At 33.8% G+C, this 72,089-nt stretch overlaps 1 protein-coding gene across 1 annotated transcript; it reads right to left on the bottom strand.

Annotated features, from left to right (window-relative positions):
• Window positions 1–24,008: 24,008 nt before the first annotated feature.
• Window positions 24,009–26,677, bottom strand: LOC138348923 (probable carboxylesterase 12). The gene is made up of 5 exons (XM_069298524.1): window positions 26,454–26,677; window positions 26,356–26,366; window positions 26,253–26,255; window positions 24,307–24,459; window positions 24,009–24,196 (listed from the first exon to the last, which is right to left on the bottom strand). The coding sequence occupies exons 1-5, from the start codon at window positions 26,675–26,677 to the stop codon at window positions 24,009–24,011; spliced, it is 579 nt and encodes a 192-aa protein (XP_069154625.1).
• Between the last annotated feature and the right edge of the window lie 45,412 nt (window positions 26,678–72,089).

Below are 72,089 nucleotides of genomic sequence, written 5' to 3'. Positions count from 1 at the left end.
GCTATTATTGTATGAAAACTCCGCTAAGGGTAGGAAGCTATTCCAATGGCCACCAAACTCTATCACACATGCACGAAGCATATCCTCCAACACTTGAATCGTCCTTTCAGACTGACCATCGGTCTGAGGGTGGAACGCAGTACTAAGGTCCAACCTAGTACCCAATTCCGCATGCAATGTTTTCCAAAACTTAGAAGTAAACTGCGTACCTCTATCTGATATGATGGATAGTGGAACCCCATGCAATCGAACGATTTCTGAGATATAGATCTTGGCTAACTTCTCTGCATTGTAAGTCACCTTTACCGGAATGAAATGAGCAGATTTAGTTAACCTATCAACAATCACCCAAATGGAGTCATACTTACCCATTGTCCTTGGAAGACCAACCACAAAGTCCATTGCAATTCTTTCCCACTTCCATTCCGGAATGGGCATTCTCTGAAGTGTTCCTCCGGGCCTTTGGTGTTCGTACTTTACTTGTTGACAGTTTGGACACTTGGCAATAAAGTCAACAATATCACGCTTCATTCTCCTCCACCAAAAGTGTTGTCTTAGGTCACGATACATCTTGGTTGCACCCGGATGTATAGAATACCTTGAACTATGAGCCTCTGTCAGAATAGTGTTGATCGAATCATCGATGCGGGGTACACATACCCTTCCCTTGATTCTCAAAACACCTTCCTCATCGATTTGTGCTTCCTTAGCCTCCCCTCACAATACTTTATCTCGGATTCGCCTTAGTTTCTCATCATCAAACTGTTTTCCCTTAATTTTGTCAAGTAAAGAAGATCTTGACTCCACACTAGCCAACAATCCTCCCTTCTCATTTACTTCTAATCTCATCAAGTCATTAGCTAGAGTCTGAACCTCTCTAGCCAATGGGCGTCTAGAAGCTTGCAAGTGAGCTAGACTTCCCATGCTTCCCACCTTTCTACTTAAAGCATCCGCTACAACATTCGCCTTCCCCGGATGATACAAAATAGTGATGTCGTAGTCCTTCAGTAGTTCCATCCATCTCCTCTGTCTCAAGTTCAAATCCTTCTGAGTAAAGACATACTGAAGGCTACGATGATCCGTATAGACCTCACACTTAACCCCATATAAATAGTGTCTCCATTGTTTTAATGCAAACACTACCGCAGCCAATTCCAAATCATGAGTTGGATAATTACGTTCATGCACCTTTAATTTCCTTGAAGCATAAGCAATCACACTCTTCTCTTGCATTAGTACTGCACCCAAACCAGAATAGGATGCATCACAATAAACGATGAAGTTCTTACCCTCTACTGGCAAGGTAAGGATAGGTGCGGTAGTCAACAAAGTCTTGAGCTTCTGAAAGCTTTCCTCACATTCGTCCGACCATACAAATGGAACATTCTGCTTAGTCAAGTTCGTCAATTGGGAAGCAATAGAAGAGAATCCCTTGACAAATCGACGGTAGTAGCTAGCTAACCCAACAAAGCTCCTTATTTCTGACACATTAGTAGGTCTTACCCAATTCTTCACTGTCTCAATCTTAGAAGGATCCACCATCACTCCATCCTTAGAAACCACGTGCCCCAAGAAGGACACTGCATCTAGCCAAAACTCACACTTAGAGAACTTGGCATAAAGCTTTTTCTCCCTCAACATTTCCAATACCATTCTTAAATGCTCTTCATGTTCCTTCTTGCTCTTTGAGTATACCAATATATCATCAATAAATACGATCACGAAGAGGTCCAAATATGGCTTAAAAATCCCGTTCATCAAGCTCATGAACGCAGCAGGGGCATTCGTAAGACCAAAGGACATCACTACAAATTCGTAATGCCCATACCTCATTCGAAAAGCAGTCTTTGGCACATCCGTTGCCCATATTTTCAATTGATGATAACCGGATCTCAAGTCAATCTTAGAGAAGACACAAGCACCTTGTAACTGATCGAACAAGTCATCAATGCGGGGAAGAGGATACTTGTTCTTTATGGTTACCTTGTTTAGTTGTCTGTAGTCTATACACATTCGAAAACTCCCATCCTTCTTCTTTACAAACAAAACCGGAGCACCCCAAGGGGATGCACTTGTTCTAATGAAGCCTTTGTTCAATAACTCTTGAAGTTGTGCCTTTAACTCTCTTAACTCTGCGGGAGCCATTCTATAAGGGGGTATAGAAATGGGGCGAGTACCGGGTTCAAGATCAATACAGAAGTCAATATCCCTATCCGGTGGCATACCAGGAAGATCTGCAGGGAACACATCCAGAAACTCACGAACCACTGAAACCGACTCAATCGAAGGTACTTGGGTAGTGTCATCCTTGAGATGTGCCAAGAAAGCTAAACACCCTTTACTAATCATTTTCTTAGCATGAAGAAAAGAGACGATGCGGACCGGATTGGAAGTGTAGTCACCCTCCCACACTAACGGGTCTGTCCCAGGCTTGGCTAACGTCACCGTTTTAGCATTACAATCCAAGATTGCAAATTGCGGAGAAAGCCAAGTCATACCCAGAATCACATCAAAATCATCCATTTCTAAGATAACCAAATCTACATAAAGTTGCTCCCCACAAAGTTTACCAAACAAGACCTATATACCTTTTCAACTACCACAGACTCACCCACCGGAGTAGAGACACGAATAGGTATATCAAGTAATTCACAATGTAAATTTAGACCATTAGCAAATGAGGAAGATACATAAGAAAACGTGGATCCAGGATCAAACAATATAGAAGCCATGCAATCACAAACCAGAAGATTACCTGTGATGACAGCATCAGATGCCTCCGCTTCAGACCGCCCAGGGAAAGCGTAACAATGGGCCCTATCGTTCGTCTGTCTGTTGCCCCTACCATGTTGTGATGTAGTGGCTCCAGGTTGCCCATCACCTCGGCCGTTCTGGTGACCACCATTACCTCGACCACCACGTCCTCCAGAATAACGGCCTCTGCCATGACCACCTCTACCTCTAACATTTGGAGGTCTGTAACTCTGTTTTGGACAATATCTCTTAATATGTCCAATCTCCCCACATCCATAGCACTCTCTGGGTTCATGCATAGGTCTCTCAGAGAAGTGTTGACCGGTCGGAGGTGGACCCCCAACTACAGTCTGTAGTGAAGACTGAATTGGTCGGACTGAGTAACTTCCCGAACCCTGTCCTCTAGTGTAAGTACCGTTAAACTCACCTCCCTTTCGAAACCTTTTTGATGTCGATGTCGTAGTGAAGTCATCTGGCTTCACTCCTTCCACTTCTATCACAAAGTCTACCACCTCTTGGAAGGATTTTGCCGTTGCCGCTATCTGTAAGGCCGAAATCCGCAATTCTGACCTCAACCCCTTCACAAACCGGCGAATTCGCTCTTGGGGACTGAAACATAATTGGGTGGAATATCTGGATAGTGCGCAAAACCTAGCCTCGTAAGCATTTACCGACATCCTACCTTGCTCTAGGCTCAAGAACTCATCCCTTTTCCTATCCCTCAAAGTTCGGGGGATATACTTCTCCATAAACAAGCTAGAGAATGAGGCCCAAGTCATAGGTGGTGCCTCTGTTGGTTGACACTCAATATGTGACCGCCACCACAATTTGGTGTTCCCTTGAAACTGATAACTCACGAACTCAACACCAAACCGTTCTACTATACCCATCTTGTGTAGTAGCTCATGACAGTCAACCAGAAAATCATAAGCATCCTCCGATTCAGCACCCTTGAAGACCGGAGGTTTCAATTTCAAGAACTTACTGAAAAGTTCATGCTGATCATTTGTCATTATAGGCCCAGTAGTCAGACGTGGAAATGTGCCTATGTCCAATGAGGCATCCATACGAGGAGCCCTAGTGGCTGCATGTTGTACTTCTGAAACCGGAGGTGTTGGCGCAGAAAACGCTGGAGGTGCCAGACCTTGATCAGACAACCCACTGAGATAGGCGAGAACCTGATTGATCATCTCTGGGGTAGGTTGGGGTGGCATTTCCTCATTTTGCACTTGTTCAGTTTCCCCATCCTCCCCTTCTCTTATTACCTCCTCAGTCGGTGGAGGAGTCACTGCCCTAGTATCAGATGGGCTAGGTGCTCGTCCTCTCCCCCTAGAGGACGTCCTCCCACGACCTCTACCACAGCCCCTTGCCGCTGTTCTTCCTCGAGCCACAGCCCCAGTGGCTGGCTCAGTTGTTTCTTGCCTGGCCGGTGTTGGTGTTGGCGTAGTCGTTGCTCTAGTTCTAACCATCTGCGAAAGAGAGTGGAGATGGTCAGATACCAATTCGTATCGCCTAGATACCAATTGGACTCAAGTAGTAGCACGAAAGAAAGAATGAAAGAGTGAAATTTTCCTAAAGTCTTATAGCCTCTCAAGGAAAAGTAAAGGCGTCCCCCTACCGTTCCTTAAGACTCTACTAGACCTGTTCTTGTGTGATGAGACCAACGAACCTAATGCTCTGATACCAAGTTTTGTCACGACCCAAATCCGGGCCGCGACTGGCACCCACACTTACCCTCCTATGTGAGAGTACCAACCAATCTAAACCTTAACATTTCAATGCAATAACAACAGAAAATAATGCGGAAGATGAAAACTCATTAATAAAAACCAATTTAATAACTATCAATATTCAACATCTATTATTCCCAAAACCTAGAAGTCATCATCACAAGAACATCTACTTTAAACTACTAATTCTAAGAGTTTTCTAAAAGCTAAAAATACATAAGAAGCTAGTCCATGCCGGAGGTTCAAGGCATCAAGACATGAAGGAGAAGATCCAGACCAAGCTAGAAGCGTTAGCTCACCCTGAAGATCCGGTGTGACGAAGACTGGCTTGAGTTACTGTTGAGTCGAAGATGACGACACGTTTGCTGCACTCCACAAATAACAAGAAGAAAAACATAAAAGTAGGGGTCAGTACAAAACACGGGTACTGAGTAGATATCATCGGCCAACTCAAAATAGAAAATAGTATGTACTAGGCAATATCATAAAATCAACTAATATCCTTAGCATGCAGCATTTATAGTTACCATAACCCTTGGTTACAACGCCAAGCACATCAATGAAGACTCACACCTCCTCATCATACTCATTTGGGAATTTAGTTCATTAGATTGGATATATTATCATATTTCAAGATTCATTATCTTTATTCCTCTCGTGTCGGTACGTGACACTCCGCTCCTCAATATACTATCCTGGTGTCGGAACGTGACACTCCGATCCTCATTCTATCCTGGTACCGGAACGTGGCACCCGATCCATATTCTATCCTGGTGTCAGAATGTGACACCTGATCCTCATATACTATCCTGGTACTGGAACGTGGCACCCGATCCATATTCTATCCTGGTGTCGGAACGTGACACCCGATCCTCATATACTATCCTGGTACCAAAACGTGGCACCCGATCCATATACTATCCTGGTGTCGAAACTTGACACTCCGATCCTCATCTACTATCCTGGTACCGGAACGTGGCACCCGATCCATATTCTATCCTGGTGTCGGAATGTGACACCCAATCCCCTAATCTCACCACTTTCGTTCATCAAGCCTTCTTTTATACCAAGGCATCATCATTAACAAAGTAGATTAAGGTTTCTTTTCAAGATTTTGGATTCAATAGCTTTATCATGCTTATTTATTCACAATTACATAATCACATCATTCATGCAAGCATACAATTAAGCATATAGAAGGTTTACAATACTACTAACACATATCATTCGCTATTAAGAGTTTACTACGAATAGCATGAAATAACCATAACCTACCTCCACCGAAGACTAGTGATCAAGCAAGCAAATTCCCAAAGCTTTGTTCTTCTTCTCTCCCTGTTCGTTCGTTTTCTCCCTCTCTTGTGCTTTCAAATTTTCTTATTCAAACCCTCTTTCTTTTACCCTAATTAGCATATAATTAAGAATAAAAGGTGGCAATAATAACCCACTAATTAACTTAAGGTTACCTCTTTTAACCCCCAAGAAATTTAGTTATTAATATAAACCCACGAAATATATAATTATAGCAGGAATAGTCCAAAACACCCCTTTAAAACTTAACCAGAAATCCGACTCCAACTGGGATTACGCAAGCTGTGACGGGCCGTCGCGCCTGTGACGGTCCGTCCTGCAGGTCGTCGCAAGGGTCAGAGACTCAATTTCCACTGAATAATTTGTGACGGTCCGTCACGCCTGTGACGGTCCATCCTGCCATTCCGTTACGAAGTTCAGAGAGTCGATTTTCAGTACCCAATTTCAGATTTTCTAAGTGTTTTGAAACGAGACACCCTCGAAGGTCCGTCGTGCCCATGACGTTCCGTCGTGGGTTCCGTCGTCTCAGCCTGTTTTTCCAGAAATAAAATCTGCTGCTCAAAACGACTAAACAGGTCGTTACAAGTTCTCTCTCTTTCACGCTTCTTAACACTCTCTCTCACGTTCTCCAACTTTCCCACGTTGTTTTGCCAAATATCAATAGTTCTTCACGCTTGAAGAACTCACTTGAAATTTTAAGAAAAAAAAAACAGAGAAACCAAAAACATTAAGGCGAAGATAAGTTGTTCGTTGAGTGGTATGGACATTGAGGTAACTTGGATTGATTTTGGAGAGAGTTTTGGGTAGCGAATTCTTCGTTTGAACATCAATAAAGGTATGAGTTTCTCACATGGAATTCTTTCTCCAAGAGTATTTTCTTTCGAACGTTTCTTAAACTCTTAAAACTAATGTTGTTCCCCTTCGTATGTCCTTGTCCTTTGCTCCCTAACGAATTTGTAGGATAGGTATGTTGTGCTGCTAGATTTTTACATGAATGATGTGCTTAAATTAAATATGAATGTGTTTATGCGCGGAAAATCACGATAATGATCATCAAATATGACCAGAAAAGTTAATGTATGGGTGTGTATAGGGCAGTGTTTTAGGCACCGTTTTGCGGTGTTTAAGTTTTGTATTTATCATGTATTTTATGTGTGTAATGAGTGTACAATGTGATGTTCATTAAGATAAAGTATAGTGAATTGAATGAACCATGAAATCTCTCTAAGAACTAATGTGAAATTTGATGAAAAAGTGCAGAAAAAGATCATGGAATAAATTTCCACAACTTAGAAATAGGCTTTAAAAGAATCTGGAAATTTTAGAACGTCAAAAAAATAAAATAAAAAAGTTTTGAGGCCTGCAGGGATCGAACCCAGGACCTCCCTGCAGCATGCCTTAATAAAAAAAAATGGGGCTGGCGGGGATCGAACCCCCGCCCCTGTCTTGCGCAGAAAAAAAAAAGAAAAAAAGAAATGTGGCTGGAGGGGTTCGAAACGATTAGAATTCTAATTAAAATAGAAAATTTATTATGTCATGAAAATGTTGAAATTTAATTTAGAGTTCTAAAGTTATGAATATTAGAAAAAAATCAATGAAAAATATAAATGATATCTAAGTGATCCAAGATTTGGGTTCCCGTACCCAAACCTCCGTATTGATACATAAGGCATACGTGAGTAAAATATTCAAGAATAATGTCATCTACTTTGATAAAAAATCTAGATCTTGGTATATATACAAGATACATAAGTCTTGTAATGCATAATCTTAGGAAAGTAAGAATCACTTAACGAACTATGAATGAAGCCCCATGGCTTGTTTGTATAGACACATAAGTTTAACATACTTTCAAAAATAAATGAACCTAAGATATACGTAATGAAATGAAGAAATGAACTTTCTCATAATAAGAGGTGAGTAAATATGAAAAATGAAAGTGCTAATAATGAAGAATGTGGTGACAATCATGATGTGAGGCTAATGTATATGATGAGAGCAATCTCAAATTAGCCTAAGTAAATGTTACCAATACGTACTTACCAATGAGAGTGTAAGATAATGAACACACCAGTCTCTATGAACACTCTAATGAAAAGATTGAGTTTAAAACACTTAATACTAATGATGACATGAGAAATCATCTATTGAGCTATGATGTCCTCATACTAGAAGCCAACTTCCATGATGTATGAGTTGAATGTAATGGAACTTTATACCGAGCACCGATAGACTAGCTATGATCGGTGCCTTCTTTCGGGAAGGGCGGAGGTTCACGTATCTCTCATGGGATGATACTGTCCGGCTTGCCGGGTATGGGTCTCCATACATCTCCTAATCTTTGAACCTATATTGCCACTATAGGGATCTGGCGAGGTTAAATTCCCATATACGCTAGCATGTTATTGAATCGCTTTGGCCGGTGATTTCACCTCTTTTCGGTGTGGGGGAGACACTGGATTTCATGATGCTCACATGATCTATGTTGGTTAAAGTTAAAGTTCCCAATGAATGAATGAGGCCATCCTCAAATGAATCATATAAAGAAATGAATGATATCGAAGGTGTTAGGATAGGATAATCAAGAGGTGAGCTAGATTCAGGTAATGACATTAGGTTATTCCTGATCATTGCACCGCAAACCCGATGAAAGTCTTAAAGTACATCCTAGGTAGAGCTGGTGTTCGCACTGGCCTATGAATGAATTGAAACGAAATATGTATGAAGGAATGAAGCACACTCTGTGTTTGCTAAAGCGGGCTTCCTAGTTGAGGTCCCATATGTTGAGCCCTCATTTTGGAAAGTCTTAAGGTTAAGTCTATGATAATAAAGTCTCATTGTATATGAATGAACAATATGAAAGAAACTATGTTTTATATGTTATGTGCTATATGAAGATGTTATGTGTTGTGTGCCATACGATAATTATAATGATGCGTGTCACTCTCATGGCATAACTTTCCCAATCAAAATTTAGCAAGTCCACTGACTTGACTTCCAAACATCATGTTGTTAGGAAAGATCTATTCTTCCTCATGCATGTCCCTGATGTGTGCTTGCATATACCCATACTTAGTACAAGTGTGTACTAATTCCATACAAACATCTACTTTTAGGTGCAGGCACAGGTGGACGTTAAAGCTACAGGTTCGTTGTTGCAGCTATCCGGACGTCAGCATTCATCCGGAGTTTTGTAGGTATTCATGCTTTCGAGGATGCTATTATTTTACATGCTAGCGTAGTTTTAGAGTTGAGCTAGTGGAGCATGTTTCACTGGAGTGAAATTGGTGAAAGAAATCTTATTTGTCCTGATATGGTGCAACAAATAGAGGACAAGGTAAAAATTATAGAGGATCATTTAAAGATTTTTTTGGATAGAAAAAAGTCGTACGCTAATCTAAAAAGGCGTGACATAAAATATCAAGTTGGAGATAAATTATTCTTAAAGGTGTCTCCATGGAATTAGAATATATGATTTGGACTAAAAAAGGAAAACTTAGTCCCTAATTTATTGAACCTTATGAGATACTTGAAAGGGTTGGACCAGTTGCATATAAGTTGGTTTTACCACCCGAGTTAGAAAAAATCTACAATGTCTTCCATGTTTCTACGCTCATAAAATACTGTTCTGATCCATCTCATGTTCTTCCAGTTGAATCTATTGAGGTCAATCCTGACTTAACGTATAATAAAGAACGTATCTAATTCAAGCTCGCGAAGTAAAGCAACTTAGGAACAAGATAATCCCCTTAGTAAAGGTACTTTGGAGGAACCACTCTAGAAAAGAAGCTACATATGAGAGAAGAAGACACGAGGACGCAATATCCTCACTAGTCTAAGGTAAATTTTGAGTTGAAATTTATTTAAGGGAGAGAGATTTGTAACACCACTAAAATACTAGACCAATATTCGCATGTCGATACACCATTCCTTAATGACTATAATGTGTTTTATTCTCATTTTGGGAACTTGAAATTTTGTGATAATTGAAAATGTGCTTAACATAAATTGTTATTGTAATTTAAGGTATTGTTTGGGGGCATTTGTATAATTTTCTAATTAGAATTACAAATACTGGAAGTCAGGGTATCAGGTACATACATATAGTTATTTATGTATGCTTTTTGGGCAGCCTACTTTTATTTGGGCAGCACCAATGAAGGACATGTGTACATGTGATGAGGATCACTTTTGTAGCTATATATTTTCCACCTCCTTTGACTGCATTCGTTAGCCCGCAAGTCTATGAACATTGTAACATTAGATAAACATTTTTTATTCAAAATCAAGCAAAAAACTAGGTCCTTTTGTCTTGAATAAGATACACACACACACTTCCTTTTGGTAATTGATGAAATTTGTTTTGAGCTGGGTAGTGTTTGGTTTTTAATCAATCTCTTTCTATACAACTTAGTTTATAGTGAATAAATATGATTTGGAAATCTAATTTTTATACCTAAAATTCTTTTTCTTATGTAAAGCTCTAAGTTGGCTGTTATGGATTAAAAAAATGGGATGCAACATAGGACAAGTTTTGTCCAAATTATAGAATATGTATGCTCAACTGTTAGTGTTTCGAGTATATCTTTTTGCAAAAAATATATTTTGCGGTGATATAGTCAAGTTTTTCCGTTTACCCTTTCAAATCTAAAGTTCGATATGAGCCATTAGGTTGTCCAGTTTCACTGTTCTGGAAGCAAAGTCATATTTGTAAAACCTAAGCTTATTTGTGATGATTATCGTGTTTTACTTCAGCATTATTGAGATACCAGGAATTAAAGAAGTTATTTCATTGATTTCTAAGGTTGTATATACTCGTGAACAAGTTGAGTATCTTCACACGTTGGTTCGTCAACGGTTTGAACTCTTGAAGTGCTGTAAGATTGTTTCTTTCCTAAAGCATTGAGGTTTGTGTATAAACTTGTACTTGTACTATTTTTACCTGCTGGTATATTTGAAACTTGATCTTGGTACCTTGCTTACCTCTTGTAACTTTCCATTGTCGTGTTGTTTTCATTTAAGACATTAAAGACGCTTGTGTAACCCGCCCACTTGTACAGATTGTTTGATCACTTGGCACTGTTGTTGGTACCTTTTGCTTCTTGTGGCTGTGACTTTGTCACTATTTGCATTCCTCTTGATTCGAATCACTTTCCATCTTTACTCTAGATCCTTAGTTCATCCTAAGTATAAGACTCGTCCATTTTAAGTACGAACTAGAAAGCCATTTTTAATATGGTTCTTGCTTCTCTTGATTATTGGGCTTTGACCCTTCTAGATACCTGCTCATACTTGGTGTGACGACATTATGTATATATTGGACGAGTCTTGTTATTGAACCTCTTGGAAAATGGTGCCATGAACGTTATTGACATTTGAACCTTTAAATATCCAACTTGATACTCTTTGTATATTGTTTAATTGATTTCATGTTTCTGTTTCAATTGTGTTGTCCTTTACTTGAGAATGACAAGTTGGTGAATCTAAGGGCTCTGGACCTATAGTTTTTGCACTACTAAGTTATATACTTAGCAATAGTTGTTTCCATCGTAGGGAATGTTCGAGAAGACGCTTGAAGTTTTCCATTAAAGATGGAGATTTTGAAAGCCTTAATGAAGTTCACACTTGCATATAGGCATATATATTTTGTATAAACCTCGAGACTTGTACATGATCCATGTGTTGTATATTTAAATGAAATTATGAGCGCTGATTTGGTCATATCACCATGGGTTGTTATATAATTATGGCTATACTTTTTTATCTTTTTGGGGTGTGTAAATTCAAGTCTTGTAATATACTAATTTACTATATATTTTGAAATTTGTATGAAGTATAAACCGGTTGATTTTGGTACTCAAAAGTTGGTAATATTCTTGTTACTTATTCCTTAAGTGTGAGGATAAAAATATATGCATTAAAAGCTCGTCAATTATTTGCTTAACAGATTTTGGGAGGGTCTTTTGTCATAATTAAATTTTCAATTTTGACATCAAATAAATGTTTAAATGGGAAAGATGCACGTCCTTAACTAAGTTACTCGTTTTGAGTCTAATCGATTTACTAGATTAAAATGTATATGTCATTGTCAATATCTTTTTAATGTCGCAAGTATGAAATTAGGTTTCTTGTAAGTGGCAGTATCTCTTGGAAAGGGTCGCTACAACAAATGTGCATTCAAATACAACATTTGTAAATACATTGTGACATCCAAACATGACAAGTGTAATTACTAGATTGTGTAATTATTAGGCTGGTAATTACTACCCTAGTAATTATATCAATTCCAGTTATCATGTGACATTCCAATCAAACCCTAAGAGGTGTACCCAAGATTGCATAATGTCAAATGAGGTTCTAATTAAGTCTACGATTTTCTATGTGTACCTACATAGTATATTTGAGTGGCCAATGTGGATTAGGCCGATGTAAGTATTCTTTATTACCCTTAAGAGTTTTGTCGAAGGGATCATATAGAGAAAAATGATGAGTCTCTTAAATATTTTCGAACTTTCTCCAGTTAGATAGATATAAACTTAGGAGGACGATATTAGTGGGCGAAAAAAGAGATGTCATACTATAAAAGTTAGTAAAAAGAGGATTAATAAGCAAATGCAGGTAACTATTATAGAAAAATTTCTATAGAAACAGATGAAGTTAAGAGAAGCATCTCAGAAATAATCCCTAGCTAGAAGGAAACTTAGTATCTGAACATGGAGAGTTTAGTAGCCATGAGATTAGAATTTCCCGACTATTAAAGTAAAGGGGTTATATATAGACTAGTTTAGAAATTATGGAATAGGTTTATAGCCTTAGAGTGTAAATTTCAAACCTAAGGATGGTGATAAGGTGGACGAACTAAGCCAAGTGTTGGGAATCAAATAGTTATAAAAGAGTAATGGTAATATATCAATCCATTCATACTCTAGCGTATTCCTCAAATATCTATCATTATAAGACCTTTTTGATGTCTCAGACATTAGCATTATGTCCATCTCATATACTCATACACTTTAGATAGATTCACATTTATGCTTAGCACCCAGAATAAGAGTAGAAGACTTTAGCCCACTGATCTCAATCTTACTCCATAAAGTTATGAATATCATCCTCATGATATGAATGTATTCACATAAGCACTTATGTCTGATAGTATGCTTAGTCTCGCGAAGTTGTGACCCTCAATATCTAGAGAAATAATGATATATCATACGTATTCTTATATCACATTTGTCAAATAAATCGTACTAATAATATTTTGCTCTAAGCTCTTTTAGTGATCCTTTTTCAAGTGTGATAGTGATGGAAATGATGTGTAGTATTCCTAAACAGGAGCATGATCAGAAGTGTTGCGAAGTTTGAAACCTATCATTTGCATTGCTTAATGCATTGTAATCCTATTCTTATTTCATGCCCAAATACTTATATTTCATGTCAAATACTAATGTTACATGTGAAATAACAAAGAGATAAGTGCACAAGATCCTTATCTTGCCGATATAACTCTATAGCTACTGCCACAAATACCATTAATGTCCTTAAAAGACCATTGTCCTCACCTCATAAGAGTTGTATCATCTCGCAATTTGAAATAGCTAGGAAGAAGCCAAGAACTAGAAATAATTATTTTTGGAAATTTTAAAAATCTGGAATTTATTTTAGTTAGGAAAAGTGAGTTTTTCGTCGACTTCAAACGGCCATAATTACTAGGTCAGGATGAGTTATATGTACTTCCAGATATGGTTGGAAAACTCTTGGAATAATATTTCCAAATCCATTGAGTTTACGCGATTCCGAGTTCTTGTGAGAGATTTATGCCTTTTGGAAGTTGAGTTGTTGCAATAAGGAAAATTCAGTCCAAATCTTTTAAGGGTAGTTTGGAAATAAGTTAGGGTATAAACAGAATTAGATCAGTTTACGCTTTTACCAAAATACTCTAGGGGTTGGAGAAGAGAGAAAAAAAGAGAAGAAAGAGAAAACAAAAAAGATTTGTAAAGATCGTAGAGTTTACTTGTAGATTACATCAGGGGTGATCCATACAAGGTATGTGAGATAACATAGCGTTGGGTAAGTTCACCCATGTGCCAATCATGATTTATTTCAGTTGATTTACGTTCTTGAAAGCTTAGAAATCGAACTTTTGATGGGTTTTTTGAAGTTCAATTAAATTATTCATTTGTTGATATCGTTGAAATTTATTAGGCCTGAATCCGTGATTTTAGGTTTGATTTTGCGTAGAATCTGACATATTTTAATCATATATCAATTCTAAGTGTTTGGGAAAAGAACCCGTGGAGTTTAGAGGTAAAAAACTAAGAAGAAATATCATCGGGTGACTCCGCATGGAGGACCCACTACGCAGGTTTGAAAATTGTATTTTTGCGTCACAGAGCGGTCACAGACCGTTCTGCCTCAAAAGTATTTTTTCAAGAAGAATTTGAATACATCTCCACGTCGCGGAGCAGCTTTCCATGTAACGACCTGTTTAGTCATTTTGAGCAGTAGAGTTTATTCTGGTAATAGCTGTCTTGGTTGACGGATCCCACGACGTACTGTCATGGGCACGACGGACCGTCGAGGGGGTCTCGTTCCAAAACACTTAGACTCTGGAAAAATTGGGTACTGAGAACAACTCTCTGAACTTCGCGACAGAAGAGCAGGATGGACCGTTGTAGGCACGACGGACCGTCACAGACTCTATAATAAAATTGAGTCTCTGAACTCTGTGACGACTCAATAAGACGGACCGTCGCAGGCACGACGGACCGTCACAGGCTGCGTAACCCTGACTGGGTCGGATTTCTGTTAAAAGTTTTTAAGGGGTGTTTTGGACTATTCCTGCTTATGATTATAAAGTTAGTGGTTTAATGTTAATAATTCAATTACTTGGGGGTTAAAGGAGATAACTTTGAAATAAATAGTGGGTTAATTTTACCATCTTTTATATTTAATTATATGGTAATTAGGGTAAAGAAAAAGAGTTGAATAAGGAAAAATAGAAAGAACAGAGAGAAGAGGGGAGGACGAATGAGAGAGGGAGAAACGAAGAGGAAAGCAAAGCATTGGAGAAGTAGATTGCTTGATAACGAATTCTTTGGTGGAAGTAGGTTATGGTTTATGCTATTCCGTAGTAAACTCTAAATTGCGATTGATCTGTATTGGGTAATTTTGTAAAGTCTTCTATATGCTTAATTGTGTTCTTGCATGATGTGATTATATAATTGTGATGAATTAGCATGATGAGGCTGTTGAATCTTAAACCTTAAAACCTCTTTGTTAATGATAATGCCTTGGTATAAAGGAAGGCTTGATGAACAAAAAAAAAGAGAGTAGAGGATCGGAGTGTCACGTTCCGACACCAGGATAGTTGGGGATAAGAGTCACGTTCCGACACCAGGATAGTAAGATGAATGAATGTTGAGGGGATCGGAGTGTCACGTTCCGACACCAGGATAGTAAAGAGAATGAATCTTGAATAATGTTAATATACTCAGGTTTGAAGAACCTAATTCCTAATGAGTATGGTGTGGAGGCTTGAGTCCTCATAGATGTGCTTGGGTTGTGGCCAATGGTTATGGTACTTGTTGTTGTCACCTGTTAAGTGTTATGGTTGATTTTATGTTATTATCTGATATATATTTTTTGCTATTTTGAGTTGGCCGAAGATACCTACTTAGTACTTGTGCCTTGTACTGACCCCTACTTGTATGTTTTCTCTTTGTTATTTGTGGAGTGCAGCAAACGTACCGTCGACTTCAACTCAACCGCAACTCTAGCCAGTCTTCATCACGTCAGATTTCAGGGTGAGCTATTGTTCCTAGCTCGGACTGGATTCTCTCTCATTCATGTCTTGATGTCTTTGAAGTTCGGACAAGGACCATTTGTTTACTTATTTTAGCTTCCTAGATACTCTCAGATTTAGTAACTTGAGGATAGATGTTCTTGTGGTGATGACTTCCAGATTTTGGGGATAGTAATTGATAAATTTTAGAATTTATTAATTGATTTCGTTAATGAGTTTTAAGTCTTCCGCATTATTTTCTGTTTATTATGGTTGAAATGTTGGGGTTTAGATTGGTTGGTTCGCTCACATAGTAGGATAAGTGTGGGTGCCACTCGCGGCTCGTTTTGGGTCATGACATTCCAACAGTGATGTCTTAATTGTTTCTCATGATTAATGATCTAAAATCATTCCAAAACATCATGAGATCTTTCCTATCACAAATCACGATCCTTGAATCCATAAATTCAATTCAAGGTAAGTTACGAGTCAAGTAAAGAGAAATTAAGAGTCAAGTCAAGAGCAGTTCACAAAGTATTTAGAAGTCTCTTACTGTTTTAACTTTGTTTTAAGACTTGAGTTTTGAGTTCAGTAAAGAGTAAAAGTTGAAGCTCACTTCTTCAAAAGTATATGGGGACTATGTATTCCCAAAGAGTTAAAAAAGTTTTCACATTCAAATAAGAAAGGAAACTGAAATTTTCAAAAGATCCATTGAGATAGTTTTTCAGTAAAGAATAAATGTTTTCACAGTTAAATAAGAAATAAACTTAGATTTCTGAAAGAGTCTTTATGCTAGTTTTTAGTAAAGAGTGAATGCTTTCACAATTAAGCATAAGAGGAAACTAAGATTTTCCAAATAGCCTTTGAGCTAACTTTTTGAGAAATTTTCTCAAACCACATAAAAAGTTATGTTTTAAAACATAAAGAGCTAGTATTTTTTTAGGAGTATTATTGAGCATCGATATGGGGGAGAGTTTGGATAACTCACAACCCCCATAAACCATGTAGCCATCATAGGTAGAAAAAGGTCATACTTTTTAGATAAACCCTTAGTGTTTTTTAGCATAGACTAGTGGATCCACTTACTTAAGGCGTCTTATATGACGACAAAATATACGAAAATTTTGGAAGCATGGGTGATACGTTGTATCATCACTATAACTCTTAAGTGATGGTTTACACTTAGAGAAACTCCCACAACAATATTTTGTATTTTTATATACGTCAGAATTTTATTGTACTTTTATGTACAAATAGAGTTCATATTGTATCTTTGCATATATACAGAGTTATCATTGTATTTCTAAATACATAGAGTTGAAAATCATGTTTTAAAGATTTTCTTTACACTACATTTATTTACACTGCTTTATATTGAAATCAGTTGAGTTAAGTAAAGTCCAGGTAAGTGTTTCTTCAAAATATTTTCAAGCTTATGTTTTATTTTAGAATTCCAACTCGCATACTTATACAATTAATGTACTAATGTCAGTTGGCTTGCATTGTATTGTGATGCATATGCAGGTAGATAGGATAAATATTCAGCGCATCGTTGATCCAATGAGCATTCAGAGTCTGTTTGTGAACCTTATCATTTCGGAAGACCCCTTTTGTTGCTTTCAGTTTATTATGATGTTCTGGGGTTTGTCCCAACATTCGTGTTAGTTGTTTAATAGGCTTCATAGATATTCAGACAGATAGTTATGAATCTTTTAGCTTTGTATTTCAGATATTATTCTATGAGACTTGAGTAGCCATTTTTGTTAGTTTGAATGAATTCTTTAAAGACATTCTAAGATTTTTCATAAGTTCTTTATTTGAGATTATTTCAAAAGTTTAAGTCTTCGAGTGAGTAAGTAAGTCTTACCAAGGGTTCTCTTGGAACCAGTAATGGTCTTCGAGTGTCAGTCCCGCCAAGGGTGTAGGCTCGGGACATTAAAAGACTTAGTATTAAAGCACATAGTGAAGTCCTAGAGAGTCTATGAAGCTATGTCTATTGAGTACTAGTTATTAATGTGATTGCTCCACATCTATATTTAGGAGGCTGCAACATTTACGAATTCCTTCACTTGTTTCATATTCACTTTGTGTAATTGAGTTCATCTCTATATAATTTTTTTTCTAACTCGTGTATACGCGTAACCATTTCTGAGTTGGACTATTTTGAGAGTGCTTTCATAAGGCGTTCTTTCCCCGTGATATAAGAGAAGCAAAGAAATGGTTGACGACATGAGGATCAAGATGAGTATGTCCATTGTTGTGTTGTCTCATTTGCCAAGTAAGGAAGGCAAGGTAGCAATGTTTATAAAGGACATTGACCTAGCAAGACTAATGATCCATGCACAATAAGTTGAGAAGGATAAGTTGAGGGATAGAGATGAGTTTAAGAACAAGAGAGCTAAGACATCAAAAAATGAGTTCAAGCAGCGAAAGAATAATGTAAACCGGTTTTCTTTCCAACAGAAGTAGAAGGACCTGCTCCATCATCTGCAGGTGCACCTAAACTCAAGAAAAAATGTGTATACAATAGTCAGAATTCTTAGAACTTGAGATCTAGACCTACACATTCGCAAGGTTGTAAGACAAGTCAAAAAGAGGGTACTAAGACTCCTGCATATGCTAAGTATGGTAGAATCCACTCAGGGGTATGTCGTGATGACTCCCCTGCTTGCTCAAGTGTGGCTAGAATGGTCATTTTATGTGAGACTGGCCTAAGAGCAGGCAGAGTACTGGTAATGGCGACAATAGAGCCTAGTCTTCTTCAGTTGCTCCACTAGAAAGAGTTGCACCTAGAGGGACTACTTCCGCTACTGGCGGAGGAACAAACCGCCTGTATGCTATCAATTGTCGCCAAGAGATAGAGAAGTCGCCAGATGTTGTCACTGTATGCTCCAAGTGTGTAACTCTACGATTTATGATTTTGTAGATCCGAGATCGAGTTTATATTTTGTAACTTTTAATGTTGCTATGAATTTTGATGTTACTCCTTAGCAACTTAGTGAACCCTTTAGTGTTTCTACACCTGTTGGTGAATTTATTCTAGCAGAGAGTCTATCATGATTGTACTATTTTTGTTAATTAAAAAAGTACCATTGTTGATCTAATTGAGTTATAAATGGTAGATTTTACAAAAGTACCCTTGAGTCTAGTCGTTTAAGCACATAAATTTTTCATGGATTTCGAAAATTGAGTATCATTGAGAGAAGTAGTATCTTCAAGTTCTAAGTATTGAGTATCGAATTCCTAACCTTTTAGAGATTATATTTCTAATCATGGGACTATTACTTGTTACCCATGAAGTTCTTGATTTGAGTAATCCATGCTCATAATTTTGCATGAACCTATAAGTCAAGTACTCTTGAGATGAGAAGTGTTTTTGAGTCTTTCAATTGAGTAGTGCATGCCAAAATTCCACATAAACCCTCTGAGACAAGCATTCATGAAGCAAGTATTATTATTGAAGTTCTTTAGTTATGAATTGTTGAGTCTCGAGTATTGAGTCTAGTTACGACTATTGAAAACTTTGAATTAAGTCATTCACGTCCATAATTTGACATGAACTTTATTGCGAGAAGTCTTTTATAATATTTTTAAAATTGCTTTAAGACTTGAGATATTGAGTTGAGAAAGAGTAGAGTTTAGTTAATTTTTCTTAAAATTATACATGAGAACTGAGTCCAAGAGTAAATGTTTTCACATTTAATAGAGGAGAAAACTAAGATTTCAAAAAGAGTTTTGAGTAGTTGAGTAATATCTCTTTCTTGAGAAAGATTTTGAGTAATAATATCGAACCACAGAAAGAGTTATATTTTTAAACATATGAGCTGAGTATAATTTGGGAGTATTATTGAGCACCGATATATATGAGGGATAGCTCATACCACTGACAACTCCCATAAACCATATAGCCGACTTGGATTGAAAGGGTCATACTTTAAGATGATTCCTTAGTGATTTTTAGCACAAACTAATGGATCCACTTAATTGAGAGGTCTTATAACTTGTCACATAGGAAAGTTTTGGCAGCGTGGGTAAGACGATGTATCATTACATAGATCATAGGGATGGTTGCCGATTAAAGAAACTCCCACACAATTATATTGTATTTTTAGATACAGACCAAGTATTATTGTAGTATTTTCAATTCATTGACTTGTTATCTACGATTTTACATCTTTCTATATATAAATATATATATATATATATATATATATATATATATATATATATATATATATATATATATATATATATATATATAGACACACACACACACACATTATATTTTACTATTGCTTTATCCTTGATGTCATGAGTTGAGTACTTATTATTGAGTTGAGTGATTTTAGAATAGGTAAGTATCTCTTCTTTATCACGTTCAAGCCTATGTTTATCCTTTGGAATTCCTCTTATATGCTCGTAAATTCAACGCACTAAGTCTCATGATGTAGATACAAATATTCAGGGTCATTAACAAGAGATTCTTTGATACCACATGGAGTTCAAGTTAAATATTGTGAGTCCCTTGCTTCCGGAGGTTTCCACTTATAATTTAAGTTATACCAGTTGTTAGGATGTCTGGGTCTGGTCCCGACTTCCATCTTTGTTAGTGAGAGGCTTCGTAGATGAACTGTAGAGTTTTAGAAGTCTGCTAATTTATTATATTAAATGTTTTAAAGACATAAGTTGCCTATTTTATTTGGAATTGAATAATTTATTTTTATTCAGAGTTCTTCATCTGAGTTAAAGTTTAGTAATTGATTTTCATGAATTTTTATTATGTTTTAAGTTTTGTATCTTTGAGTTAGTCTTCCTCTTGTAGTTAGCCAGGATGAGGGTTTGCTTGGGACAAACAATGGTTCTCGAGTGTCAGCCACGTCCAGGTATAGGCTTGGATCGTGACATTAGATACAACTCAAATCCTTGTAAAAAGGAATCCTTCTTTACCACATATTGCTTGTTCTAGTGGTCTATATCAATTTCATTATGCAGCTGCATATGAATATGTTTCTGTAGATGTGTTTACCTTCTTCTTGCGTATCACTCAAGACTCTTCTCCTTAGACTGGCCGTAGTTGTGTTAAACCTCTCTAAAGTTTAGTCTAGTCAAATTTGAATGGTATGTAACCACCATTCCTTATTTTAACTTAACTTAATTACTCTCTCTTAGTTCATAATTCAACTCATCAACCTGTTGTCACTACAACAAAAACAACTTTTAGCGGCATTAAATATTGACATAAATAAAGAGTATTAAAGTTTTTACCGGCATTACTTAAGTGTCATTAGAACCAATGTAACTAGCTAAAAGCTTTAGGGACATATACAAAGAGTGTCAATTGCCGCAAAATAATACATGTTTAGCGGAAATTAGAAATTAATTATCGCTAATGATCATTTTTATGTGTTGTGTCCAGTATCATTCTCATTTGAACTTAACATATTGAAATAACAATGCTCTTTTGTATCGATATCTGAATCAACACTATTAGAAAATTTGACATGATATTAGTGATGATTTAGGAAATGAATTTTACTATTGGAGTTAAATTTATTTTATAGACAAATTGATATGATCTGAAGGTGTAAGATCATAGAAAATGGAGGAAATGTTGATATTGAATATAGTATATTTGTCTTATGACATGAAAATAGTATGAACATTAATCCGTGGTATTTACTGAGGAACATGAGAAGATAAAACTAGATGAAAGATACATCAAACTCATGCATAATTGCAGTAGCAGTGATTGCTACGATCACATTTGCAGCAGCAATCACATTACAAGGAGGCAACCACGAACATAATAGACTCCATATTTTGCCTTATTTTTAGGCAAAATTATTCATTACTCCCTGAATTTGAAACTTTTTATTCAATGTACACCAAAACTTTATTTCGTTTTAATTATGCCCCTGAACTTGTTTATTCATCCAACACATACACCTTTTTTGATCGATCACTACGACCGTGTCTACACGCGCACGACACCTACATAAATATTTTGCCAACTAGATAATTAAAACTTCAAGACCAAATTTCAAACCTTCACAATTCACATCGATTAAAGCTTCTCAAAGAAGCTTCTCCGCTTTTGCTCTAAACCTCTCCGCTTTGCTCTAAACCTCTCACAGTTTCAAAGAAGTGTAATCTCAGACGAACTTCAAAACTTTTGGCAAGTGTAATCGACGGAGTAACGAGTAGATTTGGGTCAGTTGCATTCTGGAGTAAAGGCTTGCTAGATTTCGTGAAGTGTTTGGTCGATTGGTGTCGATTGGTCGATTTTCTTTGGATCTTGTCTGAAATTGTAAACATGAAAGTGATTATCCAATCGATTTCGTGAATGCTTGATGTGTTATTTTCTGTTTTACTTTACTTTTTCATTCATATTTGCCCTATTTTTGCTTAAGGTTTCTCCATGATTTTACTAGGGTTTCGCCATAGTCTCCGATTGAATTTCCAATTACGGGTCAGATAGTTTTCAACAAGAATTTTCATTTAATGAATGTATTATTATGAATTTTTTCACCTTATTCATGCATGAGCATTAAGGTTTTTGATCATTAGTTCAAAAATTAAGGCTTTTTAGTAAAATAGGTTTCTGGTATTTTTAAATGGTGGGGTATTTTGTAATTTCTTTAAGTATATTGTGTGGGCTGCCGTATTATATGTTGATGAGTAATATGTCTGCTATACTAAGTACCAATTGTTGCTTCTGTTTTGGTGTTATTGTCTATATTTTGGTTTTGTTGCTTGCATTCTACAATATACTGATTGTTATTGTGGTTATAGGTTGACACGTGGCTTGGACGCTGACCGACATTGATTGTGGGTGAAGATTGTATGTGAAAAACACATGGTCTGGTCAAATGCGGGAAAATTGAGTTGAGCTAAATTATATCATAGTCAAATGTGAATGAAATGCAGCAAGAAATTAAGAAATGACACGAGTGAGTTGAAGGTTTACATGGCCAAAGCAAGGCAGTGGTAGCGTCGGTGGTGTGCATGCATGAAAAATGTGCGGGTGGATTCGGGTGTACTTTGATGATATAATGCATATACAATGTTTAGACATTGTTTTCGAGCCAAAAATATGAAGGGAAAATGCAGCAAAGGGCCGAAATCCAGTCAACTCAAGTTACATGTCAAGCACATGCGGCGGTTACCTTTTTGAAGGTAACCGCTTGAGTCTAGATTCATTGTATCTTTTGTATGATTTTTAATTCAAAATTTGAATGCTTCTTATCAGTTGGGGATGTCAACTAAAATATAATTTTGTGGGTTCAATTTTTGAAATGTATTAAACATATGTCACAACACTATACAATATAAACACACAAGGCTGCCACATGTACCATAAATAAACAGTCTTGTGTGTGTTGGACGTTTTGGGGATAGACTTGTTATCCCAAGGGTGAAAGAGAGAAGTTTAAGTCTGAAATTTCACCAAGACACTTAAAAAAGTGAGATTTTAAAAAAGGTATCTAAGGATGCAATCGAATTGTGATTGTGCCTTAAGTTGAAGTCGAAGTTTAAGTTTGATAGAATTGTTGTTCCAACGAGTGAATCCTTTGTATTGGTTTTGATTATTAATATATAGGTTGGGCTTTCCCGTATGTTTATGTGTGGATTTCATTGTTAAAGTTTTGGAAAATAATCTAAGACAGAAAAATGTCCTTGGAGTTTAGGCAGAATAGGTTGTGAAAGGGACTGATTTGAGTGGGGCTTGACTGTCATCACATTGGCTAACCTCTTGCATAAAATTTAGGTGAAGCAATATGCCCGTGAGACAACCAATAATACGGATCATATGGTTCCAATGAACCAATCTAAGACAACATTGACTTCAAAAATTCCTCACACGCAGCAATCATTTAACATGATGTTGAAAGAAATCAGCCAGATCAAGACCTTAACTTTATTACCATCTATAGCAATATATAGCAATACTATGATAAATTTATAATATGTATTAAAAGTGAATTATGTATGTAATATATAAGCATTATATTTTTTTTAAAATATATTACGCCTATTTAATAAGAAATTGACACATTGTATTATAAGTGTACTAAAATATACGATAAATGTATTATTTATCAATCAAACTTGAAATATATGTGTTTTATAAGTTGTTCTCTATAATATATATTAAAATTGTATTAAAAGTGATCAAGTGAAAAGAAATATTATTAATATAAATGGTAAATATTTCTTAACATAGTATATTTATTGTACGTTTCCCTTTAGCAAATTAGAAAATCTTTAGAAACTTAAGCCTATTGAAACATTTATAATAATATGTAATTGCAAATATTTATTTATGAAAGGATCATAAAAGTAATATATAATTTACTCATTTGAAAAAATTGAATAAGAGTTAGCAAAGTTTTGATAGTTCTAAATAAAAATTCCCCACACACAGCAAGCATTCAGCTTGCTTGTTGAAAGAAATCAGCCAACCATTTCATCAAGATCTTAGCTTTATCACAAGTTGGGTTATTCAAATTAAAAACATGTTGTTCCCCTTGTGTTTCCTTGATCTCCACTTCACCTTTCCATCCACATTTCTTAAAGGCCTCATAGTATGTCCAACTTCTGTCTCTTCTAAAATCCTCCTCTGCAATGCATATCAGAATGTTGGAGCAACAAAGCTTGGATAGAAAACTGGGACGCGCTGCTGGATTGCATCGAGGGTCATCACTATTGGGATTTTCAGGGAAAATATACGATCATGTTCTATTTGGTTCATTGTTTCCGAAAAGGGGTGAGTCAATGCCATTTCAACGAGGTTCAACTTATCTCCAACTTCAAGTTTATGATCTTCATCTATACTTGCTTGCATCATGATGATATGAGCAATGTTGGCTCCTGAGCTATTACCTGACGTGACAGAATCAATACATTTTCAGTAAATCAATCAATCTGCTTATGTTTGTTCTCCGTTAGCAAGTAAATACTTTTAACCTTGAGTATGCATATCTCCGACATCTTAACTCGTCTTTATAATGTCAGTTAAATACTCCAACTTACAAATGATCATTTAGACACCTTTGAAATTTATATTTCACATTTGCGTAGTGTATCCAATAGACACAATGAAGGTGAGTTAGAGTGTTAAGTTGTCAGTTGATCTCAAGTTGATGAGTCTAAATGTGCAAACTATCAAAGTTTGAATGATTACTTTCTAGTTGGGTCAAATTTGAGTATGTTTTTATATATTACGATAAATTTAGAATTATCGGATCAAAATGAGTTAAAACAATGTAACCTAATCAATCAAAACGCAACCAAATTCCAAATATACAGAAAATTTGGGCAATATATTGAGCAGGTTGCGTCAAATTTGAATGAGTCATGTGAATCAAATTTGGTAAGTCAAAATGAGTCAAGATCTTACACAACCAAAATTTACTTGGGTCAAAATAGGCAAGGCAATGGGTCACAACCCAATCAAGTCAATTTTTACTAAGTTATAAATATTTTATTTGTTGGATTTAAAAAGATTTTAGTACCTAAAAGAATTTTTTTTATTATCACTATATATTTAAAAAACTAAAATTAACAACAAATTTCATTAATGAATTTGGATTACATATCAGCCCAATTTTACTAAATTGAAATGAATTTAGATAAAACAAATTGAGGTAACAAATAAATAAATTGAATTAATTGAGTTTGATTTTGTCACCCTTACCGCATCAAATATAAAGATTTGCAAAATTTAAACTGATAAAACCTTACCCCTATATCAAGAATCAGGTTCTAAATAATTTGCTTAAGAAGAAAGCAATAAAACAAACACGTTTGTATAAAACCTTCCTCACTCAAGGAAGGAAAAACCCAACTCTTTTTTTATTAACTTTTCTTACTCAATTACAATTTTTCAATTAACTCTAATCGAACTCTCAACTCACAAGAAGCCAAATCCACTTCTTGCTAGCTAACTCGCAAACACTCTCACTCCACAAGAAGTCAAATTCAACTTCTTGTTTATAATCATACAAGCTCACGAGCTCACAAACTCACAAGACGATCTTTGTTGCCTCTCTCTCTTTCTCTCACCTTTCTTCACTTTTCTTCTCGATCGTAAAGACTACTTTTCTCTAGCTGGATATCTCTGTTTATATAGGCACTCCATCAACAAGTTAATAACAAAATTGTTTGCTAATATCATCTTTGATTAGAAAAAGTATTTGTCTACTTTGTTAATTTGTATGCGTGAAAACTAAGTCTTTCTAGGAAGAGACGCATGACAAAATAGAGTCCTTGTGCATGAATGTAGAGTTCTTTTATGGAAAGGTTTTGCCTTTTTCTGCGCAAGTCTTTTATATCCATAAATAAGTTTTATTTCGCTGCTTTCTTAAATAGCCCTGGTATTTTGAACCTTCCAAAATAATGGCAATTTGATTATTCCGAGCACCTGTATAGAAGTACTTGGTTCTCATATTTTCATCATCAAAATACAATTGAGTCATATTAACTCTCATCAAATTCCCTCTTTTTGATAATGACAAATATAAGTGTTGATAACTCAACTTTCATTCAATAATGATAATGATATGCGCATATACCCTTCTCCCTTTTGATATGTCAAAAAGAACACATGAGCAGGAAACAAATGCCAAGATATACACTATAGCATTAGGGACAATAGTTTACAACTTTACACAAACAAGCTGATACCAAAAACAGCAAAAACAACCATTAGCCAGAATGTCTACACAAACTAAAGAACCATTACACCAAAATACTAAGCAAAACACCGACACGCAAAACCAGTTTTTTGTCTGAACAAAAAGCAAGAGAAACGAAGAAGGAAAAGACTTTTAAGCAGGAGGAGCTAACAACTTAAAGAAAAAGATCAATTGATGTACCTGACAAAAAAAACTCTGGAGAAATCAGCATAACATTTCATCCATGGTTCACTTCCCTGAGAAACCCATTTCATAATAGCCCACAAATCATCATAAGAAACCCATTTCATAACAGTCCACAATTCATCATAACACGCAAGAATTTTGTGCTTCAGAGCTAATCGATACTCAACAGATACAGCAACTACATCAGTTTCTGCAGCTACAGAGTGGACATAAGTCATAACTATCATAGTAAGTAGAAAATGCCGATTACATCACAAATCAACCGCCATGGAAATACACAAGGAATGGAAATCTCTGGTTATTTTGGGCTATTTGTGGCAAGTAAAGGCGTACCGGTACATTGTTCTCCGATAAGATGATGATAATTTACGATTTGATGGATGAGATTATGAAGAAGAGATGCAAGATCCTATTCATTTTGTGAAAAAGATGGACAAATTTATTTTGTCAAAATGTCAGGCATACGCAGAGATTTGTTGGATTTTATTTGCTCTAATTTCTTACCATAAATAGATTTTTCTTTTAGAAAAATGTTTTTTGATATTTTGACAAGTCATTTTCTTGTAGAAAATATTTGAGGACTCTATAAATATATGTTTGTATCTTTTAACTTAATCAGCATTCACAATATACTCCCGGGGTTTCGAAATTATGGTGGAGATTGTGTTCCAAGTGAATTGGTATCTTTCTCGTTTGTATTCTTACTCATGATCTTTCGAGGTTTGATTTATTAGCTTCCCTTTTACACCTGCTTATTATGGTCCTAACAAGTTCTCTATATATTTTATACTCTCTTTTTATATAGTGAATTGTTTATCTCCTCTTGTGACGTAAATCGACTCACCAGACCACGTTAAATATTTATTTTTTATGATTTATTTCTCATTTGTCTTCTTACTTATCCTCTTACGGTGTTTTCTTTACTAGATTAGAATGACACCTAAGTATTAAATAAATTAGTGAATATGGACAATCTTAAACATTACAATTTTAACTAGAAGGAATTAATTTTCTTAAAATAAATTATATATTTCTTAATAGGTCTAAAAGTCAACCATATGTCAGGGCTATTTAATCTAATGATATTTCCACAACTTTTGTGTTTTGATTTGGTTTTCAACACTATTTATGTGAATGAAGTTTTAGCCACTAAAAATTTAGAATGAATTTATAAGCACAATTTATATAAATAATAAAAGTTATTCAAATTCGCTACATACTAATTTCATATACAATTAAGATCAAGAAAATAATATTTTGTAATTTCACCAAATTCTGATATATATATATATATATATATATATATATATATATAATCATTTTAAAAAAATTTATATGTATATATTAACTTTTGACACCACTAATACGAGTGTGACCCTTGGTCTAGTTGGTGAAGAAGGCATAATTTTCCTAGCCTGCCCAAGTTTGAATCCTCATTCCCACATTTTAGTTTTATTTATTATATTTTGATCCCACTTTGTGAAAATCTACGCCACTATATAGAGAGAGATTAGATGTCATTCCCACATTTTAATTTTAATTTATTATATCTTGATCCCACTTTGTAAAAATTTTGGAAGATTAGATGTCTAAAGTCAAGATGGACCAGTTGATATAAGGCGCCAGTCATTTACTGGTGTTAAAGTTTATAAATTCAAATTATAGTTTTGATAACTTTTTTTATACTTAAAGGAATGTTTTTTGTTGCGGTTGATGATCGTAACAATAATCAAAGGCACTGCAAGAAAGCTTCTCAAGTAGTGATTTATATTGTTGAAAGTCTAGCTCATCCTAGCAAGGCATATCTAAATCTTCTGATAATGATCATTCGTATTTGATATCACGAATAGCTTTGTCTGTCAACCATTTTTATGTGCGAGATCAAGGGCAACTCTTTCATACTCCTAAGTAAATTAGTTATGAGAGAAATAAATTCGTTAGAAATATGTTATTATAAGGATTCTAAAATAGAAAAGAAGTAATTGACAACTTATTTGATAAGTAAATTTAGAAGTACAAATTAATAAAAAGCAAACTAAAAAATAGAGTTAAAATTTATTTAAAATGTGTTTCTCTACAAGAAATGATCCAGACTTTTATAGTAACTTTTTTTTTGGGAAAATGCACAAGTATCCCCTCAACCTATACTCGAAATTCCAGAGACACACTAATACTGTACTAAGGTACTATTACCCCCTGAACTTATTTTATAAGAGTTTTCTACCCTTTATGGTCTACATGGCACTAGCTTGAAAAAAAAAGTCAATCAGCGTTGGGTCCACAAGATAGTGTCACGTAGGCCAAAATGAGGTTGACAATTATTAATAAAATAAGTCCAAGGATAATAGGACCTTAGTATAATATAAGTGTATCTCTGAGATTTTTGGCATAGATTAAGGGGGTACTTGTGCATTATCCCTTTTTTTTGTATGAACTTTATTTACTAGATCTGCCAATTTCTTTCCTTCTAACATTTCTACCTACTACTATAAGTGAAATATAAGTCTCGTTAAATAAGATAATTAGCTAGAGTTGAACATATACTATGTTAATTTAACATTTGTGACGAATAGTTCTGTTGGATCATTTTCTATAGGAAAAATATTAATATAATATGAATCAAGTAGATTTTACAAATAAAACTGATATTATTCTTATAGGCCCGTGAATGTATTATTATTATTATTTTGTTAAGTTTCTTTTTATGTGAAATTGGAGAAACTTTTTTGATGAATCTAAGATGGTGTTCATTACGTAAAATGTTAATTTTTTTATATTTGATCAGTTAAAATCTTTGCAATATATTTTCTCAAGAAAATAACTTTTTTTCCTCTTAAAATAAGGAATGATTTCTATAATAGATATTACATTTACCTCTTATAATATTTGTCTAAAATATATTAAAATATTTTTGGTATAATATTTTGCCAACCTATCAAAAACAAGAAAATAAATAAGAAACATATATTTTCCTACAAATCATTTCTAAAATATTATTTTTAATCTTAACAAACACATCCTATGTAATTATTAATCATATATACTCATAGTAGTGCATTCTAAAAATTGACTACACTCTCGATCCATGAATAGATGTTGATGGTCAAATAACAAATTATTATATTCATGGAAACATTATACCATTGGACACTTAATGCGACACTTTATGCACATATAGAGCATTACTATTTATATATTAGCAAAAGATGATACATTTTTTTCAATAGTCATCTAGGTCCTTATTTTTTGTTTTTTCTACCAAAAACATATTACGGAATAATTTTATTAATTATATTTTAAAATTTATAACTAATATATCATTGTTAAAATAACAATTAGGAAAATAATAATGAAATCATGCATATTCTACTAAGTAATTTGATTTTAGACTCTCAATCATCTAGGAATTTAACTGGACTATTAGTATTTTTGTCACGACCCATAAAACTGAGCCGTGCGGGCACCTATTCTAACATCTATATAGGAAAACCCTCATAACCCAACAACTAGAAAACATGTGAAATTTAAAGAATATTAAGGCAAGTTAAAGAAGTTTAAGAATTAACCTATTTGAAATACAACTTCTCTAAATTATACAAAATAGTTTACCAATCCCAAGGACCTAGTCTGACAAGTACAAGAGCCACTAAGAGAATAATAGAGCCAATTAAACAAAAACCACAGCTCTCACCATGCCGAACGAAAAGTCGAAGCTACTGGAGGATTTCTTCGTCTTCACCTAAGGAAACATCACCAATCCTGCATCCAGAGTATGTCAAAAGACATAGAAACAGTAGTATCAGTACAACCACACGTACTGGTAGCATCATCGGTCAATCCGACGGTTACGTCATAATATATGAATTGAACAATAAAAGATCATGTCTGGACCCCTTTCTTCTCCACGCTTAGCCTTTTCTTAGGACGCCTTCTAACTTCCACATAACTTTTCCCTATGAGGTTACAACCTAAATACGCTAACCACATAGTATACTACGAGTACCACTACCACCTTGTTTTATGCTTTCAGAAATTTTAAGAAGCTCGATGATTAATTTGTATTGTGGAGGTCCAAGGTGTCAACAACAATAAAGCCCCCTTCATCCGGTTTGTCGATATTGCTAATGGGAGAGGCACCATGCCTATCACACGACTAGTTTTGTTGTAAGAGGGCAATGACACCTTCATAAGGTGGAAGAGAAGGCTTCTGCCTTCTATGCACGATTAGTCAAGTTTGGGTGGCTTCCGTTGACTGAGGCTCCCCCCGAGTGCCCGCTCTACCTGTGTGAGGGAGTTCTATGCTATCCTTCCACAATATGTTGGGATGTTCCTTACCAAGTTATTCGTTTTCGAGGAGTTGACATTCCCTTGAATATTACTACTATCAATGAGGAGTTGGAGATGTCAAAGGTATCAAACTTGGCGTTTGAGGACAAGCTTAGAGAGATGGACCTGGAGTGGTTGCGGGCAACTTGGATCCCACTAAAGGGATCAGGTTTTTTGTGCTACAGTAGAGGACATCATTAGTGTTGACTGGTCACCGGATGCTAAGAGGTGGCTACACTTGGTATCTAAGAGGATTTGCCCGTCAAGTAACCGCATGGATGTCAGTTATCCTCGGGCTCTGGTTGTGGCGTGCACTATACAGGGCATTCAGCTGAATGTGGCGGCACAAATTATCACCGAGTAGAAGATGTTCTATTGGGGAAACAAGAAGGCATTCTTCCTCCCTGATCTTATCACTTTCCTATGCAAACAGGCAAGGGTGCCCTTTTTTAATGCTAAAGAGATATTTCTTATGGATCCCCCTATCCACCCTCTTTTGGTTCGGGCAGGTTCTACTTCTATAGGGAAAAAAGGAGGATCACTGGGGCTAGTAGCAGCATGGCGGCTGAAGGTTCTGACAACGAGGACCCACTATCTAGTGCACGAGTGGAGGAAGATTTAGCGGCTGGTTGGGGAAGGATGTTGAGCATTCCTACTGACCCTACTCCAGTCCCACCCAGCTCTACCTTGGAGGTCGAGATGTTTCGGCGTCAGCTGTGCAAGGAGAGGACGAGGTATGTGGTGAAGAACCGCCTAATGCGGATGATGAGGAAGAGGGTGAAGCCTATCTTCACTTGTCTATCCCCCGGCTAGGCTCTCCTTAGGCTCGAGCCACCATATTTAAGGGACTTCCATTCCTTCAACCCCCTCTTGGTTTTTCTTTAAGATGATAAGTTTATAATCTCTCTTTCGACGTTACTTCGTTTTTGTAGCACATGAATGCTTGATTTAGGGTTGTCTAATGGAACCTGATTTTAATTCTTAAACACTTTTAATTACTACTGTTGTTGAACACTACTTATTATTTGCAGGGATTGGCTTGGATCCATTCTGGGTTGATATTTGGAAAAAGGGAAAAGCAGGGAGAATCCTGGTGAGGTTTTGCCTCCCTCTGTCCCGCTTTAGCGGGAAAATCCTATTGTAGCGGCACCATGCCAGCGAAAGGAATCCCGCTTCAGCGTCTAGAGTGGGACTAGAACCTGGCCAATGATTTTCTGGGTACATTTTTCTTTTTTATCCATTTATTCCAGGGCTTTATACCCACTACCCCCCTCGATTTCTAACTTTCTCCAACTAAGATATACGATGTTATGGACCACACATCCCAAGATACACCTAGACCTTACTATTTGCATAGCCTTTTAGCGATCCAACCATAACTTTACTCGTATCGACTTCAGACACTCCACATGATGTCCTAAATGAGGTTACTTACCCCAACTGTATTCCTCTATTTCAACAATTCCATATACACAGATACATCATCATTCAACACGAAATACACAATAACAGATGAATACAACAAAAATCACAAATTCCCTATTAGTTACCACCAATCGGAAAAACACATTCACCGTTTACCAGACACAATACACATGAAATTTCAGTTTGTTAATTAGTTCTTCCCATAGATAACCCTTAACGATTATCCCTTCTCTATATAGCCTCTAGGGCTAAATACCACTTGGAACCTTCTTGTTCCAATTAACTTGTTGGTGTCCTTCGGTAGTATCAACAACGTCAGTCCTCATCGTCAAGATACCAATTGGAATCGGGAGATACCAAATGGACTTAACCTATACCACTACAAACATTTCGCATGAAATGACTAAATGAATGGAATGACTTCCTAGAACTCTTCCTAACCTCTTATAGATTAGATGTGGACATCAACACACCATAAGAGTCTAGTCTACATTTTGCTCTTGTACGGGAGACCGGTAACCTAACATCTAGTATCGTTTTGTCACGACCCAACCCACTGGGTCGTGCAGGCAGCTACTCTAACACCTCCGTAGGAGAACCCTCATAATCCAACAACTAGAAAATATGTGCAATTTAAAGAAAACAAAGGCAAGTTAAGGAAGTTTAAGAATTAACCCATTCAAAATACAACTCATCTAAATTATACAAAATAGTTTACTAATCCCCAAGGACCTAGTCTGACAAGTACAAGAGCCACCAACAGAACAATGAGGCCAATTAAACAAAAGACACAGCTCCCACCATGAGGAATGAAAAGTCAAAACTTCTTCGTCTTTACTTAAGGAAACTTCACCAATCCTAGATCCAGACTATGTCAAAAGACATAGCAAGAGTAGTATCATTACAACCAAACGTGTTGATAGACATCATCAGTCAACCCGACACTACCTCATAATATATGAACTGAACAATAAAAGATCATGTTTGTACCCTTCGCTTCTCCACCCTTGGCCTTTTTAGGATGCCTTCCAATTTCCACCTATCTTTTCCCTACAACATTAAAACCTAAATAGATTAACCACCTTGTATACCACCAGTACCACTACCACACTTAAGACTTCATTAGTTCGTAGATTAACTATACAACATTTTAAAGCAAGCTTATCTTGCAATTTTTGTAGAAGACTTTAATACCTCCAAACATAAATTTAATGTCAGAAAACAGACATGTTGAAAGGACTTTGAAATTGTCCTCTCTAATATATAGAAATATAGCTATATTTTGGGTATTTAGCATTCATAGCCAAAAAAGGAAAAAAAGAAAAGGCAAGTGATATTGAGAGGAAAAGGAGAGTGGCAAGTGATACTGGGAGAGTAAGGAATGAGGTGACCAAAATCTAGGATAAAAAGAGGAGAGATGCTAGATGCAAAATGTACTTGATGAATACAACTGTATCACAAATATAGTCTGATACATAAAAGTTGATACATGTTATATTGAATCCATTTGCTCTTGTAGTGCTTGTATTCATCTGTGGTACAGAAATGCAGGTTGATACATGCACATTCAATGCATATACGTTGAAACATTTATATCACTTTTATTCATTTGATCTAGCATCACTTGTATTCCTTTTCAGTATAGAAATATAGATATAACGAAATATTTAAACACGGAGTGTATCACTTATATTTATTCACTATTGTATTGCTGTTATTCATTCACGATACATAAATACAATTATATTTTATGCATACAAATTAATTCAATCGTATCACTTGAATTCATTCTCTCATGTAACACTTATATTCATTTACAATATAGAAATAGAGGTTGATATAGGATGATACATATAGAATGATTTAAGATAGCATATTGATATAATTAGCGTAGAGTGATACAACATGTAGAATAATTCAAGATAGTATATTCATACAATTAGTAAAGTGATACAATTGACAGAAGTATTTTTCTTTTTTCCCCTATGTATTCAGTTCCTGCATTTGGTATACTACAATTGAATCAATGTGTATCTCTCTTTTATGGAGTATCATACGGAACATATATATATATATATATATATATATATATATATATATATATATATAGATAGATATAGATATAGATATAGATAGGTAGATAGAGAGAGAGAGAGGGAGAGAAGGGACCAAGAGAGGAGAAAGGCTGTGAGAAACAGGGAAGATGAAGGAGAGCGGGCAAGCGATATAAATGAGAGAGACAAGCGAGATTGGGAAAGAAGAGGGAGATAGTAGAAAAAGTGAAGCATAGTTATATAAAATGCAAAATTTAACATATAACTTATCATGTGATTTGGGGTTGTGCCCAGATTTTTTGTTGTGATAAGAAAAAATAAAATCAAAATATGTCATTTGTACTAATAAAGTAAATATGATATATTTTATTTATGGTAGTTGTAATAATTAGAAAAATGAATTAGTAATTTAGTATAGGGTTGATATTGGGTAAAAAAAGTCTGATAATAATTTGGTTGGTTTTGTTTTACTAAAAAAGATAACCGGAGATCTATTCAATCCGACTTTTACATGTAAAAGTATTTACTTTGATAAAAAATTTAAATATTTCTTATACTTTTTCATAATTTTTATCGTTTAATATATTATTCATGTTTGAAAGTTAGAATCTTAATGGTCCAATGAAGATTATAGTCCATTGATGTTGATAATTATTATAAAGTTTAAATCAAATCAATTTAATATTAATGTAAAAGAAAATCAATTCAACACTAAGAATGACAATAATATTGAATATTTGTTCTTTAGTTTTACATAGGTTTAGACAATTGAAATACATAATCTAATCTTAGTTTCCTTTAATATTTAGTCATGTAATAACACTTGTTAAACTTATTTTAGCATGATTTTATACTTTTAAATTATGATCATTTTCATTATGAATAATTAATTTACAATATTTATTACATGTATTAAAGTTAATAAAACATACAGAAACAGAAAGAAGATGAAATAGACAGAAAAAAATACTTTCAATCCGAGTCCACAGAAATTATTATGTCTCCTTAAGAAATTTAATTACCAAATTTAATCCCTTCATTGTACCTGAGGTTACGGTTTAATTTCTCCCAAGATAAAATGGATTAACCTGTTAAAGATGTAGTGGTACCTCAAATTTCAGTAACTTCAACTAATGTAAGAACAGTAACAAGCCACACATAGACTCAGTCAATCGACAGTTTTATTTTATGAGAGAAAATGTATGCATTGAAGAAAAAATTTTCAGTGTTTTAAAATGAAAATATGAATTTCTATTTATAGTCATTTTCAGCAAAAAAGTGTCTATTTAGACACATCTATTCAGACTCGTTTTTTCAAGAAGGTTGTGTCTTTTAGAAAAAATAACAACTTTTCGAAAAGATATGTCTTTTGGGAAAAATAATGTCTTTTCGAAAATCAAATCATTATAACCATTGCACATGAATTTAAAATAAATTTCGTTTCGCCAAAATTAATTTTGTTATTTAACTAACATTCTAAATTAATTTATGAGAGAAAAGAAATTGATAAACAGGATTTATCCGATTAACAAAATTGATTAAATAAATTTTTGTCCAAAAAATTTATCAATCAATTACATTATTTGCCGAATCTGAATCCGAATCCGAGGCCGAGAGCAACGATGACGGTGCGAGGAGGCATCTTCTTCTTAACCCTTTAAGAAGTGTAGGAAGTTTTTTCTTATATAAGGACAACAATTTCCTTTCTTTTACCAATGTGGGAGAAATGACTTTTCATTTGCACTTTACAAATGAATTTTCATTTTCCCTCCAACTTGGTTCTTTCACTCTTTCCATTTTTCTCTTTTCTTTTCCCATTCAGATTTTGCTAAATCCAACAATCCCCCACATGAGTGGAGAATGACTATTGTTAAAATATATACATGAAAAACTTGTGTGTCTTTTAAGTAAGGGTTAATCGCATCTGGATAAGTAGGTTTTCTTTTAAACTTTTTGTAGTGAACATATATCGGATATACTCGGTCAATCGATAAATTTAATGTCTTTGAACCGTCGAGCTTTAGTGTATACCTAGACAGCATAAGTCACAGAATTAACCCTTGAACTGTTCTTAATTCTCATTATTTTATTCATTTCAGCCATGAACACATCTCGATTAGTAAGTGCTTAGAGAACTGGCGTTACCGAATTCTTCTTGAAGCGTTTTAAACTTCACATTCACATAGTTGGTTTATAAATGTGTTGTCCCATAGATACACTATTTGATATACTCTGTATCAAACTTAGAAACCATTAAAAATTATTTGTGCCTTTATCCTGGTTACTGAACATTGTCTCATCATGAGAATGAACCATAAAATAATTTTTGACAATGTTAAACCGTAACCAATGACTTTGTTTTATCTCCTTGAACCTAGATCTTGGGATCTCCAGTCTTCTAGGTAGAGTTACCACCATGATGTCTTGTTCTCGTCCATAACCTCATTCCTATTGACGATTTCTCAACTTTTTCTCTAGTTAGGCCTTTTGTAAGTGGATCTGACACATTATCCTTTGACTTTACATAATCAATTGTGATAATTTCACTAGAGAGTAGTTGTCTAAAAAAGTTATGTCTTTATCTTATGTAACGGGACTTGCCTTTATACATACGTTTCAAGCCCCTTCCAATTGCAGCTTGACTATCACAGTGTATGCATATAGGGGCCATTGGTTTGGGCAAAACGGAATATCTTCTAAGAAATTTCGGAGCCATTCAACTTCTTCGTCTTCCTTGTCTAAGGCTATGACTTCTCCATTGTAGAGAGAGCAATACATGTTTTTTTGGATGATTTTCAAGATATTGCTCCTCCGCCAATAGGAAAAATGTTCCACTTGTGAATTTTATTTCAGTTGACCAGTAATTCAATTTGCATCACTGTATCCTTCAAGAACTGTTGGATATCTGTTGTTAATGCAAATCATAATTTTGTGTCATCTAATTATCCCAAAACTCTCTTCATTGTCAAACAATGATTTTGATTGGGATTACTTGTGTATCGACTCAGTTTACTAATAGCACAAGCTATATCTGGTCGTTTACAATTCATGACATACATCAAACTTTCCAACACTCTGGCATAGTCCAATTGAGACTAACTTTCACCTTTATTCTTTGCAAGATGAAGGTTCATATCAATTGGGGTCTTTGCCCTTATGAAATTTAAATACTTGAATTTTTCAAGTGTCTTTTGAATATAATCTTAATTCCCAATATCACATCAACAAATCCTAGATCATTCATATCAAATTCATTGGTGAGAATACACTTGGTGGATATTAATATATTGTCAATGTTCTTGCTCATTATCAGCATGTCATCTACATATAGGCATACAATGACTTTCTGATTTGGAGTATCTTTATGTAAACACATTTATCACATTCATTGATCTTAAATCCATTTTTCAACATGGTTTGATCAAACTTTGCATACCATTGTTTTGGTGCTTGTTTAAGTCCATAAATTGACTTAATAACTTTGCACACTTTCTTTTCTTTATCAGAAACTACAAAAAACCCTCAGGTTGTTCCATGTAAATTTCTTCCTTCAGCTCTCCATTTAAGAAGGCAGTTTTCACATAAATTTGATGGATTTCAAGACCATATATTGCAACTAGGGCTTAACATCCGAATTGATGTAATCCTAGTCACTGGCGAGTATGTGTCAAAATAATCAAGACATCTTTTTTTTAAAGCTTTTGACAGCAAGTCTTGTGTTATATTTGTCAATACTTTCATAATCTTTCATTTTCTTTTTAAATATTCATTTTGAACCCTTGCCCGAAGGAAGATCAACCAACTCTAAGGTATAATTGCTTAGGATTGATTCAATCTCACTTTTGACAGCCTCTTTCCAATAGGTTGAGTCGCTAGACAACATTGCTTCCTTGAATGTTTGAGGCTCACTTTCAAGAGGAAATGTTACAAACTCATATCCAAATGAAGTAGTTGTCCTTTGACGTTTATTGCGCCTTGGAATCTCTTCGTTGGTTCATTCTTTTTTGTTCTTCTTGGGGTTGTTTAGACCCCCCACTATGTCACGATCCAAAAATAGATGTGATGACACTCGTCTTATCCCACCAAGATAAGTCATCCTAAAACTCAACCATTTCAATAAAATGCGAAAAATTTAATATCAACTTAAATTATACCCCCAAAAACTGATGGTTACGTGTACAAGCCTCTATAATATTGCAATTGATTCAAAAGAATTACAAGTCTCAAATGACCTTGTTTCTAAAATAGAACAAGATCATAATTAAAAAGAAAGAAGGTCCGCTAAAATGACAAACAACTACCTCACAATTCTCCAAGAAGCCTCGGAAAAGATATGAATATATCATAAAGTTCTGGGCTACTAACCTACCAAGAAAATTGTAGAAGCAAGGGGTGAGTACCAACTCACACGGTACTCTCCAAGTAAACCTCTAAACACAAGTTAAGGGAATGAAATACGGTTACTCCTACCACCCCAACCGAACCTCCACAACTACAACCTACATAAAAATAAGCCTAACCTAATAGCTCACAGTTTGCATATCACATAACTCAACAAAACACAGAGACAATATCCTTCACAATAACACTTTGAAAAATTACATATCCTCAACAATAACACTTTCAACAAATTACATATCCTCAATAATAACAATTAAAAAAATTACATATCCGCCACAACAACAATTTAAAAACTTACACATCCTCAACAATAAAACTTCAACTAATTACATATCCTCAACAACAACACTTCGAAAAATTACATATCCTCCACAACAACACTTTGACAAATTGCATATCCTCAACAACAACACATCAACAAGTTACATATCCTCAACAACAAGCTTATTGCAATTGATTCATAAGAATTTCAAGTCTCAAATGACCTTATTTCTAAAATAGAACAAAATCATAATTAAAAAGAAAGAAGGTCCGCTGAAATGACAAATAACTACGTCATAATTCTCCAAGAAGCCTCGGAAAAGAAATGAATATATCACAAAGTTCCGAGCTAGTAAACTACAAAAAATTTGTACAAGCAAGGGGTGAGTACCAAACCACATAGTACTCATCATGTAAACCTCTGAACACAAGATAAGAGGATGAAATATGGGTACTCCTACCACCACAATCGAACCTCGACAGCTACAACCTGCATAAAATTCAGGCCACCTAACAATTCACAGTTTACATAGCACATAGCTCGACAACAACACTAAGACAAATTACATATACTCCACAACAACACTTTGACAAATTGCATATCCTCAACAACAACACTTCAACAAATTACATATCCTCAACAACAAGCTTATTTCAATTGATTCATAAGAATTACAAGTCTCAAATGACCTTGTTTCTAAAATAGAACAAGATCATAATTAAGAAGAAAGAAGGTCCGCTGAAATAACAAACAACTACGTCATAATTCTCCAAGAAGCCTCAGAAAAGAAATGAATATATCACAAAGTTCCGAGCTAATAACCTACAAAAAAATTGTAGAAGCAAGGGCTGAGTACCAAACCACACAGTACTCATCAAGTAAACCTCTGAACACAAGCTAAGAGGGTGAAATATGGGTACTCCTACCACCCCAACTGAACCTCCACATCTACAACCTGCATAAAAATCAGCCCAACCTAACAATTCACAGTTTACATAGCACATAGCTCAACAACAACATTTAGACAAATTATATATCCTCCACAACAACACTTTGACAAATTACATATCCTCAACAACGACACTTAAACAAATTACATATCCTCAACAACAACACTTATACAAATTACATATCTTTTACAACAACACTTTGACAAATTACATATCCTTAGCAACACTTCAACAAATTACATATCCTCAACAACAAGCTTAGTATTCATCAATCACAAGTTTCGCAGAAAGGCATTTACTAGCTCAGCAAAATCAAATATCAAGTTCATTAATGATAAGTATATGCAATACAATGGAATACAATGTCAAGTACCATGATGCATGTCTGACCTAGTGACACACACCCGCTTTCTCTCAGTCCGGGACCCGAAGGGGATATATCTGTACATGTATCTGTCGCGGCGCACGACACGATCTTCGATAATAGTAACCATCAGGGCGCGCGATATGTCCCTCGAGACATAGTATCCATCGAGACGCACGAGACGACCCTCGAAATGGTACATCCTCTTTAAATTCTTATTCTTTCTCATTTCACATAACACTTGTCACAACTATGTCGCAGAATAATGTAAATGACATGTTCATACAAATAATGAGGAAATGATCATTTTCATAAATTGCACAATTAACAACAACACAGTTATGATATCACATCAATAATAATTAAACAAGCCTTCAAACCTTTCTCAACCCATCACACATAAACACTCACATTGCCTTTTATCACCCCTTTTGCATCATTAGAATTATTCAACATGGACAAGTCAACCCATCACCAATTCACATTATTCCCAATTATATACCACAAGAAAATACACAAATTTCATGCACTTAACAAGAGCTTAGAAATCCATTTGTCTTAATCAATCAAGAATTCACATTGGGACTTGAGCCTACCATTTTTGTTGAACTTTCAACTCAAAGCAATCTATTCATATAAATGATCACGATAAGATTTCAAAACTAACAATATTCATTATACGATATGTCTACGCTAGATCTTTAAAAACTCTCTCAAATTTACATTAGCTCTCTTATTTTTAAATTTTAAGCCTACGGTTATTACTCATTCCTCTAAATATCATGATTTATTTATATTAATAACACGATACATCTAATACTTAATTCGATATATCATTATATCAAAATTTGAATCATAAGGTGATAATGACAAAGAAAAATTCAAACCAACTTCATATTATACCAGCAATAACAAATTTATAAAGTGCATGCAGTATGCCTTAATCCTTCTTTATCCTTTAAGCTAAATATATATAAATATATATCAATTTATACAAAATATCTATAGTCTCATTGCTTAATGATAACTTCCTCAAAAGTTGTCCCCTAGGCCAATCATGAAGATGACACAACAAGTTTCAAAGTTCACAATTAAAATTGAAATTTCTGTCAAGTCTGTTAATAATTAATCTATCTCATACTAATATAAAAATATATATTATCACTATTTATACTATTGCAAAATAATATGCTTTATAACTTAGAAATTTCACAAAGCCTGTACATGAGAACCGAAGGCGGCTATGCGTGCTGCACTCGTAAGTCCTTTTTACTTTCTTTTCTAAATTAGTTATGTATTAAAAGTGATAAATCCTCAACTTATTTTAATAAATATAAGATAAATAATATATGATCTTAAATGAATGATTATTTTAGTTTATTAACTTTTGATAAATTATCTATAATTATTTGTCAATTAATTAACTTGAATTACTGAATATCTTAAAATTTCCAAAATTAACCTATCGAGTCATTATATTATCCATCACTAAAAATTATGTTCTTTCTCGAACATATTGAAGGAGAAGAAAGAATATCGACATTACCAAAAGTTTGAGGTATGAGCTACCAATGGGTTTTTATCTCTCTAAGAAAGCTAATTCTTAAGGCTATTCCATCAAGATCAACTACTAAGTACTGAACTTTCAAATGAAACTTTGAAAGATGTATAAACCAAGAGTGATTATCAAGTCATAAACTAACTCATGAACCCAAGCTAAACTGAAACCCACTAGAGCTCAGCACAATCATCATGATAGGTCTTTTCTCACATAACCAAGATAGACTGTTAAATCACTATTGACTACAATCAGAAGTGGACTCTAACCAACCACCACACACTCATAATGCAAAAACCATCACAAATCTTATCAAGATTCCTCCTCCCAACACAATCTTTCCACTAACTTAAGTTATAAAAAAATCTGATCTTTAGACATCGGTTCACATCAAGAGAGCGTACAACTTATTTAACCCAAAAAAGAAATGATCATGTAAGCATCAATAACTGATACTCTTCAAAGTGCAAAACCATTAACAACACTCTTAGTCTATTGCAACTCTGCATGTAGCTCTTATATACGTTCTCATAAGCAAGGTTGTACGTGTAGAATCAGTGGTATACTTTACTATCTTAAACAACGCAGAATCTTTCATTAATGAAATGATTAAGTCTAACGAAGAATGACACCCTATAAGAAGAACAATCACACGACCGGTACATCAGATCCACAACTAGGAATTCGCCCATAGATACGAAAGCATGTGTGGGTATAGGTAGAGAATACACTCTAAACCATATCCAAAATGAAGTAGATGGTCATATAAAAGTATACATAACCAAAATTCAATAACACTAGATACTTCTTCTATAGTACCCACACCAAACATTTTCATTCATATGACTCTATCTCTTTAATTTTCTAGTTACCTACAATCAACAATTTAGTCTTTATTATAATTATCAACATACTTGTTTTATCGAACCACATATGCTCTTCACAATACTTCACTAGGGCCAACACTTACACTAGATACTTCTTCTATAGTATCCACATCAAACATTTTCATACATATGACTCTATCTCTTTAATTTTCTAGTTACCTACAATCACCAACTTAGTCCCTATTATAATTACTCACATACTTGTTTTATCAAATCAAATATGCTCTTCACATTACATCACTAGGGCCAACACTTTTATTACTAGCAGAACATCATAGCCACATCAATCATTTATCTTACTCTCTAACCGTCATTAATATTAAAGTTTTCTTAGCAAACACAATATCACCCTCAAAATTTGTGAACTATGGCTCTCTGTCTTTTCATTTAAGCATTTCATGACAAATACAGGTCACACCCAAGACTGATAACACTAATTCTAAATCTAAAAGTACTTTTCCATTTGAGATACAACAATTTAATCACACTCAATGTCAACTCCACATAATTTTTATTTTCATATACAAAATTTCAACTAATATTCAAAACCATCATACACCTCATACCAACACTTAAGAAATTCTTGATCACTCCAATAATTCGGTAGACTATAAGCTCATAACCTTTACTCACTATAAAAGACCTATGTAATGCATCATAACGGCTTATATCGTCCCATCGAGTAGTTTCAATCCCTTAAAATCCTCATTAACCATGTAGAATTGTAGGTCCACTCTACCGAACATCCATAAGTTACCTATCCTAATATGAACAATCTAGTTCGACATAAAAACCTTCCACACCTGATTACTTGCCATCCTATCAAAACTCAATCTTTATAAAACTTCGATGTTAAACCACTCGTAAGTCAGTACCAAACTAGTTCACATCTCACATTCATATCTAACTTCATTGGCAATAATCAATAAAATCTTCAACTATAAATCAATGACTTATAGTAGAGGTCTTATTCCTTCACTTTTCTAAAATTCTTCCCGTGACACAAAATTTCTAATATATTGAACTCTTTAATACACTAGGCTCTTGTTCCTTTTTTTTTACTCTCTCACCAATCTTATTCTTTCACCAATAATGCCTGACATTTTTACCTTATCCTCAAATCAAAATCTTAAGTGAAACCTTTCCTTAGGTCCTTTAACAATCAAAAGTGACAAACCCTACGATCCAAACCTTGTACATATTGTTTCAAATTCTCAATACATGATGCAATCGATCAATTCTTACCTTACATATTCATACCTCGACAAAGCACACTACTAAAAACCTAAACTCACCATGAAAAACTTGAAATTTGAGCCCAACTATGTAACCAATCCCTTTATCAATCAATATTAACTCGTACCTCAAAGGTTTATATGAACTCACGTATCTTAGCTTATCATTGATCATCTCCATCGATCATATCATATATGTGCTAATAATTCAATCGTACTTATTACCAAACTCAAAATCACAGAGAAAACTTATCATCACATTCGAGCTGAATGTCTGCAAACTTATTTCTCAAATTTTATCCAATAGTTTTAAACCAATATGATGAACTTGTGACATTATTATCATAACCAAAGCAAAATGAATAAAATCACGCATCTCTTAACCCAGTTCTCAGACCCTTTAAAGATACCTCTTTAGCATTTGCAACAAGAGAAAATATACTTACTCTCACCTCTTTCTGAAGGCTCCACTACATCCCACACTTTTTCATTATGACCGTAGATGCTATAAATTTTATTCAAGCAGGGTCTCTATATGTTCTTAGATTTTCCATACAACCACATTATTCACCAAATAGTGGAAAACCACCACATAAATCTTGCTAGTCGTTATTATCATACATAATTCATTTAATCAACAATCCTTATCATATAATTGTATCTTAATTACAATTTTATTACAAATTCTTATTATCATTATGCTCATTAGACACTTTTCTCGTCTCAAAGTCAACTTTTTCATGAACATGACATTTCAAACCCATTTATACCAATCTAATTCAAAAGGCTAACTCAACTTTATACCAGCAATAACAACTAAATATCTATAAACATATATAAGTTTATATATAACACATATAGTCTCATTGCTTAATGATAACTTCCTCAGAAGTTGTCCCCTAGGCCAATCATGAAGACGGCACAACAAGTTTCAAAGCTTACAATTTATAATGAAATTTCTATCAAGTCTGTTAATAATTAATCTATCTCATACTAATATAATAATATGAATTATCAGTGTTTATACTACTGCACAATAATATACTTTATAACTTAGAAATTTAACAAAGCATGTACCTGAGAACCGATGGCGGCTATGCTTGCTGCACTCGTAAGTCCTTTTTAATTTCTTTTCTAAATTAATTATGTATTGAAGTGATAAACCCTTAACTTCAATAAATATGAGATAAATAATATATGGTCATAAATAAATTATTATTTTAGTCCATTAATTTTTGATAAAATCGATTATCTATAATTACTTGTCAATTAATTAACTCAAGTTAAATCGAGTATTTAAAAATTCTCAAAAATAACCTACTGGTCATTACACACTAGATGACTCAAGTCTAGTTTTATACGGATAGATATGTTCAAAAAATTTAGCATTACCTGATTCCATTACCTTATTATCATAAAATTTGATGTTCAGACTTAAAAACAAAAAATTGACATGCCTTACTGTTTGTGGCATATCCAATGAATACAAAATCCACATTCTTAGGCCCTAATTTTTACCCTCTTAGATATAGGAACCTGGGCTTTGGCTACATACCCCACACTTTGAAATATTTCAAGTTGGATTTTCTACCTTTCCATTTCTCATATGGAATAACATGTGTCTTTGTGTGAGGCACTCTATTGAGTATTCAATTTGCTGTAAAGATAGCTCCCTCCCCCCCCCCCCCCCAAGTTTTGTAATAAACCTGAACTTATAAGTAAGACATTCATCATTTCCTTTAAAGTTCGATTTTTCCTTTCCGCAATCCCATAAGATTGAGGAGTGTAAGGAGCAGTAGTTTGATGGATTATTCCATTTTCCAAGACATATTTCTGCAAATGCAGATTCATATTCTCCGCCTCTATCACTTTTAATCGTTTTGATCTTTCTATCCAACTAGTTTTCAACTTCAGTTTTATATTGCCTAAATGCATCTATTGCTTCATCCTTACTGTTTAGCAAATAGACATAGCACAATATCTAGTGCAATTGTCAATAAAAGTTATGAAATACTTTTTGCCACCACGTGATGGTGTTGACTCCATGTCACAAATATCAATGTGAATAAAGAATTTGAATTCCTTTTAACAGATTTATAAAGGATTCATATCATACTTAGAATCAACGCAAATTTGACATTTTGAATTATTGCACTCTAATTTTGGTAAAATATTTAAGTTAATCATTTTTCTCAAGGTTATGTTATTAACGTGTCCCAGACGTTCATGCCATAAACATTTAGACTTAAGCAAGTAAGAAGAAGTAGAATCTTTATTCATATCAACTGCAATTACATTGAGTTTGAAAAGGTCATCACTATGGTAACCTTTTCCTACATACATTTAATTCTTACTCACTACTACTTTTTCATAAACAAATACACATTTGAATCCATTTTTAGTCAGAATCTATCCACCATTCTCTTGGATTTCCAACCAAGTTACATTCTAAAAGCATTGCACAGAGATCGTCCATTTCTCCTTTGGATTCAGCCAAGCTTGCTTTATCCTTCTTCTTCTTTTCCTTCTTGGGACCCCGACATTTAGTAGCCTATAACCACGTTTTCCACAATTGAAGCAGCTTGCATTGAATTCTTCTTAGGAGGATTGCTTATTGGACCAGATGTTTTCTTTATTTTCTTTAATTTTGTGGGATCTTCTTCAACATTATGTACTCTAGATATTGCAGAATTACCACGTGATATCTTTTCTGCAGCCTTATTGTCCTCTTCAATTCTTAACCTTACTATCAGATTTTCAACAGTCATCTCCTTGCATTTATGTTTCAAGTAGTATTTAAAGTCCTTCCACAATGGAGGTAACTTCTCAATAGTGGCAGTCACTTGAAATACATCATTCACAATCAATCCTACATTAAATACTATGTGAGTATTAAGAAAAAAACTTAATGTTTCTAACATAGACATTAAATAAATTTATATCTTCAGCAAGGAGATCATGTATTATGACCTGTGATTCTTGAACTTGGGTGACGAGGATCTTACTGTCTATCATCTTATAGTCCAGAAACTTTGCCACAATGAACTCTTCATTCTGACATCCTCTATTTTGTACTTCTTTTCTAAAGCATCCCAGAGTTCTTTTGAGGCTTTGACATTGTTGTATACATTTTACAGATTATCTTGCAGGCCACTTAGAATTTAATTTTTACACAAAAATTTGAATGTGTCCATGATTCTGTTACAAAGAATTCTTCTTCAGGCGGAGTATCATCCAACATAATAGAAATATTTCATTAATGAACCTCTGCAGACTCGGCGTAGTGAGATAGAAGAGCATCTTCTATTGCCATCTCTTCAAGTCGACTCTAGAGAACTTTGTAGGTTTGTCACTCGGTGCTAAGGCAGCAGTTGACCGATTGTGTGCAACTGATGTTGTTGCAGCACTCATTGTTTTAGTATTTACTTAACTTGAATTAGTCATTTTTCCGTCACAAATGATAAACAATTTTTGTATGTGAAATACTAACAGTAAAAGAATAAATCTTACACAGTTTGTTTTCGATTTAACGATAAAGTTGTTATGTTCTTTTAATCGTTAATCGAATGAATTTTTAAAAATTCAAATGGAGTAGAAAACATAAAGATTTTAATCTCCAGAATTCTCAAATACAGAAACTATTAAATTTCTCAAGATTGTTATTACTTGTGTTAGGGTTAGTCAAAAATACAAAAACAGAAAGAAGATGAAACAGACAGAAAAAACACTTTTAATCCGAGTCCATAGAAGCTACTGTGTCTCCTTAAGAAATGTAATTTCCTCACTGTACTTGAGATTACGGATTAATTTAACTAACATTCTGAATTAATTTATAAGAGAAAATAAACTGATTATAAATTTTGTCCAAAAAATTATCAATCAATCACATCATTTTCCAAATCCACATCCAAATCCGAAGTTGAAGCACCGCGATGACGGTGCGAGGGGACATCTTCTTATAAACCCCTTAAGAAGTATAGGAAGTGTTTCCTAATATAAGGACAACAATTTCCTTTCTTTTACCGATATGAGAGAATTAACTTTTCATTTGCATTTTGCAAATGACTTTCATTTTCCCTCCAAATTGAATCCCTTTTCCGTTTTTCTCCTCTTTTCCCATTCACATTTTGCTAAATCCAACATATTTTACGCGGTTTCATTATTATTATTTATCAAAGATTTTAGTGTCATTAATCATATCATATTTGAGTTATTTGTTTATCTCGTATTTACGTGAAAGTCGTAGATTTTGCTATTTTAACATGATTGCTCCAAAGTCCCTCTTTGAATCACTAGGAAACAAAGTTTGATTCACAAACTAAATGTCTATCTTCGGACTGAGATTTCTGTAAGTTTTTTTTTTCTGGTTTGTATTATCCTTTGTACTTGTTTTTCATGTTGTCTTATTTTTTATAAAGAAATAAATCCTTTTATCAAGAGGGGTTGATAAGTTTTTCAATTTAATAATTTTTTCCTTCTTCTTCTTTTTTGTCTAAATAAGAGATAATTAATTTTATCTCTTCTCAGACAACTTCTTGGATCGGGTCGAATTAGATTGGATCGGATCGGATCGGTTCACATGGGCGGTACACAATTCAAAACTTACATCTCTCACTTTGCACATGATGGATAATACCCAAGCAAATACAACATCAACTGACTACACAATTCATGCAACAAATAGTTTTGTGCGACCTGTGAGCATGAAGAGCTTAACTTTAAAGTTTTCCAATTCCCACATAGAAATTCAATCCCACATGAAAAAAATTCACTACTTATATGAGAATATTATTATTCATAATACTACAGAATTAATTTGCTACTTTAGTAGCTACTGACTTGATGTATCATCCACTTAAAGAGGTGAAGTTGAGTTCATGTTTAACTTTATATACACTTTTACACTCTAGTGTAATAGTCGGCTTGTGTATTTGAAGTTCAATTATTCATTTTAGTCATATTCCCTTTCTACTTAAGTCTATATTTTCTAAATCAACTGGTATATTAAAAATGGTTGCATTTCCAAATCACCTGTGGGTGTTAGAAATATCCTAAAGTAGAAACATAAATCGATATTTCAAAAAATAATAAAGGTCAAAGGGTATTTCATTGAAAAGTTAATTTAACTTTTCTGGGTCTCACACAATAAAGAAATAGGAAACAATTAATACATTGATCGCTTTAACATACGTGGTATGAAACACGTACTATGATGTTCTCACCTTATATTGATGTGTGTGTCTCACTCTTTTAATCATTCAAACATTATACAGATCTTGGTCTTGACACCTCTAGATGTCTAACCCAAGCTTCTGTCTCTAATAATCCTCAATTTTATCTTCTTAGAGAGACTCTTATCTGGCTAAAAAATCAAGTAATAATATGATGGTGAAACTCCTCTCTTCATGTTCCTCGATGTAAGAGGCAATTGCTCGTGTGAGAGAGTCAATGTCGTGACTAAGTTCGACGCACTTTATTTCCAAAATTGTTGTCACATGTATTTGAGATGTGATTATAAATTCAAAATTCATATATTTATGATAATGTTATAACTACCAAGTTATTTTGCAATACACCAATCTTATTATATCCTACGTGTAACAACTCGGACTTCGGAAAGGGCTAAAGAGGGGTTCATACAAGTCACTTAAGAATTTTAAGTTTAAGGTCAACATTAAACAATAATATCTCTTAGAACATAAAGTATTAGGTTACACATGACCTATCAAATTATAGTACTTTGAGTCTTCTTTTCAACGCCATTAAGTTTTCTTTATTTCAAGCTTGGGGTAAAAAGATATGCTCGTTTTAGTGAAACCTTTTTTACAAGGAACCTAAATCATTTAGAGGGGTAGTTTGATATTTTTCCCCTCTAAGTCTAAACCACATTTTTTCTTCACCTAATTAAGATTGTAATTAGTGTTAAAACATATTTTCACATTTTTTATCACTTAGAAGATTAGAGCAGTGTTCTAAGAGGAGAAAAGGCTAGGATTCAAGCGTTCTTCAAGTTTACATCGATTTTTGCCAAGAACCCTTGATCGTTCAAGGTATGTAAGACTATCATAGTATTGAACTAGTTCATTCTCACGTCTTACATCTCAATTCAATCAGAAATTGTCATATCTAAAGGATTCATTCGTAGTTCTTGATATTGAATTCAGTTCTAACAATTGAGGTTTTGATTCTTTTGTTTTGTGAATCTTATAGTTTTGTTCATGCTTAGTATCACATAAATCTTATTGATTTAGTAACGATATATTTTCAAAATTGTATGAAAGTTCTCATGTATTGGTTTTTGGTTTGAGATACACAAAGAGTACTTTAGGAGCAATTTCTCAATTTAGAACTAATTTAGGTCCTTATTTTAACTTGAAAATGGATGATGGGGAAGGTCTTGGGAGGCGCACCATTAATTAGCCACGCCTGACCTCCAGTAGTTCAGGCCCTGGGACAATGCACCAACATTGTGCCTCCCTCCAGTAGTTCAAGGCTTGGCGCCCTGCGCAAGTAGTATATGTCAAGGATTGTTGGGCCGATTATTTTCTTTGTTTCACTTGGTGCATGTTCCTTTAAGTTGTGACCACATTTTCCTTCTCTATTTAGCTCCTATAAGCTCCATCTACATTTAAAAAATTCCTGCATATCCTAATCACATGTCTTAACGCACATTTATAACTAACTTGAGTTTAAAAGGAAAATTCAAGAGTTATCACATAGTTAATATTAGAACTCTTTTTAATCAAGAATGATGTTAAACTAAGTATTTCCAAAACATTTTTACATTGAGAAAAGATGAAACTTTGATTTCTAGAAGAGTTCGTGAGTTCAGGATATTTTAGAGTACTTAACTCTTTTAAAAGGTTATTTTGAGTGTTGACACCCAATTTTATCCCTCCACAATATAAATTATTCGTCGAGCTTCTTTAGTTTCAAACGATTTAAAATAATTAGTTTTATAAAATTTTAAAAAATATATATAACATAGTTTGCAAGTTATTTTAAATAGTTATATCATTTTTATATATACTTTTTAATAATATATGTGTTTTGCATAATTATGCATATAATTAGTATATTTTATAAATGTTTGAAAATCTTTCCAAAAGGTTAGAGTTTTACTTTAAATTTTGCCAATTAGTTTAATTAATTAATAGTTAGTATTTTCAATTAATTATTTTAATTGATTAAGATTAAGAAACTCATTGATTAATTTGTATTAATTGGTCTTTTTTGATTGTAGTCAATTCCTCAATTAATTCTAATCGATTATGTCCTTAACTTCACTTTACCAAATTTTTAAGGAAAATTTTTCAAAATATCAATATTTTGACATTTAATAGGTTTTCTTAGTCACATTTTTAATATTTATCTAAAATGTCAATATTTTAGTTTGTTATGTATTTGATTTATGTTTATTTTTTTTATTTGTTTGGCTTTCAAGATTACAATTATTTAGAACGGAGAAAATCAATGGAGAAAATATTTTTAAAAAAACGAACATATCACTTGAAATTCTCATCAGTGAAAATTCTATAAAATTTCCTTTTTTCATTCGATTGGATCAACTTTCATTTTTATTATGTTTTCATTATAATTGTATGCTAATAATTTTACATTTTATGTACTTGCTTTACCATTAAAGTTAAAATAAATTTTTTACTTTAATAGTGAAAACTAAAAATTATATTTCTGTGATCAAAATTGTATACATGACTGCCTAATGTATTTTTCTTTTATTGTATTACAAAAATATAATTTAATCATTACATATGAATATGATTTATGAAATGAAGCAAGATTCTGGAAAGAAAATAATATTCATGCTGAAAATAATAGAATCTGTTGAGAAATGATATAATATTTTTAAAAAATAAATATAAATTGATTATAAAAGAAATAGGAATACAAGATTTTTGAAAACTAATAGCATACATTGTGAAAATTATACAATCTGTTGAGAAAGAATACACTATTCTTAAGAAAAACAATTTGACGGTTAAAATAGAATACGTGAATGCTTAAGAAGTACAAATCCATTTGACATACCTATTTGAATGACTACAAAATAAAAAAGATATACAATGTTATTAAAAATACAAATGATGAGTAAAATAAAAAACATTGACAAACAAAAATTAATATGAATATTATTCTGGTATGAATACAATATTTCAAGCTATTTTTTGGCTCTCTCTTTCGTCTTCGTATGCAATGTTCTTTATTTTCCGATTTTTTCACCAAAATCAAATCTGAATTTATATTCACTTGTGCATTAGTAACCCTCCCTAAAAGCAAATTTCAAAATTATTAAATTTGAAAATATAAAAAATATCAAACAATATATTATGTATGAATGCTAATGTATATTACTATAAATTACAATCTACTAAAATCTCAAATATGAAAATAAAATCACAAAAAAAAAATCGAACAATAGCGTTTAAAATACTACAATTCCAAAATGCATAAACGTTTGATGAGTATGTTAACAAACTCATCTAAAAATCAAAAAAATCGTAATACACACAATCCAAAATTCAACATAATTTCTGATTTTGAAAACAAAATCTAATAAGACCTCGCAAAATAAACGATGACTTCGAAAATACATTTATAAGGTGAGAGATTTCTTGAATTAATTGATAGATTTGCATAAATTGATATGAACTTGAATAATTAGTTCTTCTTCAAGAATGGGGAGAGAATAATGGTGAAAATTTTAATGAAAGAGAAAACATGAATGATGAGGACAATGGTGAAAACTGAAAAGTTGATGAAGGAGAAAATAATTAAAAACATGAGAGATAGAAAATAAATTTAATGGTACTAAAGCTTAGGAAGAAGTATAAATGAATAGTATTTTGGATACAAATTATTTTCTAAAAAATATTGACATTTTGAAATTTTAAAAAATTATATTCAAGTGTAGATGTTTTTACTAATTAAGTTAGAAATTGTGACTTGTTTGCTAATTTTTTCAATTTTTAATCTATTTTGTTATTTTTCAGACTTGAATTTAACCAATATTTTGTTCCACTTATCGGATCAATTTAAGAACAATATTCACCCCAACTTTCATTTAAATCAGCACCTCATTACATTCATCAACAATACATCTTTTACAAGACAAAATCACACAACATAACACCTTATAGATTAAAGGAAAAATTAGCTATATAGTCATAATATAAACATATTTAGTTGAAATAATAACACTTTAAAATATTTGTTAAAATATTATAATGACAATATTTTCAAAAATAATTTGTATTCACATTTATTGTTTTGGAATTTCCTTTTATTAATTAAAAGATTCCATAATTGGATCAAATTGTAACGACCTGTTTAGTCGTTTTGAGCAACAGATTTTAATTCTGGAAAAACTGTCTTGATCGATGGATCCCACGATGGACCGTCATGGACAGGACGGACCGTCGAGGGGGTCTCGTTCCAAAACACTTAGAATTCTGAAATTTGGGTACTGAGATCGACTCTCTGAACTTCGCGACGAAATGGCAGGACGGACCGTCGTAGGCACTACGGACCGTCACAGGGTCTTAAATAAAAATTGAGTCTCTGAACTCTGTGACGACTCAGCAGGACGGACCGTCGCAAGCACGACGACCCGTCATAGACTGTGTAACCCTGACTAGGTCGGAATTCTGTTAAACGTTTTAAGGGGCGTTTTGGACTATTCCTGCTTATAATTAAAAAGTTAGTGGGTAATAGTAATAATTCAATTACTTAAGGGTTAAAGGAGATAACCTTGAATTAATTAGTAGGTTACTTTTGTCATCTTTTATACTTAATTATATGCTAATTAAGGTAAAATAAAAAGGTTTTGAATAAGAAAAATAGAAAGAACAGAGAGAGGGAGAAACGATCGATCAAAAGGAGAGAACGAAGAGGAAAGCAAAGCATTCAAAAGTAGATTCTTGATCACGAATTCTTCGATGGAGGTAGGTTATGGTTTTTATGCTATTTAATAGTAAACTCTTAATAGCGAATGATATGTGTTGGGTAGTATTGTAAAGTCTTCTATATGCTTAATTGTGTGCTTGCATGATGTGATTATATAATTGTGGTAGAATAAGCATGATGAGGCTGTTGAATCAAAATCTTAAAACCTCTACGTTAATGATGATGCCTTGGTATAAAAGGAGGATTGATGAACTAAAAGAATGAGGTTAGTGGATCGGGTGTCACGTTTCGACATCAGGATAGAAATAGAGGATCGGGTGTCACGTTCCGACACCAGGATAATATTAATGGATCGGGTGTCACGTTCCGACACCAGGATAGAAATAGAAGATCGGGTGTCACGTTCCGACACCAGGATAGTATTAATAGATCGGGTGTCACGTTCTGACACCAGGATAGAAATAGAGGATCGGGTGTCACGTTCCGACACCAGGATAGTATGATGAGGATCGGAGTGTCACGTTCCAACACCAGGATAGTATGATGAGGATCGGGTTTCACGTTCCGACACCAGGATAGTATGATGAGGATCGGAGTGTCACGTTCCGACACCAGGATAGTATGATGAGGATCGGAGTGTCACGTTCCGACACCAGGATAGTATGATGGAGATTGGAGTGTCACGTTCCGACACCAGGATAGTATATGGATCGGAGTGTCACGTTCCGACACCAGGATAGTAGTAGTGGAGCGGAGTGTCACGTACCGACACAAGAGGAATAAAAATAATGAATCTTGAATTATGATAATATACTAAATGGTAAAGAACTAATTCCCGAATGAGTATGATGGGGAGGCTTGAGTCCTCATTTATGTACTTGGTGTTGTGACCAAGGGTTATGGTAATTGTTATTGTCGCCTGTTAAGAATATTAGTTGATTTTATGTTATTATCTGATATATACTGTTTTCTATTTTGAGTTTGCCGATGATACCTACTCAGTACTTGTGTTTGTACTGACCCCTACTTGTATGTTTTCTCTTTGTTAATTGTGGAGTGCATACCGTCGTCTTCAACTCAACCGCAACTCTAGCCAGTCATTCATCACACCAGATTTCAGGGTGAGCTAATGCTTCTAGCTTGGACTGGATCTTCTTCTTCATGTCTTGATGCCTTGAAGTTCCGGCATGGACTAGCTTTTTATTTATTTTAGCTTCCTAGATACTCTTAGATTTAGTAATTTGAGGATAGATGTTCTTGTGGTGATGACTTTCAGGTTTTGGGAATGATAGTTGATAAAATTTTAGAAGTTATTTATTGGTTATATTAATGAGTTTTAAATTCTTCCGCATTATTTCTGTGTACATTGAATTGAAATGTTAGGGTTTAGATTGGTTGGTTCGCTCACATAGGAGGGTAAGTGTGGGTGCCACTCGCGGCTCGATTTGGATCGTGACAAACTTGGTATCAGAGCGTTTGGTTCGTTGGTCTCATCGCACAAGAACGAGTCTAGTAGAGTCTTAAGGAACGGTAGGGGGACGCCTTTCCTTTTCTTTGAGAGGCTATAGGACTTTAGGAAAATTCCATTCTTTCTTTTTTTCGTGCTACTACTTGGATCCAATTGGTATCTAGGTAATACAAATTGTATCTGACCATCTTCACTCTATTTCGCAGATGGTTAGAACACGAGCAACAACAGCGCCGACACAAACACCGGCAAGACAAGAATCGTCTGAACCAGCCACTGAGGCTGTAGCTCGAAGAGGAGTAGTGGCAAGAGGCCGCGGTAGAGGTCGCGGGAGGATGTCCTCTAGAGGAAGAGGACAAGTACCTGGCCCATCTAGTACTAGGGCGGTGACTCCTCCACCGACTGAGGAAGTAGTAAGAGAGGGTGAGGAAGGGGAAAATGAGCAAGTGCAGAATGAGGAATTGTCACCCCAACCTACCCCATAGATGATTAATCAGGTTCTTGCCTATCTTAGCGGGTTATCTGATCAAGGCCAGACACCTCCAGTGTTTTCTGCACCAGAACCTCAGGTTCCGGAGGTACAACATGCAGCTATTGTGGCTCCCTGTATGGATGCCTCATTGGAAATAGGCACATTTCCTCGGTTGACTACAGGGCCTATATTGACAAGTGATCAGCATGAACTTTTCAGTAAGTTCTTGAAATTGAAACCTCCAGTCTTCAAGGGTGCTGAATCTGAGGATGCCTACAATTTTCTGGTTGACTGTCATGAGTTATTACATAAAATGGGCATAGTGGAACGATTTGGTGTTGAGTTTGTAACCTATCAGTTTCAGGGAAATGCCAAAATGTGGTGGCGGTCACATGTTGAGTGTCAACCCGCACAGGCACCACCTATGACTTGGGCGTCATTCTCTAGCTTATTTATGGAGAAGTATATCCCCCGGACCTTGAGGGATAGGAGGAGAGATGAGTTCTTGAGCCTAGAGCAAGGTAGGATGTCGGTTACTGCGTACGAGGCTAAGTTTCGTGCATTATCCAGTATGCCACCCAGCTTTGTTTTAGTCCACAAGAGCGGATTTGCCATTTTGTGAAGGGGTTGAGGTCAGAGTTGCGGATTTCAGCCTTACAGGTAGCGGCTATAGCAAAATCCTTTCAGGAAGTGGTAGACTTCGTGATAGAGGTGGAGGGAGTGAAGCCAGATGACTTCACCATGGCATCGACATCAAAAAGGTTTCCTAAGGGAGGTGAGTTTAATGGTTCTTACTCCAGAGGACATGGTTCAGGAGGTTACCCAGTCCGACCAATTCAGTCCTCACTACACGCTGTAGCTGGGGGTCTACCGCAGACCGGTCAACATTTCTCTAAGTTTGGTGGTTATCCCCAGACTTCGTCATTCTCACAGAGACCTATGCTTGAATCCAGAGATTGTTATGGATGTGGGGAGACTGGACACATTAGAGGTATTGTCCAAAACAGAGTTACAGACCTCCAATAGTCAAAGGTAGAGGTGGTCATGGAAGAGGCCGTCATTCTGGAGGACGTGGTGGTCGAGGTAATGGTGGTCACCAAAACGGTCGGGGTGACGGGCAAACTAGAGCCACTACAGCACAACATGGTAGGGGCAACAGGCAGACAGGTGATAGGGCCCATTGTTACGCTTTCCCCGGGCGGTCTGAGGCGGAGACATCTGATGCTGTTATCACAGGTAATCTTTTGATTTGCGATTGCATGGCTTCTGTATTATTTGATCCTGGCTCTACATTTTCATATGTATCTTCCTAATTTGCTACTGGTCTTAATTTACCTTGCGAATTGCTTGACATGCCTATTCGTGTTTCTACTCCGGTGGGTGAGTCTGTGATAGTTGAAAAGGTATATAGGTCTGGTCTGGTGACTTTTGTGGGGAGCAATACTTATGTAGACATGGTTATATTAGAAATGGTTGATTTCGATGTAATTCTGGGTATGACTTGGCTTTCTCCAAATTTTGCAATTCTGGATTGTACTGCTAAAACTGTAACGTTGGCCAAGCCTGGGACAGATCCGTTAGTATGGGAGGGTGACTACACTTCCACCCTGTTTTGTATCATCTCTTTTCTTCGTGCTAAGAGAATGGTTATTAAGGGTTGTTTAGCTTTCTTGGCACACCTCAGGGATGATACTACCCAAGTACCTTCAATTGAGTCGGTTTCGATAGTCCGTGAGTTTCTAGATGTGTTTCCCACAGACCTTCCTGGTATGCCACCGGATAGAGATATTGACTTCGGCATTGATCTTGAACCGGGTACTCGCCCCATTTCTATACCCCCTTATAGGATGGCTCCCGCTGAGTTAAGAGAGTTAAAGGCCCAACTTCAAGAGTTGTTAAGCAAAGGCTTCATTAGACCAAGTGCATCTCCTTGGGGTGCTCCGGTTTTGTTTGTGAAGAAGAAGGATGGAAGTTTTCGGATGTGCATTGACTACAGACAACTGAATACGGTAACTGTTAAGAACAAGTACCCTCTTCCTCGCATCGATGATTTGTTTGATCAGTTACAAGGTGCTTGTACCTTCTCAAAAATCGATTTGAGATCTGGTTATCATCAATTGAAAATACGGGCAATAGATGTGCCAAAGAGTGCTTTTCGGATCAGGTATGGGCATTATGAGTTCTTAGTAATGTCTTTTGGGCTTACGAATGCCCCTACTGCTTTCATGAGCTTGATGAACGGGATTTTTAAGCCATATCTGGATCTCTTTGTCATTGTATTCATTGATGATATACTGGTATACTCAAAGAGCAAGAAAGAACATGAGGAGCACTTGAGAATGGTATTGGAAATATTGAGAGAGAAAAAGCTTTATGCAAAATTCTCTAAGTGTGAATTTTGGCTAGATTCAGTGTCCTTCTTGGGGCATGTGGTTTCTAAGGATGGAGTGATGGTGGATCCTACCAAGATTGAAGCAGTGAAGAATTGGGTAAGACCTACTAATGTTACAGAGGTAAGGAGCTTCGTTGGTTTAGCTAGCTACTACCATCGATTTGTCAAGGGATTTTCTTCTGTTGCTTCCCAACTGACAAACTGACTAAGCAGAGTGTTCCATTTGTATGGTCGGACGAGTGTGAAGAAAGATTTCAGAAGCTCAAGACTTTGTTGACTACTGCACCAATTCTCACCTTGCCAGTGGAAGGAAAGAACTTCATTGTTTACTATGATGCATCCTATTCTGGGCTGGGTGCAGTGCTAATGCAAGAGAAGAATGTAATTGCTTATGACTCAAGGCAATTAAAGGTGCACGAACGTAATTATCCGACCCACGATTTGGAGTTAGAGGCAGTAGTGTTTGCATTAAAGCAATGGAGACATTATCTATATGGGATTAAGTGTGAAGTCGTAGTTTACAGTTTGTCTTACTCAGAAAGAGTTGAATTTGAGACAGAGGAGGTGGATGGAACTACTGAAAGACTATGACATCACTATCTTGTATCATCCGAGAAAAGCTAATGTTGTGGCAGATGCGTTAAGTAGAAAAGCAGGGAGCATGCGAAGTCTAGCCCACTTGCAGGTTTCTAGACGCCCATTGGCTAGGGAGGTTCAGACTCTGGCTAATGACCTTATGAGTCTAGAAGTAAATGAGAAGGGAGGATTTTTGGCCTGTGTGGAGGCAAGATCTTCCTTTCTTGATAGGATTAAAGGAAAGCAGTTTACTGATGAGAAACTGATCCGGATTCGAGATAAGGTATTGCGAGGGGAGGCTAAAGAAGCAAAAATCGATGAGGAAGGTGTTTTGAGAATTAAGGGAAGGGTATGTGTGCCCCACGCAGATGATTTGATTCACACCATTCTTACAGAGGCTCATAGTTCAAGGTATTATATACATCTTGGTGCAACCAAGATGTATCGTGACCTAAAGCATCATTTTTGGTGGAGTAGAATGAAGCGTGACATTGTGGATTTTGTTGCTCAATGCCCGAATTTTCAGCAGGTAAAGTATGAACACCAGAGGCCTGGAGGGACACTTCAGAGAATGCCCATTCCTGAATGGAAGTGGGAGAAGATTGCAATGGACTTCGTGGTTGGTCTTCCAAAGACAATGGATAAGTATGACTTCATTTGGGTAATCGTTGACAGACTAACTAAGTCTGCTCATTTCATTCCGGTCAAGGTGACTTACAATGCAGAGAAGTTAGCCAAACTTTACATCTCAGAAATTGTTCGATTGCATGGAGTCCCACTCTCCATCATATCAGATAGAGATACGTAGTTTACTTCTAAGTTTTGGAAAACATTGCATGCTGAATTAGGTACTAGATTGGATCTTAGTACTACATTTCACCCTCAGACCGATGGTCAGTCTGAGCGAACGATTCAGGTTTTGGAGGATATGCTTCGTGCATGTGTGATAGAGTTTGGTGGTCATTGGGATAACTTCTTACCCTTAACAGAGTTTTCATACAATAATAGTTATCACTCAAGTATTGATATGGCCCCATTTGAGGCACTGTATGGGAGAAGATGTAGATCTCCCATTGGTTGGTTTGATGCATTTGAGGTTAGACCTTGGGGTACTGATCTTTTGAGGGATTCATTAGAGAAGGTGAAATCTATTCAAGAAAAGCTTTTAGCGGCTCAAAGTAGGCAGAAGGAATATGTAGATCGAAAGGTTAGAGACTTGGAGTTCATGGAGGGTGAACAAGTCTTGCTGAAGGTTTCACCCATGAAAGGAGTGATGTGGTTTGGTAAAAGGGGTAAGCTAAGACCAAGGTATATTGGACCATTTGAAGTACTTAAGCGAGTAGGGGAGGTGGCTTACGAATTAGCCTTGCCTACAGGGCTGTCAGGAGTGCATCCGGTATTTCATGTGTCTATGTTGAAAAGATACCATGGGGATGGAAACTACATCATTCGTTGGGATTCAATTCTGCTTGATGAGAATTTGACTTATGAGGAGGAGCCTGTTGCCATTCTAGATAGAGAAATCCGCAAGTTGAGTTCAAGGGAGATTGCATCCATCAAAGTTCAATGGAAGAATCGACCAGTTGAAGAGTCCACTTGGGAGAAGGAGGCTGATATGCAAGAAAGATACCCACACCTGTTTACAGATTCAGGTACTCCTTTTCGCCCTTGTTTTTCTTCTTGTGATCGTTCGGGGACGAACGATGGGTAAATTGGTATCTATTGTAACGACCTGTTTAGTCGTTTTGAGCAACAGATTTTAATTCTAGAAAAACTGTCTTGGTCGACGAATCCCACGATGGACCGTCATGGACACGACGGACCGTCGAGGGGTCTTGTTCCAAAACACTTAGAATTCTGAAATTTGGGTACTGAGATCGACTCTCTGAACTTCGCGACGAAATGGCAGGACGGGCCGTCGTAGGCACGACGGACCGTCACAGGGTCTTAAATAAAAATTGAGTCTCTGAACTCTGTGACGACTCATCAGGACAGACCGTCGCAAGCACGACGGCCCGTCACAGACTGCGTAACCCTGACTGGATCAAAATTCTGTTAAACGTTTTAAGGGGCGTTTTGGACTATTCCTGCTTATAATTATAAAGTTAGTGGGTAATATTAATAATTCAATTACTTGAGGATTAAAGGAGATAACCTTGAATTAATTAGTAGGTTACTTTTGTCATCTTTTATACTTAATTATATGCTAATTAGGGTAAAATAAAAAGGGTTGAATAATAAAAATAGAAAGAACAGAGAGAGGGAGAAACGATCGATCAAGAGGAGAGAACGAAGAGGAAAGCAAAGCATTGAAAAGTAGATTCTTGATCACGAATTCTTCGATGGAGGTAGGTTATGGTTTTTATGCAATTTCATAGTAAACTCTTAATAGCGAATGATATGTGTTGGGTAGTATTGTAAAGTCTTCTATATGCTTAATTGTGTGCTTGCATGATGTGATTATATAATTGTGGTAGAATAAGCATGATGAGGCTGTTGAATCTAAATCTTAAAACCTCTATGTTAATGATGATGCCTTGGTATAAAAGGAGGCTTGATGAACTAAAAGAATGAAGTTAGTGGATCGGGTGTCACCTTTTGACACCAGGATAGAAATAGAGAATTGGGTGTCACGTTCCGACACCAAGATAGTATTAATGGATCGGGTGTCACGTTTCGACATCAGGATAGAAATAGAAGATCGGGTGTCACGTTCCGACACCAGGATAGTATTAATGGATCGGGTGTCACGTTTTGACACAGAATAGAAATAGAGGATCGGGTGTCACGTTCCGACACCAGGATAGTATGATGAGGATCAGAGTGTCACGTTCTGACACTAGGATAGTATGATGAGGATCGGAGTGTCACGTTCCGACACCAGGATAGTATGATGGGGATCGGAGTGTCACGTTCCGACACCAGGATAGTATCGGAGTGTCACGTTTTGACACCGGGATAGTAGTAGTGGAGCGTAGTGTCACGTACCGACACAAGAGGAATAAAGATAATGAATCTTGAATTATGATAATATACTAAATGGTAAAGAACTAATTCCCATATGAGTATGATGGGGAGGCTTGAGTCCTCATTGATGTGCTTGGTGTTGTGACCAAGGGTTATGGTAATTCTTATTGTCGCCTATTAAGAATATTAGTTGATTTTATGTTATTATCTGATATATACTGTATTCATTTTAGGTTGGCCGATGATACCTACTTAGTACTTGTGTTTGTACTGACCCCTACTTGTATGTTTTCTCTTTGTTAATTGTGGAGTGCAGCAAACGTACCGTCGTCTTCAACTCAACCGCAACTCTAGCCAGTCATTCATCACACCAGATTTCAGGGTGAGCTAATGCTTCTAGCTTGGACTGGATTTTCTTCTTCATGTCTTGATGCTTTGAAGTTCCGGCATGGACTAGCTTTTTATTTATTTTAGCTTCCTAGATACTCTTAGATTTAGTAATTTGAGGATAGATGTTCTTGTGGTGATGACTTCCAGGTTTGGGAATGATAGTTGATAAAATTTTAGAAGTTATTTATTGGTTATATTAATGAGTTTTAAAGTCTTCCGCATTATTTCTGTGTACATTGAATTGAAATGTTGGGGTTTAGATTGGTTGGTTCGCTCACATAGGAGGGTAAGTGTGGGTGCCACTCGCGGCTCGATTTGGGTCCTGACACAAACTCTAACCAATAACAAATTTAAAATAAATACAATATTCTCTCCTCATCTTGTTTCTTCCCTTTTCATGGCATTCTCTTAAAAAATTCTCACTTTTCAAGTTTTCAGATTTTTATTATTCTTCAAACAAAAGTTATTCAAAATTTGATTCTTCAAAAAAAAAAATTATGTATTAATTCAAGGATTTTCTTGGTTGATAAACAATCAGGTATACATTATTTCATCAAATTTCAAATCTGGTTAAGGTTATTTTGATTCGGTTTTTATATATCTTTTGATTTATTTTCAGTGTCATTGTTCATATTTCGCATTGTTCATTTCACAGATTTTCCGTCATTATTCTCAATTTTATGAAAGTTTGTTTACGTTTTCAGTAAAAATCTCATGTTGCATAGTCATGAATCTTGTATTTGTATTCATCATAAACATATGCTAACTAGTTGTGTATTTTATTTATTGAAATAACAACTTTCTATTAGTTTGTTTTGTTTTATGATTTTTTCTTCTAGAGAATATTGTATCATTTCTCAATTCGTATTTCAACCAATATGTATGCTTTTAATATTTGTCTTTATTCAAAATCTCACGTTGCATAGTTTATGAATTTTGTAATTTTTTTCTAAGTTATATTCATTCCGAAGGTATACCCACTAATTATGTATTTTATTTAAGAATGATTACAACAAATACTCATTAATTGCTTTTCAGTTTTATTTTCACTTTTCCATCATATTATTTTTGTATTTTACATAATATTATACAAAATACAATTTAAAAAAACTAGAATAAATACAAATACAAATTATATACCTATTGGAATGAATATGACTTAGAAAATGAAACATAATTTTGAAGAGAAAAATAAATACACAATGAAAAAAATACATGAATACAAATATGTTTATATTAAATAACTACAAATTCATTTGACATACGTATTAGAATGAATACGAACTAATAAATAAATACAAGTTTAATTATACAAAATAAAAAATAAAAACTATAATGAATACAAACAAAAATGACATACATGGAATGAATATAATTTAAGAAAGGATATAAAATTCTGGTAAATAAAATAAATATATTGTGAGAAAACTATGTCAAATAAAATATATCCGATACGATTTAAGAAAAGATAAAAAATTCTTGTAAATAAAATAAATATACTGTGAGAAAAGTATGTCAGATAACATATAAAATTATAGGTTTTAAAAATTGTAAATTTTAAAAAATAAAATAAATTTAATAAATAAAATTCTAAGGTATTATCATAAAGTTTCATAACAATAACTAGTTCTGAAAGATAAGGACAAATAATGGCCTTTCAAGGAAGAGACCATCTATTTTAGGTCTCATAATATTTTTGTAAGGAAAGTGATGAAGATTTTTTAGCATTTTAATCTAATTTGAAATATTTTCCTTCCTTGATTTTCTGTAGTTTGATATTTCTTAATTATATTATGTTAAGTTTGATAAAAAAAAATATACAAATCAAATCATAACAAACTAAAATATTGTCAGTTTTAATAAATATTGAAAGTATTGCTAAAAGATTCTATTAAATGTTAAAATATTGTTGCTTTGCAAAATTTCCCTAGATTAAATTAGCAATAAATAGCCCACTTTTAATTTTTTTTAGCAAAAACAAACTTTGTTTTATTTATTTGGAATTGAATAATTGTTTTTCTTTTTTTAAAAAAAAATAATATATTTGTTCTCCTTATTTTCCTCAAACCCACGTTCTGTAAAATTATTGTTTTATAATCCTATTTTACCTATTCTTTTTTAATTTAGTCAACAATTTTAAATAGAGTTCTTCTCTCTTTTTTGTCTCATTTTTCTATTTTCAGATTTTTTCATACTCTCATACGTAATTTTCTTCCTAATTCCAACTCTTCTCCTTAATTCAATCTGTTTATGAAAATCATATGTAACAATATATTTTTCATGGATACTTCTAAAAATCATCTTTATACATAATTTTGGTCTTGTCAAATTAATTGTTGAATTTTATGATTTGTAGAATTGAAGTATTTTCAAATTTGTTTTTGTGAATTAGGTTATTCAACCTTCTTTTGTTTTCTTTTTAAAATCCTTTTCATATGTAAATTTGCTTCTCTTCTAAATTTTCTCTTACTCCCTAAATTTATTATGTCTATGCAAATCAAATATAAATGAATGTTTATTGATTGATCATTCCAACAATTTTTTTAGTAGATTATTATGTAGCATTTCTCGAACCATTAATTTTAAAATTTCGTAATTGGTGGAACTAAAGTTTTTTAAACTTTTTTTTTTGCTGAAAATTTGGGTAATAGTTTTTTTAAAAAGAATTTCTCAATTTCATGGATAAGAAAGATCTATGTAAAAAGTCAGAATGATGATTGTGATGAATACAGCCCAATGTATATTATTGGATCTCAATCACAATTTAAATTAAAGGATACCAGTTTATTATGTGAATACGAATACAAACTAATGTATACATAATACAGTTACAGTATACATAAACAATATCACATGTACAATTAATGAATAAAATTTATATGTGTCATATTAATCTCATTCTTGTATTCATTATCTTAATACGTATAATTGATGGTAATATTCTTATGTATAAAATATAAAGTTTATGTATACATGCTAAAATTATTGTATACATCAATAAAATTTACACGTTTATTTTTATGAATATTTTTTGTGTAGTCATATTCTTTTTTATGTATACATTATGTAATTTCAACTTTAATTCTTGTATAATTTATGCATATGTGTTATTACAGTTTCTAATAATTTCATTTAATATTATTTAATTAATTATTATCGATTATGTGATAATTAATACACGTTGGAGCATTAATAATACATTTTCTTACCTTTAAAGTAGTCACAATCTTTTAATAAGTTATTTAAAGAATTTTAAAAAATCATTTCTTAAAAGTTTGTGTAACTTTTTTAATAGGTTAATTAATAAATATATGTATGTTTCACTTCTTAAAAGTAGGCAATCGATTTTCAAATAAATTAATTATTATTGTTTGGTAAAAAATGAATTCATAAAATTACAATCAAATATATCTTTATACTTTTGTAAATTGTGTTACTATTTTATTTTTAATAAACAGTTAAAAATAAAGTTGAGTTTGAGACTTTGAAGAAATTGAAAAGTTAATTTCCTTAACTATAGGAGTTAAAAATAAGAAAAAAATAATAATTCAACATTTCCTTAATTAATGTGGGTTGGTTGCACATGATTAAAAGAAAAAAACTATAAAAAAGTTGATTTTATTTCTTTTAGGCTAATACATGCTAATTTTGTTTTAGTCTTTTAATTGTTAATTATTATTTGGATATATATTGCCAATTATACATATTAGGTGTATGTTTGTGTCAATTCCTCCATTTACAACCCAACAAAACCGACCCATCTCTTCACCAAATAACACACAACGTTGCAATACAACTCCAACAATACCCAATACCCAACGTACCACCCGACACCTTTTCGTCTTTTATCACGACCAGGATAGTGTCTAGAAAACCCAGACGCGAGCTAAACCTGGAAATTCATCAATCCAACAATTCCGGAAAAAAGCTAGTTGATTTGCTACTTGGTGTTGCTTGTATGTTTTAGCATTGATTTTTCTTAATTTGTTCTCATTAGTAAACCTCTTTCTTATATTGTTAGTGTTGTTGTTCAAGCTCATAAAAACAATTAGGAGGTTATGGGGTTTGCTTCAATAATTACCAAAGTAGTATCATTATTATTGTCATTTCTGCATGTGTGAGTCAATATCTCAAAAAGATCATTCAATTTTGTAAATATATGTAACAAAGTCATTAAATTTTATTTATATGAACAAAATCACTCAACTTAACCATTTATATCACTCATCTATATTCATCATTAAAAAAAAGGACAAATTACAGAATGCACACCTTCTGTTTCATTTATTTCCATTATCTTCTATTACATTTAAAAATTTCCAAAATTTCTTATTTCTTTAATATATCCAAGTTGCATATTAATGTATCCGAGTTAGCATTTAATGAAATGAGCTACATATTATGTATCCAAGCTAGTTTTTAATGTAACCGAGCTACATATTAATGTATCTAACACAATATTTAATGTATCCGAGCTTCAATTATTGTATTCATTTTTTTAATTTTTAAGGAATTAATGCAATTAGATATTTATTAGGGATAGATTGTAATTTCATATTAAAACTATGAGATATATGTAATTTACACAAAAAAAATTGACATGACAAAATAAATTATTTTTGTATGTCGTAATAACATAGAACCCTATAAATTAAATTCTTTTTAAAGAAACCTCGTTAGACCAATTTGAATGTGCCTGGGCAGTATACTAACACTAATCAATTGTTTATTGTCTGACACATCGATGGCCCCTTACCGTTGGCACGAAATTTCACTTAGGCACTTTAAGTGAGCGATGTTCATTTTAGACACATCATGTAGGATTTCGTTGTGTCATTTTGAAACTCTTTTACCAATCAACAAAAATATATGAGGTGTGTGCGTTACAATCGAGAATGACATGTAAAGTGGTGAATTAAATGACGATATTTATCAAAAATAATTTGTAGATAATAAATTTTGAGTATAAATAAAAGTAACCAATGACTCAATGACATGTTAATTTTTTCCCAAATAATTTTCTTAAAACAAATTAAATCATTAAAATTCCACATGACCCCCCCCCCCCCCTGTCTTTCCAAGAAAAACACATACCCACAGATTCATCCCCCATTATCTTCTCCAAAATTCATACCCATTTGCAGGAACACCTTCCCCCCTCGACTTCTCCAAATACCTCTACTAGTTTTGAAGAAAAATCTGCACATGTCCATTTTCCCACGTCATTGTTTTCTCTAAATAAAATTTACTCCTCTTTAAATATTAAATTCTTTCAAGAAAAATCTCATGAATAATTTAATATTTAATCTTGAAATGGGTCTAGTCATAAATTTCTAAAATAGTTTCCATTATTTTTCATTATTTTACTGTATCTATTTTTATTCACCATATTGGATATTTAAGTTTGCAAAAATGGTGGCTGAAAATGGAAAAGAAGAAAGAAAAAAATGATTAAAAAAATCGACTAAATAGGTTTTTCACGAGCGCTTAACAAGTGTATTACACTCACCAAGCCATGTAAGCAAAAAATGTCAAAATGACACAGTGAGACTTTAAATGAGGTTTCTAAAATGAACATCACCCACTTGAGGTGATTAAGTGAAATTTAGTGGCAAGTTTATGGGTCACCAATGGGTTACACCATTGTTCATCTATTTTACAGTATAAATGATATCATAAATTACTTGGCAGGAAAAAAAAAACTCATTATGATACTTGGTAAGTATCAAATATACAGTAATCTCATATTTTTTGTTTCAGTAAATAAATTTGTTCATAAAAATAATTACTTAATGATTTTTGTTAAAATTTATTTCTTTGTACTTGTTTACGTGACATAAAAAAATATTGTCAACTTTTCTTAATAATAAATTATTTGAGTGATTTTATTAAAAATGTAAATTGATTGATTTTGTTGATACAAAAGAAAGTTTAATATTGTTTACATATATTTTCAAAGTTGAGTGACCTTTTGAAATATCATACGTTCTCCAGTGAACTTATGACTATGTATTTGTTTCACTTGATTGCATTTATTTTTTGACTTGTTCAACATAAGTGAACTTGTTTTCTTCTCTATTTTTAACATGCTCAGTTGCAGCCCTATGTAGTTCATAATTTGCTATCGTTTCTGTTAGTTTTACACTAGTTAATTCCTTATGCTGCTATTGATTCGAATTTAAGATAGATTATGTAGCCGTCCTTTTGTACATGTGCTCGTCTTCTAAATATTGACCTGCAATTTGAGCTTACTGTTGCCTACAATATTATTAGTAAAAATCATTATGTCCATTTTCTTCATTATCTTGTGAAATCTTATCTTCTCCATACTAATTCTTACAATTGTTGTTCATGACTCGTATGAGTCCGTTGGGACTCCATCTCCTATTGCATTTCTCCTAAGTTGGGACAAACGTGACATCCTCTTCAGTCTGCCTCGTTAGGAAAGCTGAAGTGCAGGGACGGAGATTGTTTTATAGCTGCCAGGTAGTCCAAAAAAGTAGGCTGTATACACATTATATATAGCGGAATACGCAAAATATATGCAGAATATACAACAATATACAGTTTGAATGCAGAAATACTTGGCATAATTTTAAAATACAGGGTGGAGGCATCAAAGAGGATTGTATACATTTGGTATACAGTCTAATGTATAAGGAAATGGATCAAAATACAGTCATATACAGCAATATACTATCAATGTATACGTTGGTTTTTGGACTAAGCAGGTTTTGAGAGAAAATGGGTCAGAGCCCACTTTTAATTCTCCCCTTTTAGGAAGAATTATGTGAGTTGACAAATATCATTGAGTAATTAATTAATAAGGGTATAATTTAATTTATTTATTGTTAGAATATATAGTTTCATTTTTTTGGCCATATATAATTAATGGGACCCACCACCTATTTGTATATCAACCCAACAAAGTCCTTCATCTGCTTTTGTATATAATTTTATACAAAATCAAATTTATCTCTCCTATCTCCATTCCATGTCTTTCTCCTAAAATCACTCTTCCATATCTAATTTGAATTTCAAATTCCACCTTCTCCCTCCAGTCGTGCTTTCACTTTTAGAAGGTAACGGCCAAAATCGTGGGTGAAAGCATCTTTTTTCTTTTTTCATTCTTCAACAATTGTATATGTATTATGCTTGTTATTTTTTCGTATGTTTTTTTATAAATTCTTTCTTACTTATCAGATTATAAGTTTTCCGAAATCAGAATGGACGATTCATCTCCATTTATGAGGATTACGAAAGGTATGCCATGACATGTCAATGTTGATGACAATTCACCATCCTTTTCAATGGGTTTAACTTGGGATTTTGGGGTCGGTCTATAGAAAAATCTAAACAAGTTTAAGATGAACAATCAATTGAAGAAAGTAAAAAATACATAAATTGGTACATTTTTAATAAATAGTTAATGATTTTTACGATACTTTTCATTTATTACCATTTATAAGAACTTCTTTAATTTGTTTCCTTTTTTCTGTCTCACTCTTTCTTTCTCCTTTTCTATGTCTTACTCCTTTTTTTTTTCTCTTTCTCTTTTCTCTGTCTCACTCACTCTTTTTTTTCTTCCTCCCTTTTTTTCTTTCATTCTTCCTACTTTCTTTTTGTTGTCATTTCTTTCTTGCTTTTTTGTTGTTGCTCTTTCTCCTCTTACTATTGCTCTTTTTTCCTTTTTTTCATGGAATAATTAATTATTCTAGACTCTATAAAACGTATATCAATAGTTAATTAGAGAAGTAATATAATCGTAACAAATGAAGAGACATAAAAAATTAAAAAAGAAAAACATATTAAATTTGAATTATTAGAAGAGAACTAGTATAATCGTAACAAATGAAGAGACAAAAGAAACAACAAAATGAATAAAATTTAAACTAAAAATGTATTACAAACATATTAAAGTTGAATTATTGGAAGAGAACTAGAATAATCGTAACAAATGAAGAGACATACGAAACTGCAAAATAATTTAAACTTGAATTAAAAATGTATTACAAATATATTAAAGTTGAATTATTAGAAGAGAATTAAATATGAATGCAGAATGTAGAAAACAGAAGAACATTCTTTGATATGCACGTAACCTGAATAAAACATGTATCAATAATGAATTAAACAAGTGACCAGTTACTATAACAAGTCAATCAATTAATTGACTTGTATTTTAAAAATGTATTACACAAATATTAAAGTCGAGGTAGAAGAGAAAATTAAGCATGAATAAAAAATGCAACAAATGAAATAATAGAAGGTGAATTAAACTTGCACTAATAATGAATTAAACAAGTATCCAATAGGAACAAATAAATAAAAATTCAAAATGAATTAAATTTGATTAAAAATGTGTTATGCAGTGTGAAATTTGAATAACAAGAGAGAATTAAAAATGAATGGAAAACGTAGCTAATGACTAACAAGACAATGATCTGTAGAGTGAATTAAACTTGTATCAATAATGAATTAAACAAGTATCAAATAGTAACAAATAAATTTAAAAAAATGTGAAATGAATTAAATTTATATTAAAATTGTATTACACAATATTTAAAGTTGAATTAGAAAAGAGAATTAAGACAATGATCTATAAACTGATAAGTTATATCAATAATAAATTAAACAAGTATCCAATTGTAACAAATAAATCAAAAGAACTTCAAAATGAATTAAATCTGCATTAAAATTGTATCATCTAATTCAACTTTAATACATTTGCAAGACAATTTAAGTTTATATTTAGTTCATTTCAATCTAATATTTCTCCTACAATCAATTATAAACTTGACGAACTCCTCTTAAAATTGAGATATAACTCCAAACGACATTTTCAATTATTTGTAGAATTACCTATTTAAACTTATCACAAATTCGTAAAATGCAAATAAATAAATTCAAAATTTGAAGCTTATAATGACTATCAATAGTGAACTCTTACTTCTGTAATTTTAATTATTTAAAATTTCTGCTTTAAAATGTGATTTTTTACAATTTTACGATTTTTTTGTTCCTCTTATCATCTTTTTTTTTGGTATAAAAATAGTGACATGCACATAATCAAAAATGAAAAGTTAATTTGTTAATTAAATAAGAATTAAAAGAAGAAGAAGAATTTTTTAAGAAAATAAAAGAAAAGAAAATAAGAATACGAAGATAATAATGATAGAGAGAGAAAGATAAGAATAAATCTTTAAAAAAGAAATAAAAAGATTAAAAGGCAAAATGACCGAGAAAGGAAGCAAAGATATATTTTTTTATTTCAAAAAATTGTTATATTTAGTTATATAAATTATATTGACATAAATGATAAATATTTTTTAAATATAACATATTTATGTGATTTACTCTTGAAGAAATGAGATTAAAAAAAATGACCCAATGACAATTCAGAAAAAGACATTAACAATGCGAAGTCTAGCGACATTAAAATTTTTGAAGGAGAAAGTAAGTGAAAAGTCATAAACAGTGATTCAGAGGAGAATGTATCTGCTTTATCAGAAATTAACAAATCTAAAGAATATCGGGAACATGATTTGCATGAAATGTATGTGTTATTTTCTACTTAAATCACATTTGGTACATTTATATTTATAGATTTTGTTAGCTGAATACAATTTTTGATTTGAAGTCTATGTACGATTTCTGTCTAAATCACATTTGTATATTGAGTTGTGTTTATACAAATTGCATAAATTATATGTATATAGTGATTTGTGTATTGAGTTAATATACACAAATATTGCTGAAGGTATTTGTATATTTTGTATATTTAAGTACTATATTCACATACACATACTCATATACGTATAAATTTATATGTTATATACAAAGAAAATGCAAATGCAAATATAGCTTATTGATAGCCAAAATGCATAAGTATCCCCCTAGACTATGATCGAAATTCTAGAGATACACCTAAACTTAACTAGAGTCCTATTACCCCCAAATTAATTTAAAATGGAATAAA

Source organism: Solanum lycopersicum, chromosome 5, assembly GCF_036512215.1.
Source record: "Solanum lycopersicum chromosome 5, SLM_r2.1".
Taxonomy (NCBI): domain Eukaryota; kingdom Viridiplantae; phylum Streptophyta; class Magnoliopsida; order Solanales; family Solanaceae; genus Solanum; species Solanum lycopersicum.
This window is presented reverse-complemented; position numbering and strand designations above follow the sequence as displayed.

Excerpts from the sequence above, each read along its gene's own strand:
- LOC138348923 (XM_069298524.1), bottom strand. The coding sequence starts at position 26,677 with ATGACTTATGTCCACTCTGTAGCTGCAGAAACTGATGTAGTTGCTGTA. Across the intron at positions 24,197-24,306 it reads GAACCAAATAGAACATGATC|AGGAGGATTTTAGAAGAGAC; the intron begins GTATATTTTCCC and ends TATGCATTGCAG.